The following is a 72089-nucleotide window of genomic DNA, read 5'->3' as shown; positions in this document are numbered from 1 at the left end:
CAAGGACTGAATCCAGATGAACCAACTTTGGTTAGGCACTGCCTTACTAACATACTTCACCTGGAATGGTACATTCTACAAACAAAATGAGGGTACCCCAATGGGTTCTCCTTTATCGCCAGTGGTAGCGATTGTTGTCATGGATAAATTTGAGACAGATGCCATCCAGACATCCATCCTACGTTCTTACTTGTGGAAGAGATACGTAGAGGACACGTTCGTCATCTGGCCACATGGCCTGCCAGCACTGAACACATTTTTCAACCACATCAATTCCATACACCCGTCTATCAAATTCACCATTAAAGTGGAAAAGGATGGCAAGCTACCATTCCTGGATGTTTTGATCGAGAAGAGACCTGATGGCTCGTTCAGACATTCGGTCTATAGGAAAGCCCGTTGCATCTCCGACCAGCACCACCTAGCCAGTGAGTTGGAGCCCGTACACCAAGCACTCAGGATGAATGGATACTCGGACCGTACAATCCACAAAGCTGTCTCCCCAGCCATGGGGAGACAACCTTCTGAGGATCCAACCAAAACCATCACTTTACCATACATAGCAGGGGTCACCAAAAATATTTCCAAATTTTAAACAAACACAAGATCCAGGTTCGTTTCAACATAGTACACAAAATCCGTGATTTAATTCCATCTGTAAAGGATGTGATTCCTGACATGCAATACCCTGGTGTCTACAAACTGAGTTGTGGTTGTGGCAGCAGTTACATTGGGGGAACGAAACAACATGTCTCGGACCGCGTTCGTGAACACAAGGCAGATCTTAAACACGGTAGGACCAATACCTCTGCCGTTATTGATCATTGTTTTAACGCTGTGGGCTCACACGAAATAGATTTTTCCAAGACGGAGGTACTTTGCAAACCTACCGGCTACCTTCAGAGATTGTTCATAAAGCCATCCAGATATATAAACACAGACACAACTTCAACCGAGAAGATGGGTACAAACTGAGCAATCATTGGAAGGACGTTATTCACCAGGAAAAGTCTTAACTGACTGTGATGTTTCCATCCTACCTGCCTATGTCAGCTGTTATTTCCGACTCTCTGTGTGTCTCTCTCTCTGCCTCTTTCTTAGATCTCTCATGCTCACATGTTTTTTGCATTGCACTCTCATGTCTTTGGATTGCACCACTCTTCGTTCTTACATTAACATGCTAATCTCTCACATTAACATCACTAGCCCCGCCCACTTCTTTATGACCCTTGGGCTACACCCATTTCAAACCTTTTAAAACAGTCTGCCTCAGCAGCAGATCATGCTTTCCCACCTGATGACGGACGCTTGTGTTGCGCCCGAAACGTCGTGATTTATTTTATTTTATATCTACGTGACTTTACTGAAAGAACCAAAGAGTATGGATTCCTGCAGTCACGAAAGCTTCAAATCAAGATTGATAAATTGCACTTATATAATTTAATTGTTATTTAAATTTAGAGACTTCCTTACCATTTTTTCTATTTTGCACTCCTGTCGTTTTTGTATTGTTTGCTGTTGTAACTTGCTGACCCGCCCATACTGGACATCTGTGAAAAAGAGCTTCATAGCTCATCGGATTCCTCCAGTCTAAATACAGCTTCTGATGTGACCCTCTATCCCAGCGTTTGTATTATGTACTTTGGCCACTATTTGGCGCTAGAGCGCTGTGTGAGGTATCCCAGCAGGCCAGCATCCAGCGATGACGTAACACTCTCCTGGTGTCCATAACGGGTTTGTTAGGTTAGATCGCGGAAATATAAATGTGTCGTTAATCCACCACCACCCGACACAACATTTTCAATTTACAATTTGAGTGGCGGAAGTTTACTCCCCAGCACACCGGTCTGCTGAAGTAGTCACTAATTAGCACGGTTTTGTTTACGTGACAAACCTTACTAATTGGCTGTCGGGTGGTGGCTGCTGAAGGACATATTTATATCTTGATTTGAAGCTTTCGTGACAGCAGAAATCCATACCCTTTGGTTCCTTCGGTAAAGTCACGTAGGTATAAAATAAAATCACCCAAAAGAAGGTTATTTTGAATAATATTGGTCGCGAAAGCCTACGTCTTAAACCGACCCCCTGGTGTCTGGACAAAGAGACATTGATCCACGGCTACTATCAACGCGCCTCCTTTCCCCATGTTTGTCCCTCCAGATAAAAAAGAAACTGCGTTTTTTCACATCCCATCAGTCACACAGCCTACTGGGAGAGCATAAAATAAGCAGCACCAATGTGTCTGAAATTAAACACTCCCAGAATTTCAGGAACACCTATTTCAGCAATATATACCCAAATATGAGTGTTGTACAATGTATTTGCAACAGTATTGGAGAGACAAAGGTGGCCGTGTGTTGTACACACCGCTCCCCTGTGCATATGGTCACTAAAGGAGACATTTCTGCCTCCGTGTGTGTACAATGCACAGTTTTGTTTAACACGTAGGCTTTCGCGACCAATATTATTCATAATAAACGTTTTTGGGTTAGATCGTAAATGTTGTGGTTTCATGCTTCAACACACCGGTGGGCTAAAGTAGTGAACTATTTTGTCTTTTGCCAACGTGACACCTTTTTTTTTGCTGATTGGCCGTGTCGGGCGGTGGAGGGTTACGACACATTTATAAATAACGCGATCTAACCCAAAAACGTTGATTATGAATGCACATCTTCTTGGTTCTTTCGGTAAAGTCACGTAGAAGGGAAGTAATAAAATAATAAAAATAAAACATAATAAAACAATTCTCACGACGTTTCGGCTACAACGCAAGCAGCCGTCTTCAGGGTTGCGTTGTAGCCGAAACGTCGTGAGAATTGTTTTATTATGTTTTATTTTTATTATTTTATTACTTCCCTTCTACGTGACTTTACCGAAAGAACCAAGAAGATGAATCCCTGCAGTCACGAAAGCTTTAAATATGAATGCACAGTTTGGTTGCCAGGTATTATTAATATCTGCAGAAAGGTTGCAGAAGGTTGTCATGGGATAACTGGAATTCGACAAACTAAGAGTATATTGTGTATTATTACTGTATTAAATTGGACGGAATATTTTACCTACGCTATCGTATAATAAACAAACCTCTCGTGATGCGTCGAATAAAATGCATGCTCACTCTCACGTAACATTATTTATATTATACGATTATTTACAATGTATGCAAACGATATACAAAGGTTACAGTTGGCGAACAAAGTTGCACGAAAGGAGACGGAAATACATTATAGATACAACGAAAGAGTTGGCAACAAAATAATAGTTTCTTGAATGTAAACATTACCCACAAATCGTGGCAACTAAAAAAAACCTGCTGGAGGGGGAGGGGTCGGAGGTCGCATGTTCAAATATCACGCACCTTATAAATAACCAGGACAATAAAACAACCCCCAAAACACAAGCTTCGTCGTATCGCAGGACCACGATATATTTGTCGATGGCTTGAGGAGGCCTTCATCCAGCAGTGTATTGGTCACGGACAGGCGTCTGCAACCAACGTAACAATAAGATAAATTGTTTTCGAATTCGGTAAAAAAGAACCCCCTCAACATTTCCAGAGCCGCAATGCACGTGAATACAAAACTGGGGTCCTTAATAAAATAACGCCACGAAGCAGTCCTTGAAGAGCTGCATGCAGCTTCGGGGCCTCAGGTTGCCAACCCTGGTTATGGCTAATGAATACGATGCCACTGCTGATGATGAAGAAACCCACCTCGTTGGAATAACATTTCTTCGCTACGTTTGGGGAATTTTGGGTGAGAAGAGTTAAGTGCTCACTTACTGGCCACGGTGTAACTATATTTTATTTTCATCATTAACCCTCGCAACGCATAACACACGACCCCACAGGCACCCGCAACCCCAAAGGTGTGCGTAATTGCTTGCTCTGCTTGTTATCTTGCATTTCCCTCACCTTGCTTTCCCACCCCCTGCTACCCCCCTCCACTTTCCGTTTCTCCCTATCGCCACCGTCGCTTGTCACAGCTCGCACGGGGACAGATGGCTTGCCTCATCCCAGGAGGGGCTCTATCGCCGAGAGAGAAATGGCACCGATCATGTGTACACACTGACGGGCCATCACTGTAAACATCTGCTCTGGGACCGCTTCGTCTCAACTTTATTGCCTTCTGCGCAATATGCCAAAAGTGATGAAATAACCGCCAAGCCGCTTGTGACGATGCCATTTTCACATAAAAAAACAAATTTTTGAGTATCTTATGGCAACCTCATGAAATTATTTAATTGGCATCCATCTATTTCTGAGAAGTGCTGATTAGTCATCTGTCGGGATAAACAAAAACATTGGCAGCATAGCGTTAAGCACATGCTGCTTGTTACACCATTGCTGTGCAGCATTGATCTTCTTAGGTTTTTTCGGTAAAGTCACGTAGGTAAAACATCAAAATGAATGAAAATAAAATAAAATAAAATAAAAAATCACGACGTTTCGGAGGCAACACAAGTCTCCGTCATCAGGTGGGACCGTCACAGCCAGATTAGCTGCATCAAGTGAGGCAATGATTCAAGATGTAATCCCTTAAAAGCGAGTTGAGGGGGGGAGGAGAGGGAGGGGGGAGCTCATCAGACTATGGTAGCCAATGAATGGAACGTATCGGGAGGGAGGGGGGGCGAGGCCAAAAGGGTGGGCGACGGCGTGCAAGCGATTGTGCGCAAGCGGCTAATTACTGCACACGCCAACACAATGGAGCGATTATGCGCAAGCGGCCAACTGCCGCACACGCCAACACAATGGGCAGAGAGGGGGAGGGAAGCTCTAATACACATGATAGACAAAAGAACGAAAATGCCCATGTTAATACCAATGCTGGCTGAACAATGAAGAGAGTACTGTTAAAAAATAACTGGGGATGTTAACACTCGGTAAAGTAAAGTAAAATAGTGCCTGTCAGATAAGATGGTCCAAAAATTGTAATTAAGTCTTTTTTGCGTGGTTGATAACATCTTTCCAATGATTACTAAGTTTGTACCCATCATCACGGTTGAAATTATGTCTGTGTTTGTATATTTGTATGGCTTCGTGTACAAACCTTTGATGTGGATGACACTTTCGTCATCTGGCCACATGGCCTCCCAGCATTGAACCACTTCTTGGACCACATCAATTCCAGACACCCATCCATCAGATTCACCATGGAAGTGGAGAAAGACGGTAAACTACCATTCTTGGATATTCTGTTTGAGAGGAGGCCTGACGGATCCTTGGGACATTCTGTCTACAGAAAAGCCACCCACACAGATTCCTACTTGAAACCGGATTCCCACCACCACCCATCTCAAAAGAATTCTCTCATCAAAACGCTATACCACAGAGCCCATGGCATTTCTGACAAACACCACCTGACTGGTGAATTAAGACATGTACATCGGGCCCTCAGGATGAACGGATACTCTGACCGTACTATCAGCCAAGCTGTCTCTCCCACCACACAGAAACAGCCACATGAAACTCCGACCAAAACCATCACGTTACCATACATAGCTGGCGTGACCAAAAAGATCTCCAAAATTCTAAACAAACATAAGATCCAAGTCCGATTCAGTACAGTGCATAAAATCCGTGATCTGATTCCATCTGTGAAGGATGTCGTTCCTGACTTACAGTATCCTGGAGTCTAAAAATTGAGTTGCATTTGTGGTGATTGCTACATTGGAGAAACGAAACGTCATGTTTCTGATCGTGTCCGCGAGCACAAGTCAGATCTGAAACACGGCAGAACTGATTCTTCTGCCGTTGCCGATCATTGCTACAACTCGGTGGGCTCTCATGAAATTGTCTTTTCCGAGACCAAGGTTCTCTGCAAACCTCCCGGCTACCATCAAAGGTTTGTACACGAAGCCATACAAATATACAAACACAGACATAATTTCAACCGTGATGATGGGTACAAACTTAGTAATCATTGGAAAGATGTTATCAACCACGCAAAAAAGACTTAATTACAATTTTTGGACCATCTTATCTGACAGGCACTATTTTACTTTACTTTACCGAGTGTTAACATCCCCAGTTATTTTTTAACAGTACTCTCTTCATTGTTCAGCCAGCATTGGTATTAACATGGGCATTTTCGTTCTTTTGTCTATCATGTGTATTAGAGCTTCCCTCCCCCTCTCTGCCCATTGTGTTGGCGTGTGCGGCAGTTGGCCGCTTGCGCATAATCGCTCCATTGTGTTGGCGTGTGCAGTAATTAGCCGCTTGCGCACAATCGCTTGCACGCCGTCGCCCACCCTTTTGGCCTCGCCCCCCCTCCCTCCCGATACGTTCCATTCATTGGCTACCATAGTCTGATGAGCTCCCCCCTCCCTCTCCTCCCCCCCTCAACTCGCTTTTAAGGGATTACATCTTGAATCATTGCCTCACTTGATGCAGCTAATCTGGCTGTGACGGTCCCACCTGATGACGGAGACTTGTGTTGCCTCCGAAACGTCGTGATTTTTTATTTTATTTTATTTTCATTCATTTTGATGTTTTACCTACGTGACTTTACCGAATAAACCTAAGAAGATGATTCCTTGCAGTCACGAAAGCTTCAAATCTAGAATTAGTGCAGCATTGAGTTTCACTTTCATTTTAGTCAACGTGCAATTTGGGAAAGTGTGACATTTAAAGGGGGGGGGGCATGTTTGTCGCGTAAATTATTCACGAGAAATGTTCATGTAAATCGTCAAGCTGCTCAAAGGACTTTGGGCAGCAGTTTTCATCTCTGAGCCCGGAATAGGAATGCCACATTCGCATGGCAGGGGCCAGCCTTATAATTGCATGGCCACTAGACTTCTCGAAAAGTAGTTTTTTTTCGAATTAAATATATACGCAAGGGACGATAAGCTGAGATGACCACCAAACATGATTCAATCGCACAACCTGATTGTGAGTCATCCTTACCACTAAATTAAAGATAACCATGACAATGATAGCTCATAGTCCTTTGCCAATCAATTGCGACGTAAAAACCTTCCCGTGCAACGTTGGTCACGTGTTATTTTACCATCCTTCACCACACTGGTCAATGTGGATTTGTGAAGAGGTGGAGGGTGGGGGGGGAAACTAACAGTTCAGACATGACGCCTGGTCGTCGGGTTCATATCACAGTGCGCTACCCACTGTGCAACCACTCTCTCCCCATTTAATTGAATAGCGTTTTCAAAAAAACACGCGTGCATGTGCACGCAGAGCGCAGCATGCGAAGATGCCAGATTGCCTCTTCGCTTGTTTACTGGCTCATTCAGATATCTCCCCCGTGGTTCCTAATTTGAGGCGAGTAGTGTTGGAACATCAAGACGTCAGTGCGTAGAATATGCGTTGAATTGAACGTCGCGCTGACGTTCAACCGGCGTGACACGCGGCGCTACTCATTGCAGATGGCAAGGCTCTCTGAATTATCATCAGGCAATGGACAAGCACAACACACGTGCATACACACAGATACAAAGACAAAATACATTCCCCTATAGCCATATATACTGTTGGGGAAACTGCTGTTTGCAAACACCTATTCCTGCATGGCTCACAAGAGGGTGGTGTGGACAACACGCATAGTCGCCGCCTTTGTATCTCCAGTGCTGCTTACACACCACACCAGGTGCTCATTTAAACCTGCGTCATCCGAGGGGAGGCCCAAAGCCAGTTCAGGTCATCGCCACTAATGTTACCCACAGGCACACGCACACACAGACGACAATCAGCATTCATCAGAATCACCACTGTGTCAGGCTAGGTGTACCTTTAAATGAATGTGGTGGGGCACGGGGACATGTAGATATACACGAGCACACAGACGAGATGCAGGACGGAGAGGCTTACCATGTCCATCCCGCATCTCAGTCTACTACGGCCCACATTGCAAAGGTGAGTAAAAGACAAGCAGCTTGGTGATACAACACACCCCGAACACACCACGTCAATTAACACATTATTCTGGCGAGCCTGAGTGCTGGGTTTGTGGGCGCATACGGAAGAGAAAGTGAGTGGGTTGTGCTTCAGGGGAAGCTGGAGCGACCATGCTGTGCTCCAGCAGCCAAGGCCTTCTGTCGAAGACCTCACCGAGTCAACCTTCGCTGAGCACGCGGTTCTCGCTCTTTCTCCTTTGCTGCCCCGATGGTCATCAACTCTATTCCCTCAACCGTCCGTGCTGCATACTTCCTGCTCTGTCCACTGCACTGCCCACGTTCTCTCACGCACAATCTCCCTATCAGTGCTAAACCCTCTGGAATTGATTTGCAATTACTGTTGTTAATAGTACACGTTTCGTAGAATTATTTGAGTTGTTTTCTATCCCCCATAGATTCTCAGGCATTCTCTCGCACTTCCCCCCCCCCCTGCCCCCCAGGGATCAGTGGTGTCGACTCCCTACTCCTATTCATATCCATGCTCAATATTTTTTTCCTCTTGTCTTCAGCCTATGACTGACTGTCTCTTTCTCATTATAAATACATGTATATGCATATATTCCCCGCGATGCCCATGCACTATTGTTTTTGTACAGCGTCTCGAGATGCGATGGCATTTGAATGCCATATAGATCCAAATTGTATTGTATTTCTTTGGAACTGTCTGTCCAATTTTTTGGCTTTCAGGCCCTGCTTGCTTGAACGCTCCCCTGACAGGCTAATCATGCCACGGTGCAGTGTTCCACATGCTCCATCTGCCTCGTCGCTTCGCAGAGACGCTCTCAGCTCGAAGCACCCCGGGCTGAAGTTTGTTGAATGGAGAGCAGATGCGTGCAATTAGAGCTGTCCCCGCCTTGAATACCTGTCTCGCCTGCAGTAATTTTAGTTTCATGCCTTTCAAGTGCAATATTTGCACGTCCGTTAATTTGAATCAGGTGAGGGTCCATTGAGATGTGTCTACTTAATTGCGAAAATGCGCCGCTGCACCATCATGATTACTAGCTTGCAAATGATTGTTTACCAAAGAAAGCATTGCCGAATCCTAGAATTCCATGTCATCCAAGGCCTGCTCGAGGCGAATTACCACATTAATCATTTACTATTTAATACCTAGATTTGACGTTTTCGTGACTGCAAGGATCCATCTTTGGTTTTTTCGGTAAAGTCACGTAGGTGAAAATAAAGATAAATTTAATTGAGTTTTCATTTTTATTTTATTTTTATTTTCACCTACGTGACTTTACCCAAAAAACCAAAGAGTATTTAATACCTGTGGAGAGAAACAGGAGTAAACGGAGACAGTCTATTGCACGTTGGGATATACTATTACTTAAGTAATCAATGACTCTACAGAGCCTCGGTCCGATGAAAAAAATACTCATTTAAAAGTACGAAAATAATTGGAGGAAAAGTATTACCTCTGTTCCCACGTGTGCCGCTGGACCGCAGGTGATGGTAACGTCATAGGCATCATGAGCTACGTCACGCAGGGGTGTGGGCTATCGGGGATTTCTGTCTTCACAAGGCAAGGGTGGCCGCCATTTTCAAAGGATCGATAAACATAAAATTAGTTGATTCCAATTTTCGTAGATTACTATGCTATTAACTCCAGCTCTATATCTCATGAACATAATAACATTGATCCCGGAGTGAACTCGTGACTTTTTCATTTTAAATTAGAATTATGCCACAAAGCACCACATGGTCAGGCAATGCTGTATAAAGTAATACAACATTTATTATTGAAATCTCAATCGCACCTTGATTTATCTTATAAACCCTCAAAAGAGTCGCAAGGCTTTTTCATGCTACATTTTGCCAAATTATTTTAGAAAAGTTTTGCATGTTGGAAGAAATGCCACATGGTATACACTCCAAACAGATATGTCAGGGACTTACTCGCTTTACCCCTTCATGTAAGTTTATCGTAGCCCTGAAGGTGACACGCACACACGACTGCACCATCTCTGAGTAATCCACCAACTTCCAGCACCAAGTCCCTGCACTACAAATCCGGCCGGCATCGGGAGAAATTGCGTTGTGTTCTCCTCTGCGTTGTTAGTCGTGTAGTCAATTAAAGGGTGCTTTGATCGCGGTGGTAGCGAAGCAGAATGTGCCCTCCGAGGCTTCTCTCTTGGACATAGCACTGTCATCGTGAAGTGCAGCCATATGTTGTTTGTCAGTGTCCCATTTCGCTCGAAATGTTTCAGTGTTTTCCTAATTTTACCCGCGCTCCAACCGCTCCTCAACCCCCTCCACCGCTGATTTCAACACTGTCACCCGTGACAGCTCTGTCTCGTTAGCGACACCCTCCCCTGATTTGTTTAATGAGTGCCTGTCCCCCCCCCCACCACCTATCCCTTGAGCCAATGAAAGTAATTAACGCCGCGACAGATTGCACCCGTCACGTGCACTTACACCTGTCTGCCAGGGCAGGGCCTCAGTTCGCATGGAGCTGTGGCGTCTACCTTGAGTGCGTAAGCCACTCATAACGACGGCATTGCCGGTGTACGGTGTGCCTCGGATGGCCTGATTAGCAAGTCCTAGTTAATTATGCTACGGAGGTAAAGCTGTGTCAGGTAATTTAGCATATTGATATGTATATGCTAATTGTTATACGTTTCGTTGTAACGTCGCCGGGGTTTGCATCACAACGTGGTTCGAGTGCACGGCTCACTATTGGAATCTCACGAGTCCAAATTCATTGCTAATAAGATTTACTGTTGGTTTAGAAAGAGTTGTAGGATAAATAATGGGATAAAAGCTGAAGAGTGTGCAAATATGCGTGGAGAGATGCATTTAGTCCGTGGCAAGGTAAGGTAAAAGGTAAAAACAAGCCAACCTTTACCCTACCTTATACCTTACCACAATACGATCACTCTATCCTTACCTTTTACCCTTTAGCAAGGTAAGGTAAAAGGTAAAAGTTCAAAAATAACGAGCCTACCTTTACCATACCTTTTACCCTTACCCCATACAAATTACCTGATTACAGGGTAATTACTGGGGTACTACACATGAAAAAGGTTTATAACAGGTAAATGCGAAGTAGAGCGCTTTATTCGTAAGAATACTCTTGAATTGGGCTTTGAGGCTGTCGATGACACCGTCCTCCATAACCTCCTCATCCCAGTCGGCTTGGTCAATGACGATCTCATCAACAACCTGATCAAGTTCGTCATTGCCGTCATCCTCGGACGAATAAGATTATGCGCCTTTCTGGTCCAGTTAGACGGGACCTTCAGGCAGCCGGCCGCGATGCACGAGAGCAAGCACATGGACTGGATGAAGAGCATCGATGACAGCGACTGGCGAACTCATGTGAACTCCGGCCCGGCTCCGCTATTTGCGCGTTCGCAGGGAGTTGACGTTACTGGCGCTCCCAAGTAGTCACAGGCCATCTTGTAGTGGGCAGGGAGCAGCTCTTTGCGGGGAAAACACCACTGCATTGCGTAAATGAAGGCGCTGGCGGTCATGACGCCCATGCTCAAAAAACAATCGACTTCATAGCCATCGTCGATGGAGCTGCTGACGTTGCTGAATAGGGTGCTGAACGGCAACCCCTCTTCCATATGGGCAGCGACTGCCATCAGCAGGATCTCGAGCATGTCCGAGTAGCGATGCTGCAGGACAAAGCGGATCGTGGCCTTCAGTGTCGCCAGCTCGTCTTGGTCTGTCGTTTTCGGCAGCTGTGGATTCAAGTGGAATGCCACAATGGCGGGTACCTGAAACAGGAAGTCGTGGTACCGCACCAGCTTGGCCTTCATCCCCATCGTGGTCAAGGACTCATCGATCACTCTAAGAGTGGTTTCACCGCGATCGCAATGACGGATCAGGTGCTCCATCGTCACCGGCACGAGATCCAATGTCGACTTGCAGTCCGCCGACAACGAGGTCATAACCTGGCGTGGCATTCGCAGGAATGCTGTCAGGCCCTCGATGTTTGCCCACTGCAGTTCAGAGACAGCACCGACGCTGATCACATCCTGGAAGCACGCCATCATAATGTCCAATGGGACACACTTCTTGATGGCGTCTTCGCCCATGTCAAATGTCGAATTCCACCTGGTCGGCGAGTCCTGGTGCGTCAGCTCCTTGCTGGCGAGTTTGGCGATTTCGGCCTCGCGGCGGTACGACTGCCGGACGACCCTGCTGCACCTGATATTGACGAGCGCCTCACGCAGTTTGGCGTTGGTCGACTTGATCAGTTTGAGAACTTGGACAACGCTGATCTGGACCGAATGATCCACGTAGCGAATATGGTGGCAAGCCCGCAACTGCTCATATCCGGCATCCGCGTTGACCAGGGCGAACAACGTTTTGACAGCACTAATCGCATTGGAGCCATTGTCGCTGGTGACAGCGAGCAGCTTAGTCGAGACATTGTGCCCGAGGTTTTGAAAGTGTTCAAACAGAGCGGTGCCAATGCGCTTGCCAACACCCCTTTTGGACTGTACATCAAGGATCGTCAGCAGCATGGATTTCGATGCACCAGATTTGGTGCCCCAACTGCGCACGTCACAACCGCCAGCCAGCCACCAAGCCTGTCTATAGCATGATGTGAACCTTATGGTGGGAACCCGGGGTTCCAGAAGCCCCCAGCTCTCACATAAACATTATATTACTAGCCTTTTGCCCGTCCAAGGACAGGTGTATTGCAGTAAATCTGAAACTTGCAAGCGAAAAGCAGACCGAGACGTCATATTCATCGCATCAATTAGTGTGCAATTTGTAAGGGCGCAGTGACACAGACCTATTTCATTTTAAGGTTATAATCCCTTGTTGATGATGACGTCCTTTTTACTTTGATGTCTCAATAGCGGTATGGAGATTGCATGACGTGAGGGTTCTGCCTTTGTAGTGAGGATTGTAAGTTGACGTCGAGGAGGGGGGAGGAGGCGCCTCGCCCGCCCATGTGGAGTGACGTCACCCGCTAATTATTCTTAATGTGGAGGGGGGGGGGGTCCATTTGGAGGACGTCACCTGGTCATGAGTATTAATGAGGGGGGCTGGCCGACGTAGAGTGATGTCACGTGCGGGACACAGATATTCTTGGCTCATTATAGTAGAAAATAATTTAAACAAAAACTTTGCTCTTGTTCACCAATGGATTTGAAGGATGGTGGCAAGTGTTGTCTTGTTAAACTATGCCTTTAAAACTGAAAACTACTTACCTGCAGTATCTCTATTTAAATACACTATCGAAACAATAATTTACACCCCTCTGTCAATCATCGTGTTTATCAGTATGGATTTGTGAACACACTTTGTAAACAGTACGTAAAATAGTACGCGTTTTCAATGCGCTGTTCATATTGTAACAAGCGTTTATACCAATGTTACTCTACAGAGTAGTGGGTCGCCGCTCCTCTTATCCACATTGATACGAGCGGTATGTGGGTACTATATCTTAACCGCCAAAAAAACTATCTGTACAGATGCATACGGACACGAGAAGTATTATCAAACAGGGGGAATTAACGGTGCAACGTACCTAATCTGTTAAATATCTGCAGGTAATAGGATTGTCATCGATTGATCCTGGCTGCAGACATTGGTCGGTCGCAAATAATAATGAAGATAAGAGAGCAGTTTCACTGTATTATGCATACCGTTATGACAAATAAAGGACTTAAGTCGTGTAGGCAGTTTGAGCAGCTTTGGATAAGACTTATGATCCTGCCCATACCCGAGCATGGAGGGCATTCGCTTGTTCAGCTCCTCTGCGCATTCGTCCTCGTTGCTGTGCTTGAACATGACATGACAACAGAATGATCCGCGCCAGGTTGGTCGCGGCGTTTATGTGCGCGGTGAGACGGGGTCGCCAAAAATAAATAAATTAATTACGATTTTGACTTGTTTATTTGGGACCCCGGGGTCCCGCCAACAGGTTCATATGTCCAAAATTATGTTTAGAGCACGTATTACTACATCGGTTTGGAACTGGGGTTGGTGGACCAAGCATAAATGGAGCGTTCCTGCAGAGGTGGATAAGGGGTCTCGTGCAGGGCATTGAACACCAACCCGCCACTGTAAGAAGATGCCTGTAGAAAGGCAGTAGAGCAAGTATGTTGCCGATGAGACTCAGAGAAGTCAGAACCTGGTCCGGGCTTTGAACTGCTTAAATCTTCCACCGAAAACATCCGTCCAGAAAGCTCATTGAGTGATGCTTCAAAACAGATGCTTCCCTCCTCGTGTAATTACTGCCATATGTACGCATTGTGCTACGTGCGTCTCATTGTAAACCCCATAAGAAGCGTTTCCATAGGAAGGTTTGCATCACATTTTCAAATTAACCCTTCGTTAATTAACTGCCCTGAAGGCCGTTAATGAACTTATGTGTGTGAGTCATGGGATTGTTTGATCATACTTCACCACGCTGGTCACTTGCAGGCTGTCCAGGGCTCGTTCAGATGCCACTCACCACTGATGATAGCCGTGGCCATACATTTTTTAAAGTGTGGTGCAATAACCACTACGTCACTATTTAATTACAGTATCTATATATTGTTTATTTATGCATGCATATACACTAGTATATCGTGATATTACTTTAAACATATTTGATGCCCCCAAGGTCTGGAATGCTATTGCCAATAAACTGCAACTTGAGATCTTCACTCAAAACTGCTCTAGAGGAGTTGTACACCCCTAGCTGCCACTGTAATTTAGTGGCCTAAAATACAATGTTTCGCTCCGGATGATCGCTGCAAAGTATGATCTGTGTTTTGATTTAGTGTGCTGATCTTAAAGGTGCATTGAAAAATGTTGATACTCCGACTGATGCTCCTACTGTTGTGGCGTGACTCATGCAGCCAGCTATGGCTGCAGAGTTTGGTAGTACATGTGTAGTGACATAAGAGGAGAGGGGCTGCTGGGGGCTCTGGGACCCTAGACAACCCAGACGCTTAAGCCCCTTGGCGCCAGGCGCTGGGTTCCCAGGCAACCCAGACGCTTAAGCCCCTTGGCGCCACTAACGGGGGGGGGGGGGGGGGCTGTGTGTGCTCTGTGGGATATCTGGGGGCGCACACAACCCCACCACTCGTTGGGGACAAGGCATAAAAGGGCAGCTCCCTGGACGATCGGGGCCAGTTGTAGCTCAAGACCCAAGACCCAAGACCAGCCATGTGAGGACCCTGGGACGCTGTGAGGGCCAGTGGTGGGACTCTGGAACTCCTGGCTTTACGTCCTTGTGAGGGCGAGTTCCAGAGCGTAGCCAGAGTAGTGTATCTAGGCTGTGTACCTAGGCTGTGTACCTAGGCTGTAACAGAGTATCAGGACTGTTGGAGTGCTGTTGGTTTGTAATAAAGAAGTTACCTCTACAAGTGTCTCCGGAACCCGTTACACATGTTGTTTACGTCGTTTATTGTGAAAATTCGGTCACAGTTCCTACGACCACTGTTTCATTGCTTTTATGGCTTTATTTTGGTGATTTTCGAAAAGTTTTTTGGTTTGGCCATGTTTGTTTGTTGTAGTACAGAGTTAGACTGATGGCCTTAATCTAAGTTGTTTTGTGGTTGTTGTTGTTTGACTTGCATCCCACTGGGATTTTTGCACACAGTATTGGTGTACGGTGCTTTTTCTGCAATATTTTGCTGTCTTTTTTTGGATTTTCTGTTTGCACTCAGTCACATATTCACTTTAAGATGTTTTTTGTTCATGTTTTTGTTTTTTGTTTGTTGCGGTTGCACCTGATTCAAGAGCCGAATGGCTCACAGGGCTATACCTAATAAATGAAATTGAACTTGATTTAATTTAACATTCTTTCGCAATACATGAACTGTAGGTGTGTTTCATGCAAAGTGATGCTCAATTAAATCATTAAAATTTCATTGAATTCTCGCTTAGATGCCTTGTTAATGAACACATCGTAAACATACTCTTTGGTTCTTTCGGTAAAGTCACGTAAGTGAAAATAATAATAAAATTAAAAAAGGGAAAACAACAAAATAAAAATAAAAAAGTGAAAACAACTAAATTAGTTGTTTTCACTTTTTAATTTTATTATTATTATTATTATTATTTTCACCTACATGACTTTACCGAAAGAACCAAAGAGTATGGATCCTTGCAGTCATGAAAACTTCAAATCTAGAAGACATTATAAACATATACGGATATAATGTATTCACACATACAGTGTAGTATATGATTAGCCGTTTAATTTATTCATGAATATATAAATGCAACATTTTAACTGCATTTATCAGACAACACAGTGCGATACTCGGTAGCACAGTGGTTAGGGCAGTGTGCTATGAACCCTGTAACCAGAGTTCGATTCTTGGACGTAGATATCCGAACCAGTCCACGAGTATATGGTGTGGTTTGAACCGATCCTCGGCTTCCCTTATTTACCAAACCGCATTGATCTGCTTGGTAAAGTTTGTTTAAACAACCCTCGGGACTTTTACAGTTCAGGGAATCTTTCATCAAACAGTGGATTGACAAAGGGCCGCAACTTAGTGGAATTACTCGTTGAGCTCATTTTCAAATATGTCCCTGACCAGACAGTGGAAATTCCACATTACCATGGTAGGGGCAAGTAAATCCCTTTGACAACCACAACTGGAAACTCCACCACCGCACAATGAGAACTCATGTCAATCGAAGAGGCATGATGGGCCGAGACACCCCCGACTGAATTCACAACCTTCCGATTGCAAATTGAGTGCATTACCGGGGCTGGCTTTCATTAATTAGAGAAAAGGGTATAGTCAGTAGTGTACAATATTAAACGAAACAAGGACAACGTCTCATCGACAATCAATGCAATAATTTATTGTATTGCTTATATTCGGCCATAGGTCATTTGACATAAACCAATTGAGGGCAATGGCATTGGCTGCCGAACAATACTCGTGAAAATAACTACTATATTATAATTAGGAGTTCTTTGCAGGCTGTAATTGCGAGTGCCCGTGGTATATTAAAGGGGGTCACTAGAGAACAGGGGTAATCCGGTGATATTGTCCTAGGCAGCTGCGGGAGGATATGTCTTTTTGCAGTGACCTTTACACACTCGCACAGTCATTGCTCCTATGTTTTAATGTATAATCCCCAGCAATAGGACACTGCTAATTTGATCTGTGCTCATTCGCATTTAAGCGACAAGAAATAAAAACAAATACAGCGTTTTATAACAATCACCATCATGTACTACCCAAATAGGTCATGACACATCGAACAATTTTAGATATTAGCTGATTCCTTTCGCTCAGCAGACTTGCAGAATTATATGTATCTTTCTCATCCTATTTGTGTGTCTCTTGCCCCACACTAATTTTATTGAAATTAACTGGTGATGACACATTCCCAGTCCGTGAACACAATTTAGAGATGTAAATCATCCTTACAGTCCCCCAATGTGGTAACACCGTTTAAATAGACACAGGCCTATAAGTATGACAATTTAATTTGAGATTGAGCGTCAAACTGCTATATGTGTATTTGATTACCATCACTGTATGTATGAACATGTGACGTCAGGCAAGTCATCAAGCAATGTGAGTATGAACACAGGTTCAGAGCGGGTCTGCTTTAAATGCATATTGGGGGAACATTGGACCAGAAAACCCACAGGCTCATGAACGTATATGGTATTATAATTTTTGGTTGTGAAAAAAAACCCCTTTGTTTATGAGTAAGTCATATAGGTGTCTTACTGATGTATCCACAATTCTTGAATGTTATCCCCTCATGCATAGATTCTCTCTCAGCAGTGTTCACACATAAAAGATAGAAGTTTATTTATCATTGTGCTTGAAATATAACTATAGTTGCAAGATTAACATATGTTAACATAACTCTTTTCTGAAACAAAAATATTCGTAACAATTTAGGTTATGTAATTTCTACGTAGTGTCCATAACGATTTAATTGTTGATTAATTTTAATTTGGGTTTTTATATTTTGTGTAAACTATGTTGTTTTATCCATATGATTGACAATAACGGCCATAGGTGGACAGGCCTTCATGTTTACCTGGAAATCACGCGTAGGGTCCGCTGAAATTAGGCCTCATAAAGCTGTATTCCATTAAGAAATACAGGGTAATCCATTTATAGTTAACCAACTTAAATGATAGCGAGAAATTACAGTATAGAAAACACGTTTATTTCAATGCCTCTACATGTTTCTCAGCAATATCAATACATTACTTTAAACTTGTTGCAGTAAAATTTCGATTTAAAGCTTTCGTGACTGCAGGGATTCATCTTCTTGGTTCTTTCGGTAAAGTCACGTAGAAGGGAAATAATAAAATAATAAAAATAAAACATAAATAAAATAATTCTCACGACGTTTAGGCCACAACGCAAGCAGCCGTCCTCACCTGCAAGCAATGTGAGTGTGAACACCTGAGGACGACTGCTTGCGTTGTGGCCGAAACGTCGTGAGAATTATTTTATTATGTTTTATTATTATTTTATTTTTTCCCTTCTACGTGACTTTACCGAAATAACCAAGAAGTTGTTGCAGTAATTTGTTAAATCTTCTATTATCTTCATGATATTTATATAGCGCCTTTACCAAGGCACTTTACAGCAATTATATAGATGCAGTAGGTTCAAGGAGACTTGGACGACGTAGTCGGAGGCACACTTATGTATTAACCACAGTGTATATTACAGGCCGAGATATACAACACTCGAAGGGGTATCGGCCCCTTCACCCGTCTAACAGGGAGATCCCACAATCTCTGTCCCGGCTAGCCTACTCCCAGGTCCTCCACTACAGGGCTAGGGGAGGCTAGCTGACCCAGCTCTGATTAAGCTGGGATTACGGCACCCTGAGTCCCCAGACCGGCTCTTACAAGAACATCGGCTCTGGGCTCTCGGGGCCACGCCACTGGCTTGCCCTGGTCGGTCCTGAGAAGGACAGCGATCCAGGGGAGTCCCAGGTCCTATCTAGCCGGTCTTCTTGCTTCGCTGGTTTAAGCTGAACACTGAACCCCGAGTCCTCCGGCTCACCGCCTTATATAGCAACTCCCCCACTGAGGGGTGGGGCCGTGGGGGATCCCAGCGCCGTGTTAGCTCCCCAGGCTAAACGGTGCGGACGTGGATGTAAGCATCTCTTCGCGTACAGGCATAACCACGCCCAGTGTGTTTGTTTGCCCTCCCGTAACACCTCTACATCACCCCCCCCTGTACAGCCCGCAGCCGTCCCGGCTGCAACAAAATCACAATAAAGATGCATCCCCCCAAACCCGTGTGTGCCTCGCGTAATTAACAACAACAGCAACAACAACAAGAGAATAAAAAATAACCCGACGCTCCCCCCCCCCCCGAATAAATACCCCATCCCGTAAAAAAAAAAACATATCTACAATTTCCCAGGACCCCCCCCCCCACCCCGCGACCCCCGCAAGGGCCGCACAAGCGGCCAATCTCACAAAAGTCTGCGCGTTTTGGCGCGCGTTCTTGCAGCGGGGCCGTCACAAGGGGCAGCCCCGGTTGGCCCAGTGGTGGGTGTCAACAGTCCGGGTGCGAGAGTGTCTGGCTTCGCCGATGAGCGACCCCCGACCCCCCCGGGAGGGGTAGGCGGTCGTGAGCACGTCAATCCTGGTGCACCTGGAGGTGGAACAGTCGGTGGCAAGTCAGGCGAAAGCAGCGAAGTCAGACTCCGGGAGTCGGTGGACCCCTCACATGTTTGGCCATGCGTGTGTGTGGTAGGAACATGGGGTGCAACGAACGATTTCAACCTGGAGGGGTGCACGAACCACCGATGCTTCCCCCATCGGACACGTACACATTGTGGCCGCAAGACCTGCACCACTTCCACGGGCCCCCGCCATGGCCGCACCAGCTTAGACGAGGTCGCCAGTGGTACTTGGGGACAGTGCAACCACGCCTTGTCACCCGGTTTCCACTGGAGCACATGTGCCCGACCCGGCCTGAGCCTCTCATTCGCCCTCTGGCGGAGTTCTGAATTCTGGATGGCCGCCTCCAGCGCCTCTGTCAATTTAGCGATGTTGAATTTGACATGGTCGGTCAATTTTGATTTACCATGCGGCATGGAGATCTGCAGCTGAGTCGGGACAGGTGGGTTAGCCTCGCGGCCGTACATTAGAAAGAAGGGTGAAAATCCGGTCGCCGCATGAGGAGCCATTCTGTAGGCCGCCAAAACCCCCAGAATATGAAGGTCCCAATCGGTCTGGGATTCAGAGACCTGTTGGGACAGCATGGGCGTGATAGTCCGATGCAGACGCTCCACCACCCCGTCAGTTTGCGGATGATATGGGGAGGTACAAAATTTTTTTGTACCCAGGAGCTCGCACACTTCGTGGAGAAGCTTACCTGAAAATGTTTTACCCTGGTCGGTCGGCAGCCGCTCCGGAGCACCTTTGTCGAGGATGTAGCCCTGGACAAAGGCCTCTGCGATGGCTGCTGCCGACTGGTTGGCGAGGGGCCAGGCCATAGGCCATCTCGTAAAATATTCTACCCCAGTCAATAGGTATTTATTTCCCCTAGGTGTAGCGGGGAATGGGCCCAGAATATCCAGTGCGACGAGCTCGTTAACCCGGGAAACTTTGATAGACTGCAACGGTGGGTTGGACCCCCTCGCTGGTGGCCTCCGTTGTGCGCACTGAGTACACGACCCCAAAAGATCATCCACGTCCCTTGCCATGCCCGGCCAAGAAAAATCCAGCTGGAGCATGGCAAAGGTTTTGTGAGGCCCCAGGTGAAGGAGTCGCTCGTGCGCAGCCCACACCACTCTACCCCTCAATGCGGAAGGCACCACCAGCCAGTGGCGGCGGGATCTCCCATCCCAATGCATCAAAAGACCCTGGAATAACCCCCACGAGTCGACATTTTCCGCTCCCCGACCAACTCCCCCGATGCGATGGCGCAAAGCGAGGAGGGAGGTGTCCTCCATTTGGAGGCGCCCCCACTCCGCAACAGACAATCCCAGCAAAGAATCCCTCCCTTCTTGCTCAATAGGACCCGCAATTGAAGGCGCATCAGCGGCGGCTGCAAGGACCAAATCAGAGATCACATTCGAAGGTCTGCAACGCCCCGAACCCAGGAGGCAAGCGCACTCGGAGGTCGGCGGCAACCGCGACAGAGGGTCTGCGTTGGTGTGGCGAACGCCCTTACAATATGTAGTCTCAAAATCGAAATCTTGGAGAATCTCCAACCATCGAGACAATTGTCCCGATGGCTGTTGAACCCGCAAGGCGTACTGCAGCGCCGCATGATCTGTGCGGACGTTGAAATGTCGACCGTACAGATATGGGGGATATTGCTGAATGAAGTAAACGATTGCCAATAGTTCCCGACGGGTAACACAGTACCTTTGTTCCGCCGGAGACAACACCCGACTGCCGTATGCTACCACATGCTCTACGCCCCCAACAACCTGCGAAAGCACCCCCCCAATGCCGTGTTGCTTGCGCCTGTATCGAGCAAGAAGGGTTTTGTAAAGTCAGGATAACTCAATGGCAGAGCCCCCACTAGGGCGTCCCGGAGGGAGCGAAAAGCAGCCTCCTCCTCCTGTCCCCAGTGAAACTTGACCCCCTTTGATGTCAAGGCATGTAAGGATTTCGCAATTGTTGCAAAATCAGCGACAAACCGTCGGTAATATGACGCGAATCCAATGAAACTCCTGACCTCCCGCACCGAGGTGGGAGTCGGCCAGGAGCTGACACATTGCGTTTTGGCAGGATCTGTGGCAATACCTGAGCGTCCGACAATGTGACCCAGATACTGCACCGATTCGCGGAGCAAATTACACTTCTGGGGTTTGAATTTCAAATTAGCAGCCCGCATTTTGAGGAACACAGCACGCAACCTCTGGAGGTGTTCATCGAATGTTTTACTAAAGACGATGACATCGTCTAAGTAAATCAAACATGAATCCCATTCAATCTTAATTTTAGAACTGTCGTGACTGCAGGAATTATTATTTGTTTCTTTCGGTTAAGTCACGTCTAAATATAAAATAATAAATTAAATTAAATAATAGAATACGACGTTTCGATTGCAACACAAGCAATCATCATCAGGTATAATGAAATAGCGACATCAAATCTAACCAGAAAACTATAGACAGACATATTAGCAGACAGATATCACCAAGATACATAGAGAGAGCAACACAGGTAACAGAGAGAGGTGGTCGTCTCTGTGGGGTGGCCTTAAATAGACAGAGGAGGGCGGACGCAGAGAGAGGGAGGGGGGTTAGAGAAAAAATTAGCATATCAATGAGTGGACAACAAAACGTGGTGCTGCAAGTGCGATGACACGGCAAGCAAGCCTGATAATCAGGAGAAGGACACACTAAAATTAAATAACCTAGTAAAATATCGAAATGTAATGTAATACAACACAGAGGGTCGGTCAACACACAATTAACGCATAGCCTGGTTGATTACGTATTTCAAAGATTGCTAAGTTAGAATTTAAGTGTGAACATTCCAAAGAGAGGACACAGGCAGAAAGAACAAGTAGTCAGAGAGAGAGAAAAAAGAAGATAAGTTTAAAACTTCCCCGTAGAAGTGGTTCAATCTTAATTTTAGAACTTTCGTGACTGCAGGAATTATTATTTGTTTCTTTCGGTTAAGTCACGTCTAAAGATAAAATAATAAATTAAATTAAATAATAGAATACGACGTTTCGATTGCAACACAAGCAATCATCATCAGGTATAATGAAATAGCGACATAAAATCTAACCAGAAAACTATAGACAGACATATTAGCAGACAGATATCACCAAGATACATAGAGAGAGCAACACAGGTAACAGAGAGAGGTGGTCGTCTCTGTGGGGTGGCCTTAAATAGACAGAGGAGGGCGGACGCAGAGAGAGGGAGGGGGGTTAGAGAAAAAATTAGCATATCAATGAGTGGACAACAAAACGTGGTGCTGCAAGTGCGATGACACGGCAAGCAAGCCTGATAATCAGGAGAAGGACACACTAAAATTAAATAACCTAGTAAAATATCGAAATGTAATGTAATACAACACAGAGGGTCGGTCAACACACAATTAACGCATAGCCTGGTTGATTACGTATTTCAAAGATTGCTAAGTTAGAATTTAAGTGTGAACATTCCAAAGAGAGGACACAGGCAGAAAGAACAAGTAGTCAGAGAGAGAGAAAAAAGAAGATAAGTTTAAAACTTCCCCGTAGAAGTGGTTCAATCTTAATTTTAGAACTTTCGTGACTGCAGGAATTATTATTTGTTTCTTTCGGTTAAGTCACGTCTAAAGATAAAATAATAAATTAAATTAAATAATAGAATACGACGTTTCGATTGCAACACAAGCAATCATCATCAGGTATAATGAAATAGCGACATAAAATCTAACCAGAAAACTATAGACAGACATATTAGCAGACAGATATCACCAAGATACATAGAGAGAGCAACACAGGTAACAGAGAGAGGTGGTCGTCTCTGTGGGGTGGCCTTAAATAGACAGAGGAGGGCGGACGCAGAGAGAGGGAGGGGGGTTAGAGAAAAAATTAGCATATCAATGAGTGGACAACAAAACGTGGTGCTGCAAGTGCGATGACAAAGGCAAGCAAGCCTGAAAATCAGGAGAAGGACACACTAAAATTAAATAACCTAGTAAAATATCGAAATGTAATGTAATACAACACAGAGGGTCGGTCAACACACAATTAACGCATAGCCTGGTTGATTACGTATTTCAAAGATTGCTAAGTTAGAATTTAAGTGTGAACATTCCAAAGAGAGGACACAGGCAGAAAGAACAAGTAGTCAGAGAGAGAGAAAAAAGAAGATAAGTTTAAAACTTCCCCGTAGAAGTGGTTCAATCTTAATTTTAGAACTTTCGTGACTGCAGGAATTATTATTTGTTTCTTTCGGTTAAGTCACGTCTAAAGATAAAATAATAAATTAAATTAAATAATAGAATACGACGTTTCGATTGCAACACAAGCAATCATCATCAGGTATAATGAAATAGCGACATAAAATCTAACCAGAAAACTATAGACAGACATATTAGCAGACAGATATCACCAAGATACATAGAGAGAGCAACACAGGTAACAGAGAGAGGTGGTCGTCTCTGTGGGGTGGCCTTAAATAGACAGAGGAGGGCGGACGCAGAGAGAGGGAGGGGGGTTAGAGAAAAAATTAGCATATCAATGAGTGGACAACAAAACGTGGTGCTGCAAGTGCGATGACACGGCAAGCAAGCCTGAAAATCAGGAGAAGGACACACTAAAATTAAATAACCTAGTAAAATATCGAAATGTAATGTAATACAACACAGAGGGTCGGTCAACACACAATTAACGCATAGCCTGGTTGATTACGTATTTCAAAGGCCACCCCACAGAGACGACCACCTCTCTCTGTTACCTGTGTTGCTCTCTATGTATCTTGGTGATATCTGTCTGCTAATATGTCTGTCTATAGTTTTCTGGTTAGATTTTATGTCGCTATTTCATTATACCTGATGATGATTGCTTGTGTTGCAATCGAAACGTCGTATTCTATTATTTAATTTAATTTATTATTTTATCTTTAGACGTGACTTAACCGAAAGAAACAAATAATAATGAATCCCATTGTAACCCAGCCCGGACCAATTCCATTAATCGCTGAAAAGTTGCCGGCACTGAATGGAGCCCCATCGGCAAGCGGTTAAATTGGAAAAGGCCGTGCGGCGTACGGAAAGCAGTTTTAGGTTTAGATTCATCATCCAGAGGGAGCTGCCAGAACCCTTACAGTAAATCCAATGTGGAGAAGAACCGCGCCCCCGCCAGGGAATCAAGCGATTGATCCATCTGAGGGAGCGGGTATGCGTCGGCTACGGAAATCTTGTTCAGCCGACAAAAATCGACACAAAACCACAATGAGCCGTCGTGTTTTTTAACTAAGACGATCGGCGCACCCCAAGGGCTGGTAGAAGGGGATATAATATCCACAGCTAGCATGTCGTCTACGGCCGATTTGACATGATCCTTTTTGGTGGGACTCAATCGAAAAGGATTTTGGCAGATTGGCGCGCTGTCACCCGTGTCAATATGGTGTCGCAGCAGTTTAGTACAACCAATATCGTATTTGTGTTGACTAAAAACGTCAGAAAACTCGCGCAGGATGATTCGAAGCCTCTCACACTGTGAGTCGGACAGGTCCGATGATCCCGCACAAAGCGCATCCAGCCACCCCTCATCACGGTCCGAATGCGGTTGCGACGGAGGAGCGGTGCTCACCTGACCAATGACCGGTTCCTCACAGGGTACCGGCGTCGCATGCGCAAGCACGGTCCCTTGAGGAACCACAGCCGTTCGCGACCCCACATTGAGGACCGCGATGAAGGGGTCCCCGTCCCCTTTCACAATGGTCTGGGCCGCTATCAAATCAGGTCCGTTGACCCCGGCCCTAGATGGTCCCAACAGAACCCCCCGATCCCCAATCACCTTAGCAAATGGTCGACGCAGCCTAAAAGGCACGAGCATCTGAGCTCCCGGCGGTACGCGTACCGTCCTCGCAACCAGCGCCTGTACCGTCGCAAATGCCATACGGACAGTAGCGGGGGAGGACAAGAACATCATACGTCGGCCCGACGGGAGTTCGATGCAACCCTGGTCGATCAAGATACGAATTGGCATGTTGGCCAAGAAATCCGTCCCCAACAGGCACGGAACCGCCAGCGAGGAGGAGACCAATATCGGGCCAGATAATTTGATGTCCCCAATACAAATTTGCGCGCGGATCTGTCCGATAATGCCCAGCGAGCCCCCGTTAGCAGCATAACATGGAACATCAACGGGGAGCAAAGGACGGCTTTGAACGGGGAGAATGTTATAAATTAAATCGGACACAATAGTTGCCGATGCTCCTGTATCAACTAAGACCCGCACCGCAACCCCACTTCTGACACCAGTTGTAGTAGGTTCAAGGAGACTTGGACGACGTAGTCGGAGGCACACTTATTTATTAACCACAGTGTATATTACAGGCCGAGATATACAACACTCGAAGGGGTATCGGCCCCTTCACCCGTCTAACAGGGAGATCCCACAATCTCTGCCCCGGCTAGCCTACTCCCAGGTCCTCCACTACAGGGCTAGGGGAGGCTAGCTGACCCAGCTCTGGTTAAGCTGGGATTGCGGCACCCTGAGTCCCCAGACCGGCTCTTACAAGAACATCGGCTCTGGGCTCTCGGGGCCACGCCACTGGCTTGCCCTGGTCGGTCCTGAGAAGGACGGCGATCCAGGGGAGTCCCAGGGCCTATCTAGCCGGTCTTCTTGCTTCGCTGGTTTAAGCTGAACACTGAACCCCGAGCCCTCCGGCTCACCGCCTTATATAGCAACTCCCCCACTGAGGGGTGGGGCCGTGGGGGATCCCAGCGCCGTGTTAGCCCCCCAGGCTAAACGGTGCGGACGTGGATGTAAGCATCTCTTCGCGTACGGGCATAACCACGCCCAATGTGTTTGTTTGCCCTCCCGTAACACCTCTACATAGACACAGACCCAATTTCAACCGAGAGGATGGGTACAAACTGAGCAATCATTGGAAGGACGTTATGATATCCCCATCCTACCACCTTCCGATGTTAGTTGTGCTTTACGCCCATTTCAAACTTGCGCTTTCACAGTCACTTCACGCGCCGACCCCTGGGCTGCGGCTCTGCGATCTCCCATTAACATGCTAATCTCTCTTTAACATGCAAATTTTCACCTGGCAGCCCTTTGATTGGTGGAAAACCAACCACCGTCGGCTTGGCTGCCCACCACTTACATTATCATTGGCTGCTGATATTTGGGCTACACCCATTTCAAACCCTTAGAAACAGTTCGCCTTGGAAGCTAACCCCCCTTTTCCTGAATACGACCGCTCGTGTTGCGATCGAAACGTCGTAGTTTTTGCTATTTCGATTTCTTCAGACGCTGTCTTTCCGACAGACCTGTTGTTCACCTGAGGACGGCTGCTTGCGTTGTGGCCGAAACGTCGTGAGAATTGTATTTTATTCTGTTTTATTTTTATTATGTTATTACTTCCCTTCTACGTGACTTTACCGAAAGAACCAAGAAGATATTTAGTTATTTTTTGTTATTTTCTTTGAACCTATCTATGTGACTTTACCGAAAAACCAAAGAATATAAAATTGTGCATAGCATGGCAATAATTTGACAGAAAGAATTGGGTTATTGTACGTGGTGTAGTTTTGATGTAGCAAATCAATATGGATTGATAAAGAGGGTTTGGGATAGGCCTGGTCGTATTTGGGGGCGACAGAAAGCTGGCGGGCTGAACGGTAATCAGCGAACATTGCATTGGGAAGACAAAGGAAGGCGGCGAGGGGCTGGAGCCGGAAGGGAGAAGGGGCCACCGCTATCGAGTCCCTCACTCCGCCGACGATATCCGCAATGTCCGTGCAGTGCAGCAGCGGAGTCCCGGCCGGGACTGTGACGAGGAAGAATGCGCAGCCTCGGCCCGGCTCACTTGCCATGGATGCAAAGCTTCCCTCCGTGCCCAGCATGCTGATACGGTGAAGCAAAATATGATTTGCTTTGTCAAACATAGCCTAACACTCGATGATGATTCAGCTAATGTCACTGATGTCTCCTGCTTTTGTGGTGAAATCAAGAGTCTGGATGTAACCCCACAAAATCTCTTCCAGCGGGATTGTTGGCTGAAAATGAGGGCCACGCAAATCGTTCGGCAAATCCAACACACACAAATGCCGCTTATAGCCAATCATGTACTACATGAAGCCTGCCCACATTGTCATTCTTCAGAGTCCTGCGATTGCTTTATATCCACGGTGGTCATATTTTCGGGCTTGTCCCCTCTGGATTCATATCTTCCTCCAACATTGTCCATATACCATGATCTAATTTGCGATTTCCCACCAAAGCCCACTTAATGTCCTTTACAATTATTTTTTAACGAATCATGTGTTCCAAAATTATCTGTTGTGCAGAAAAGTTGAGAGAGTTCTAAGAGTCAACCACATAAATACACTTTTGCAACATGCCTCAACCCGAACATCTCATTTAAACTAGACAGGCGTTTAGGTAAGTAATTTTAGTCTATTCAAAACTACTTTTTCATGCTACGAAAAAAAGCATTGAGGTGAAAAAATATTCGTCCCTAATTGTTAAAGTGAACAACTGCGTCACATCACGTGAGGGAAAAGCCCCCAGAATATAACCTCAGGAGGCTTCTCACACCAATCAATGGTTGAGACTCCTTACTGCCCCACAAAGTTGTATTTGCCACATCAAAACTGTAACGCCACAATACAGATTTTTTTGGATTAGATCGCGGAAATATATACATGTGTCGTTAAACCCGCCACCACCCGACAGCCAATTAGTAAGGTTTGTCACGTAAACAGACCATGCCAATTCGTTAGTAGTACAGCACACCCGTGTGTTGGAGAGCACAAGCCACAACATTTACATTCTGAATACGATGTTTTGCCAGTAATTACAACTAGTTTTATCAGGCGACAGCCAGATTTGTGGAGAAATTCTCCTGTTTCGTTCCTTGTGAGCAACGTATTGGGTAAAGTGGGGGGATTAATGAATGCATATAAATGACTATGGGTATCCATTGATGATTGGGTTAGTTGAATGGTAATCAATTATGCAAGCCCATTGTTCTTGTACCTCCTGTCGATTGTGTGCACAAAAGTGTATTTTTATAATGTTTGCATGGTGTACAGTCTGGAAAGTACCCACATGGCAAATTTCCAGTTTTTTGCATATCGGGAACATTTAGAACAGACACACATAATCACAACTTTGCCTTTTCTATATATGGAGATATTGGTCGCGAAAGCCTCGGTGTTAAACTTGTTATATCATCATAGCCAACTCTTGCGAACCACTTCACTTAATGCACACCTTGATGACTCCACGCAGAAGTAATCCACGTTAAAGTAAATTTTAGTGGCTAAGTATATCATACATTTGGGTAAATTTATATAACAGTAAAAAAATACAATTACGTAACCCATAGTTCACATGGCCCCATTTTCCTGTGCAAATGAAGTGAACGACCGAGCAAAGACGACTTCTGGAAGACGTCTTCGTCTACAGGAAGACGTCTGCGTCTTCTGGAAGCCCTCTTCCACTTTGGGAAGAAAGGTTTTCCTTCATCCTGGAAGATGTTTCCTCTTCCAGAAGTATCGGAAGATGTCTTACCATTCCGAAAGATGCCTTCCAATTCCGGAAGATATCTTCCGATTCCGGAAGATGCTCGACGTCCACGCCCGGTAGCGGAAGTGAAAAAGTCGTAAACAAAAAAACACACCGTGGTGGTGACGTCACGCGCGTGCGGCGCGCTGATTGGACGGCGCTGGCTCACGCGAGGCCGCGCGCCACGGGGACAGCGACTCGCACACAGAGGGCCTCACAGAGAGACTCACACAGGCAATCTTGATTGACTCACACACAGCGGGACATAACAAACTCATAAAGACTCGGCTCATGCAGAGATACAGAAACTCAAACACAGTGTAATGCACGGAGATACAAAGTAATATAGTCTTAACACAGACTGATGCATAGACAGTTTAATGCACAGACGGACTTAATACATAGCCATCGTGAGTTTCATACATTGAGTGTTCGGGTTAGCCACAAAGACGCTTAGACACCCAGGCGTGGGACAAGAAGACATTAAAGACATCACCAGGAGGCTGTGGTAAGGATGGCTTGGCTCTGGTGGTGCTATTTAGTTGGTGCTTAGGGTATCATCATTGTTGTGTTGATAATGGTGTAGGTGCTGTGAGGGTGATGATGTGGATGTCGATAATCGTTATGATGGTTGTGGTATTGCTGTTGGTGGTTTTTGATGGTTGTTGAGGTGCAGGGGGCAGAGGAGCGACGCTCACAACAACGAGCGGACCGCCGGGTGGGTATAATACAGCAACAAAGAATATAAAAATACAGCAAGTTGGCACAGCAGGGGGTACAAGCTTGGTGCATGTACCAGTCATCTCATTCAGCCAACCCATGGCACTTGCTGGGTCTGTCCTGAGACCTGTCGGCGAGCATTCGACACTTCACGTGGCCTCAAAGTTCACTCGCCTGGCACGAGCGCCGTGTTGACGTTACCGTCACTTAGTGGCGAATGGCGGGTATTGTTGTTGAATTGGTTGTTGATGGTATCGTGTTGGTGGGTGGTAATATTATTCTGTTGTATTATTATTAGTGTGCTGCTTCGATGATATGTATTGGTTTCTTAGCGTTAGTGGCGTATCTGCTGTTAGTGTTTGTGTCGCTATTAGGTTGTTGGCAATATTCACGATGGTCTTGGTACATTTTACACAGTATATATTCATGTTATTGATGGTCGTGGTGGTGGCTTTGTTGTGGTATTGGTGTTTGGTGTCAGTAATTATTTTGTCACAGTGTTTTTTGAAGTGTTATTGATGGTGGTGCTGTATTGTATTAGCATTGGTGTTGCTAATGTTTTTTGTGTCGTAGCATTTGCGGTGGTTGTGTTGTTTCATTAGTAGTGGTGGTCTTTTTAATGTGTTTTAGTTGCAGTGTTGTTTGAAGTAGTGTTGTTGTTAAAGGTGTTTGTGATGTTTTTGTTCGTGGTGGTGACTGGAGGCGTGTGGGTGGGCAAGGCCTGGCTGGAGCGTTCCTATTGGTCGTCTGGTCGCCTTGTTATTGTTGACTCTTGTGTTTTGCATTTGGCACATGCTCGAACGATAAGTGGGTGAAATGCTTCCATTAAATATAGTAAAATGCCCATCTGAATTTCATTGCATGATATATGCCCCGTGGATGCAATAGTCACAACATCTCATGCAATCATAATCACATATTGTGTGGATGCAGTATTCACCTGGTCCACGAGTTCTTTGGTCATGAGTACATTACATTGTTTTTTACTGGGTGAAATATTGGATCTTCATTGGCTGAAACGTGCATTGGGTGATCACAACATAAACAACGCAGTCAAATTAATTAGATCACACTCAACTCAGTTGGCTTCTTAGATCCAGTTTGGATAGTTCATGGTGGAAACCAGTCTCTCCATAGGATGCCCACTGTTCACTTCCCACAGTTGGTACTTATTTTAGCAACCCCCAGAAAGATGATAAGCTGAGTTGACCCCCAAGTAGGATTCACATTCGGATGCTGTAACCTCAGGCCACATTCGGTCTTTATTGAATTAAATGTCCGTCATATAAAAATTTAATAACTTTTGCATTGGGTTAAAAGTTGAATCCACGTTACTTGTGTCGTCATGGGATGAAGAGTACATTAGATGAAAACATCATATGAACCTTACGGTGGGACCCCGGGTTCCCATAAGCCCCTGGCTCTCGCATAAACTGCGTTGCGACGTCATTTTATGTCTGTTGAAGGCAAACCATACGGCAATCTATTCCTCTCAACGAGTTCTACACGATGCGCTAATCCGAGTTTCAAAGTTTTGTTTCTTCTGCGCATTCGTCCTCGCTGCGTTTGGACGACATGAACACAGAATGATCTGCGCCAGGTGGGACGGAGTCGCCAAAACTAAATGTATTAATTACGATTTTGACTTCCGTTTATTCGGGCCCCGGGGTCCCGCCATAAGGTCCATATGATGTATTATTCACTGGCAGACAGATCAGCAGTTAAACATGTAGGCAGACATTGCACAATGAACCTTACACTGTGGTAATGGGAAAGCTGAGCGTTGCAGTCATTGTGTCCCTAACTTGCCTTGTACAGTCCAAATTTCAGTTTCCTCTGCCACGTAATTTATTTGGTAAATGACACGCACCAGCTGTGATAAATTTTCAAGACCGTGACATCACGTTTGATGGCAGACTAGCTTTATCTGCAAAACTGTGTTTTTTTATGTCTTTTCTAAACAGCGTGATCTCTTCGGGTTTCCTATTGATTAAATTCAATCAATGAGTGGCGTTAATTGGAAATCATCTAGTGCGATGATTGAACACTTAGTTTTCTTGTATATGACATGAGCAAGTACTGTATAGTTGATACGCTTTATCATGTTTTAGATGCATTATACAAGCTTTCCTGCATTTTTAGTATTTCCAACCGCGCAGATATAATCGGTACCATTACTAGGTCAAGTACATCGAACCTATAGCTGTGATTCGTGTAACTGCTTTTGTTTGCTGGATATATTTTCACGAATTGACACGCCATCATCAGCCATGCCCAAACTACTGCTGCATGAAGGAATCCCCAAGCCATTTCTATCTGTCACGGTCCCATGATGTAACAATCCACCGAGTACCTTCACGTGAGCTCATTTAATCGTTCCGTCTCCATGGTGGGTGCTATTTCCATGCAGAAAACAAGGAAACAGCTTCCATAACTCAAACCCCATTCATAAACTTTGCCACTACAGTAATAACGCCGAATGTGTGTTTTTTATCAGCACTGTCCAGTCCAGCTACCTGTGTTTGAGCTTGTCTTCACATGTGCAAAAATGAAAACTCCTGACTTGATACTTGACTATTATAAATCTTGACTTAAAGCTTTAGTGACTGCAGGAATTCATATTCTTTGGGTCTTTCGGTAAAGTCACGTAGATAGGTTCAAAGAAACGTCGTAGTTTTTTGTTATTTTGTTATTTTCTTTGAACCTATCTACAGGACTTTACCGAAACACCCAAATAATTTGACTGTTATAGTTACTTTAATGAAGAGCCTGTAGCTGTCTCAGACGGGCCCCAGTGTACCGGTCGGCTTATCACAAACAAATAATTAACAAAGATACTCAATTGACCAAGCAAGAATTTTTCTCCCGCGAAACAATATATAAATGCACCCCTTGTGACTTTCAAATATGCTGTAGTGCAGTTTATGCATAGATGTGAAATAGTATTGTAGTAAAAGGCACATTTTTGATGTATTAAAGTGAGATAAAGAGGTTGTGAAGGTGTTTATCACAATATACCATTTTAGAAATAAATGAAAGAAGGGGAAAAAGCGAAATAACCTGTGTTAGAAGGTGGGGAATACATATCTGGTAAAGCCTCATTGATTCCACTGTGTAACAATTGTTTTTTGTTCCTGGGTAGTAAGTGTTATTTCCTAATTGCTTATGCATCAAAAGTAGAAAATGGCTATTATTCCCCACAAACTTTGCTTTTGTGACCAGGACAGTGATATTTTGAAATTTACCTATTTTCAATGAGAAAACGGGTCGAATTTGTGTCTTTTCGTTCACATAATGTCAGAAAAAAACAACATGAATCAAAATTAACATGTATTTATACTAAAGTTAAACAAAAATGACTACAAAAGATTTAGACACCAAGGCGCACTACCACAGGCGGGACTGGCCACAGCGGACCGAGTTCTCTGTGAGGAGGAACAACGTCAAGTGGGAGCCACTGGTGGACCCCCGGAAGGTGCAACCACTGCACATCAAATTGGGCCTCATGAAGCAATTTGTCAGAGCTGTAGATAAGAAGTCGGCAGCCCTCAAGTACCTTCTAGACTTCTTCTCTAAGCTGTCTTGAGGCAAAGGTCAAAGCCGGTGTCTTCGCCGGACCACAGATAAATAAGATCCTGGAGTGCAATGAATTCCCCAAGAAGCTCACTAGTAAGGAGAAAGCGGCTTGGAACAGCTTTGTCGCAGTGGTTCGTGGCTTCCTCGGCCATCACGAGGTTGAAAACTATGTGGAGCTGGTTGAGACTCTGGTGAAGAACTAAGGCATAATGGGCTGTAAGATGTCCCTCAAAGTCCATATCCTTGATGCTCATCTTGATAAATTCAAGAAGTTCATGGGAACGTACTCGGAGGAGCAAGGCGAGCGCTTCCACCAGGGTATACTGGACTTTGAACGCCGCTACCAAGGACAGCATAACGAGAACATGATGGGAGACTACATTTGGGGGCTAATTCGTGTAAGTGATTTACAGTATAATCGTAAATCTCGAAAAACTACTCACTTCCAAATCTTTTGTAGTCATTTTTGTATTACTTTAGTATAAATACACATTAATTTTGATTAATGATGTTTTTTCTGACTTTATGTGAACGAAAAGACACACATTCGCCCGTTTTCTCACTGAAAATAGGTAAATTTTAAAATATCACTATTCTGGTCACAAAAGCAAAGTTTGTGGGGAATAATAGCCATTTCTAGACTTTTTAGGCATAAGCAATTACGAAATAACACTTACTACCCAGGAACAAAAATTGTGTTACATATTCTCAATACAGCCCTCTTTTTTTCAGTGGAGCCCTGTGATAAATGTTTGTACAATGCACTGCTGAGTAAATTCAATCAGAATATCAGAGTAGCCCGAGGAAACCCATCATGTTGGAAGAGTCTACTTACATGATGATGTTTGTGCAATCCACCAACTCCTCAACCCGATTACAACACGCATGCATCATCACCACACCTCGTAAACTTGGTGACGATTGAAGTGAGCTTCATTACGAGGCATTTACACATTTGCACATGCATCAATTGTCGCATAATGTCGCATCAGCAATGTGAACTCGGCCCTGTGTAACTATGTGTAATTTTATCGAAGCTAGTGATAATTACTTAATGGGGAAAACATGCATTGTGGGTCCACGTACTGTTTAGAGATTGCAGAGTGGATTGTGTAAAAGTTTGGGACATGGCCCCTGACACTGCCATACACGTGCTGTGTTTGCACGGGGGCATCAAAATCTCATCAGGCTCAATGTCAACCGAGCAAACTTAATTAAAACTGGATCTTGTTCACAAGACATTCACGAAAATCCCTCGCACGAATGTTTCTTCATCTCCTCTTGATATAAACAGCTTTTGGCTGTTTAAACTTCTTTCACCTGTACTCTTAACAAGTGTCTATTCATTAAAATAAAGGGTCCTAGTGTAAGTGCAGCTCTTGTGAAATGCTAACATTTTGTTACAGGGTTTAAATATCCAATTGGTGTTTCCAATCATAACGTATAATGTGGTTACAAGAGTAAAGCATAAAACTTTGTACAATGTGCAGCATTTGCAAAGCATCTGATTGTCACATCATACCCTTCAGCTATAGGTCTATATGTTTCACAATTCAATTTACAACTTAACGTTTTAAATTCTGCAGACATATAAAGTTATTTCTGTCTGGGTGTGTTGCGGTTAATAGCACTTTACCCACAATTGGCAGGACATGAGTACAAACCGAGACAGTTTTCGATTCAACCCATAATTATTTTGGGGACAGTAAAATATGTACAAATGTTGGTGTGTGGAATTGGCAGAGGGCAGCCAACGCTATCAATGGAAGTGCCTCATCCCATTTTCCATTTGAGCAGGGAGACACTTTGACTTGATGTTCATGATTTTTTAATTCATCTTGGGAAGTCGCACTTAATTTGAACCAATACTTATTTAAACTCTGAATAGTTGTATGTATGTTGAACTTCTTTTACACTGTACATAGCCAACCGTACTTATCGAAGGTGCGTAGAAAGGATTGATGGTGATGAATTAATGAAGATGTCTGATGATGGAATGCTGAAAATAGAGTTGAATTATGATGTTTGACGGCGATGCTGATAGAACAATGATGGAATAATGATGATAGTTAATGGTTATTAAGTAACCGTTAATGTAAAATGTCTGTTATTTTTTAAAATACTAATCCTTACTGAGTATTTGAGCATGAGAAGATACTTTGGTAATTTCAATGACCAGATGGCCGCTTCTCAACATCTGGTCACCATATAAAAAATACACCCAAGCTAGCATGTCTCTTAGATAAGAAAATAAAACACGGACGAGAGAAATCCATGAGGACCTCTTTTTAAAAGGATAATAAAATACGTTATCTTGTCTGACACATTTGGCTCCTGTTCAGAAGGCAGTTGTGCCTGTAGAGTACTGGTACTTGCAGGCAACATTGGATCCTCCGTGTGACTGCTCACCAAACCCCTCAATAACTGCAGGGTTTGGCTCTTAATTACTTATTGGCTTCTATCGAGTATGAACCATAATATACCCTACAGTTAATGTATGGCAACAAACACGCCTGCAAATTGGTAATAAGTGTTTGTTAATAGTCATTTGAGGGCCCATTGTAATTATGTATCTTGTTTTGCAAGAGAACTGCTCTGTTGTGAGTCAGCAGTTAATGTGTTGTTGCAGTCATGACTGTCGGTAAATGTTTAACGTCACAGTCTTGTTGACAGTTGCATTTAGTGAACTTATTTTTATAGATAAATGGCCTCGTGGCCAATACGTTTATGATTAGGTATGCAACAATCAGTTAAAATCAATTCTTACCATTCAGCATAGCAGCGTGTGTAAATATATTAATAATTTATGCTAATTACACAACTACTAACAGCATGATATCGGAATTAATAGAATGAGAAGTATTGCTCAAATAATTACGGTTTAAATGTCATCAGTATGATTTGGCTGTGATTGTATGTGCTACATTATGAACCTCCCGGCATGTCTAGAGCTGTTCCTCTCCGATTGCAATACATATTGAGCGCCATTCAAAATTGTAAGCCCCCATAAAATATTTGCCATGGTGTGTGGATCGGTAAACGTGTGCAAAGTGTGATTTTTTTCTTATTATATCTGGAGAGGTGTGAGTGCGTGATAGGCGACATTATGCCGAAACTATATAGGATGAAATTAACAACAACAAATGTGTGCCTCGCCATACTACTGATTTATCCATTTAATATTCTTTTCAGAATCTGAATATTTATCCTGGAGAAATGTGATGAGCTATGAAGCTATTATTCACGGATGTCCAGTAGGGGGCGGGTCAGGAAGTTACAGAAACAAACAATACAAGCAACGATCGGAGTGCAAGGTACAGGCATACCCCGTTTAGCGTGGGGGATGTGTGCCTGGAAACGAGAGCGAGAAGTGAATCAGCGCTAGACGGGTTAATTATAGCATAGGCTCTATGGAGATGTGTTCCTGACATTGTAATTTATCACGTACGACCAACATATTAGGGGTTCATTAAAAACAATACAGATAAACATGATTAATAAATACTGTTAGTGGCACATGAAATGTTTAAATACGATTCACAGTGAGAATAGGGTTTCCCCTTTTTTCTGGCAACAAAATAGGTGTTAAGATGTTAAAACACCAAACTGAAACCTTTTACAAGGAATCATGTCTGCATTAACCACAATACTTGTCAGAATGCAAAGAAAAAACAAACTCTGATAATATATGCATTGTCTTTGAAACTGATTGGTCCACACCAGAGACAGCTTTCTTTGGAGTGTCGTCTCAAAAGGTGTTAGACCAGAGGATGCCAAAAGGCGAACAGCACAAAGACAATGCCACTATCAGAGTAATGAGAGCTCGGGGTGAGCAGCTACATCATGGGACCTCCTTTGCCAGTACCAAAATATGAGAATAGGTTTTCCCATTTTTTCTGGCAACAAAACAGCAAAAGTACATCAATTTCCAAACTTGGGCAAGGCAGCAAAACAATAGCAAAAACTGTCCCAGACCACACCAAGACAACTATTAATAAACCTCGGCGATCCGTTTGTCCGTCAACTAAATTATAAGAGCCTCTCAGAAGGCCTGAATCAAAAAGTTATAGAAAGTAGACCCCCCCCCAGATGTGGGGGTAAAATGTTGATCCAACAGGTTTATAAAAATTGTCAACCCCCCAAAAAACATTTTCACCCCCCCCCCCCCCCCAAAAAGGAAATTTGGAGGCAAATATGGCAGTAGTATCACACACATTGGGGAGGGGTGGTGGAGGGGAAAATTCTAGTACCATAAAATTGAAATACAGAGGTTTTGATAACAAGTACAGTCCAAAATGTCATAATTTATATGGCGACAGAGAGAATGTCTTAATTTACCATAATTCATAATTACCTATGCAAAACACTTTTCTTTGTGCATTCTTTTACAGGTACTCTTGATGTCCTGGAAAACCATAAACCCACTCTGATCAAGTTGAGAGCTTGAACAACAAACCATGTAGACTTGAGCTAAAGTGTATCAATACAGACAACAAAGCAAACTGAGAAAGTACAAACTAAGAGAAGGGGACCCTTCGACACGTTTGTTTTTGATTGCATCTTCCGCTTGGAAATCATCAATCTCTCAACGCTTCAGATGAATCCTGCAATGTCTCATACGAGTTCAGAGCAGACCTCCTCGACAATGGGCCGACTGGACTGGAGTGCCTTGGCCGCGTTTGCCAGCCCGTGGCTGCAGGGCCCGCTGTGCACCCACTCGTGGGTGAGCTTAGTGGCGCGGGGCGCCGTGCTGTTTGCCGTGGGCGTCTTCCTCGCGCTGGTGCTCAACCTGCTGCAGATCCAGCGCAACGTCACGCTCTTCCCACCCGACGTCATCGCCAGCCTCTTCTCCTCCGCGTGGTGGGTGCCGCTCTGCTGCGGCACTGCAGCAGGTATGCCGGATTCCCTTTTGTATTATTATTATACAGGGTGATCCATATATGTGTAATACAAGAGTACACTGACGGTCGCCGATCGGTGGGATAGGCTCTGCCGCTTCAGCCATTAGCCGATTAGGTGGATGGGGTCAATTGGGCCAAAGTTCAAGGGCGGAGCTCAAGGGTGCTCGTGGGTAACCATCTAGAGGGTTCGTGAGGGGGCGTGGCTATAGGCGGGGCTTGGTGACGTGTGAGAGGGGTTATAAGGGGAAGCAGGAAGAGGCTTGTGGTCAGTGTGTGAAGTCTGGAAGCGGGACCACGTCTCGCGCCTCCGGAACGCCAGCGGCCACGTGGCGGTCCGGTGGCTGTCTCCTCGCGCGCCGTCTGCCAGCGGTGCGCGGGAGCGGGGAGCGTGAGCGAGCCGTGCACAGGACAACAACAACTTACACCGCGGAACGAGGAGCGAGCGGTATTACGTGGAAAGAACGCGGAGCTATCCAGCTGTCGAGATATAAATAATAAAGAAGACACGAATCCAAGATCGTCGTCGAAGTGCTTTATTACATATGGATGCCTGACTGATTTCCAGCGACCCTCTATATACGGCAATACCCTTTATTTGCATCTCCTCCTGTTACGTCATTTCGCAAATACGTCGTCACTTTATTAACACCACTACCTGATTTGCATCGTCTCAACAACCCACACTTCTCGTATCCATCGCCTTGGTCTTCGCCTTCACCCTCCCTATAAATTGCTTTGATTTATGTAGTTTCGACATTCGTCGCACCTTTAGGAACGTATCCCCGACGTAAACTGGGATTTTATTGTATATATAAATGCATTCCTAATGGTTTTTGTTCCCTTTTCAGTGACATGAATGGCAGTTGTCCATTGTGCAACACTACTTAAACTTCTGTTCAAAGCCTGCATTGTTTACATAGCAATGTTTTCTTATTTTTAAATGCTCCTGTTTGAGCTCTTAGCATATCATCAATAAAAATCCATTCTTATACTTGATTCACAATCAATGGATTAACTATACAGATGTAAGGACAGTACGGGGCCAAGTTGTTATAAATAATGATTGCAGCGAACGAGGACAGGAAGGGTCAAGTGAGGTAACTGGTTGAGGCGTCAACGCGGGGGTAGAGATGGAACCCCCGGGGGTGTTATAGTGAGGCAAAGGAGAGAGTTCGGGGAAAAGGGGCATGGCAGAGCCGAGGGGAAATAAAAGGCAGCGTGGAGCGGGGCTCAGGGCTGCTGTGGGGATTCGGGGTCCGGACCGTCGTCGCTGTCATCACGGTGGACCGCCCTCATCGTCTTCGAAGGCTAGGAAAGAATTTGTATATCTTCGCCGTGGCTACTACATCGACGGCTCCTATATAGTCAGTCAGCTATATAGTGAACATCGCGTAGCAACTACATAGAGTCACTCAGTTGTATATAGTCAACCTGCGTCCACCTGATAACATGGCATAGAGTCGGGTGGGCTGTAATATATAATCAATATATTTAACTTAAGCAAGACAGCGTCTCTGAATGCTACATTTCACATATAAGAAGCATTTATTTTTTATTAATATGCTTATGAAGCTTTTTTTTTTATTGCACTAGATTGTATGTTCACCACAGAGACAAACAAAATAATTGATTTGTTGAATCTTGTAGTGACTTAAATTCTTGACAATTCATCAAATCAAAGGGGTGAATGTCTAACTCCATACTCGTGTTGTTTTCCATGTGAGCAGTTCAATGTTGAAACGTTTAATCGATACACAATTGTTTGTCTGTGGCTTTGAGCAACACATTTTCTTGTCGTGCCCGAGAACCAATGGCATTTGAGGTTGTCTCCGCACCCGCAATGCTATGACATTGCCCTTGGTTTCTAATGACATCCCACCAAAAGAGCTGCATCAGCACCGAGTACCAGGGTTGTGCGCTTGTACTTGACCCAACTGATCCTCCCCCGCTCCTTCAGCTGTCACGGTTTCCTATTACAGGGCTCTCGCACAGCAGGCTGGCATGGAAAGCGTTGCCCGACACGATTCACCCTCTGCTCGCGTGACATTGCATTAATGCTGGTTGCTTGCCAATGCATTTTTATTTTTTGCCCTAAATGATTTCGCTGTGTCCGCTGAATACAGTGTTCCATTGCTTAAGGCTGATGTGTGTAAGTTGCAACATTCGGTCAAACTCTTTTTGACCTCGTCCCTTGCATTCTCTGTTTTTAAAAAGGGACATTGCAATATTTATGCCACAGCTGGGCATTATGAATATTTAAGTAATCGATTACATATTATCAACCAGTATCATTGATACTGGCAAAAAGGTAACATAGCTATAACTGCTCAACCCGAGTTATAAATGCTCCGATACTTGCGTTGTCTTTGTACTGTTTCCCTATTGGCGTTCTCTGGTCTGACAGTGGTGAGACAAGGCCATAAAGAAGGCTGTCTCCTGTGTAGGCCAATCAGTTTAATAGACAATGCATATATTATCAGAGCATGTTTGTTTGCAAATTTTTGCCACGAGTATGTGTGGTTAATGCAGACTTGATGCCTTGAAAAAGGCATCTGGTGTTTAAACATCTTAACACATGTTTTATTGCCTGAAAGGGTAAAGCCTATTATATTTTTAATCATAATTACTCCTTTTTGGTGAAAATGATCAATTCGGGGATCATGATTTGTAACATGCCTAATGAATGCATCTTATGCAGTTGTGTTTACCATGTACGTAAGGGACATTAATATTATTGTGACTATAGTTATCGTAACGTGTTTCTGTCCCTTCCCCTTCCTACCTGTTGCCTCACGCCTGGCAGTTGTCATTGGGCTGCTGTACCCCTGCATCGATAGACGCCTGGGGGAGCCTCACAAATTCAAGCGCGAGTGGTCGAGCGTAATGAGGTGTGTCGCCGTCTTCGTTGGAATCAACCACGCCAGTGCCGTATCCTTTGGTTGCACCCATTGCCTGGTGTGCAGTGGGTATTTCTGACCCAAATAGAACTTGCACAACAGTGGAGTGTGCAGTGGAGTGTGCAGTCGGTGCAATTGCACCGGGGCTGCGCTTGCTGGAGGGGTGCAGGTGGTGGACTACAAAGAGAGGGGGGGGAAGGTGGAAAAGAGGACCTTGTGTTTTTTTTCTTTCGCCAGGGTCCATGCTAGCCATGCTACTACACTGCAGTTGCAGGACATTCAGTGTGAGCAATAATAAAAAGTATGTGGATAATTTTTCGTTTTATAAAAAGGCTCTAGTGTTCGTGACCGGGCCATGTGATGCTACAATTAAGGCTAGTATGTATGTATGTATATTTAACTTTTTTCCTACAGTTCTAAAGAAATGAGCTTTCAATCTAGATTTAAAAGTGCATCGCTCAAGTGGCTTCCTAATATCGGAAGGAAGAGCGTTCCAGACGGCCGCAGACATGGTATGCGGCCGTGTCTGTGACCGAGCCATGTGTTGCTACAATTAAGCAATGTTAAGTGAGGCCACCTGTGATCTGCACACTGGTCTGACCTTGAGTACATCACTCTAACAAGAATGTATTGATCAGTTTAAATACAAACTTTGTTGAGTAGCTGCTCCTGCTGTATTGTCAAGTTGGGTCAGCCAAGGTAAAGGGGAGATGGGTTTGAACAACGCCTGATTTAAGTGCCCGTCAGTTTTATATACATAGAAATGCCATACGATACATTTTTCGTAAGGCAGTCTAATTTAAAATAAATAGTTTATTCTGTTGACAAATAGTATTTAACTACAACTGTTCAAAAAAAATACTTTGCCAATGATTACCAATTGCTGAGCGTGGTGGTGCAAACTTGTTTGTAATATCATGTATGAAACTCTTACGAGTCATGCAAAATATATGCAAATATCACATGCTAATTACTAAAAAACTATCGAACTAACAATACTAATGAGACGAACAACACTGAAAATTTACAATTTGGAATATCGATTACAAAATGAGAATTAATCATGTAGTTTGTAGGTTTTTCTTAACGACTGTGACCCCTTCCAGAAAGTGGACTTTGCCAACAACATCCAGTTGTCGCTGACGCTGGCCGCCCTGTCCATCGGCTTGTGGTGGACATTTGACAGATCGCGGAGTGGCTTTGGCCTTGGCATCGGCATCGCCTTCCTTGCGACGCTGGTCACGCAGTTGCTGGTCTACAACGGAGTGTACCAGTGAGTTGTGCTCACACGCTGTGCTGCTGAACTCCCACCTTACTAGTGTATTAACACTTCGAATTATGTTCACTTCCACCTGTTATAATTGAAATATCGGTTTGTCATGCGACGAACATCACTCTCATATGCAAAACTCATATCGAGTTTTGAAACCAGGTGCTAATGTCATCTTGGGAACCAGGCCAGATGCCTCTGAATGTTCACTTTAAATACCTGCAACACATGCCCGCTATTGGCTTCTACAGTCTCACGCATAGCAACACAAGGCTACATGTGTGCAAATAAGTGATTGAGTGAACTTAAATATGCGTACACACCACCATTGTAGTACAAACAGTGTGTGGCATATTCAGGGCACTAGAACATGCATTTATAATTCTCGTGTGTTCAGGAACACACCTGGATTGCCCATGAATGTAGAGATTGTTGACCTCGTCATTGTGCATTTTGGGGGAGAGGGGCGGGGGGCGTGGGGGAGAGGGGCGGGGGGAGAGGGGCGGGGGGCGTGGGGGAGAGGGGCGGGGGACGTGGGGGAGAGGGGCGGGGGGCGTGGGGGAGAGGGGCGGGGGGCGTGGGGGAGAGGGGCGGGGGGCGTGGGGGATTTAAAAGTGCGTAGCTCCAGTGGCTTCCTAATATCGGAAGTAACAGCGTTCCGGACGGCCGCAGTGACCGTCTTTGTTCGATGGGAGTGTGGTGAGTGTGTAAGTGAATGGTGAAAGGAAGATGGAGGGGAGGGTGGCTGCTGTCACCCCGTGTGACCCCCACCCTGGTGATGGCTTGGGAAGGCCTTCATCCAGCAGTGGCCAATGATGATTATGATTTAATGTACTACAATACCTAACCGTCCTTGATGAAGCAATGTATTTTTATTCTTTATTGACATACTCCGACTGCAAAATAAACACAGGTAGTCCAACTGAAGGTCACGTACACATCCGTGAAAATAAAATAATGCTCCTTTGACCCTTTTATCTGATGTAAAATCCGGAGCAAAAGTCAGCAATGCTGATGCGTTTATCTTAGAATATTTGTACATATTGGTCAGAGTTGAAATAGTGGTCAACAGGAGACGTGGAAGTGATACAATTCAAGAGGACCGCAGTTTTATCAGACTTTTTAAAAGAGTTAACTATTTCTAGGGCCCGTGACCTCAAGAGACCCTAGAGCTGAATGGCTGTAGCACGCGTTGCTGCCTCTGACATGCTCGGTGTACACGTGGCAGAAACTTTTGACCCGCATTATGTTTTTACCCTGGGAGGTGTTTTTGACAGAATTGCTCATTTCATGTACAGCTTTTTGTGTTTATATTGCAAATTCCTCATCTTGCCCCTAATTTTGTGGCAACCCTGGCACATATATGAGGCAGAAAAAAATGATAAAGACGGTCCTGATGAGATACATAGTACATTCCGAACAAGACTGACCAAAGAGACAGACATGGCAAACAAATCTAAAGAAATAATAGATTATTGAGTACAATCGCGATCCCATGTCATGGTCATTCACCACATTGTGGCAGGGAGCTGGAAAATAGTTTTGTATCTAGAGTCTTAATGTTTTGTGCTTGGAAACTATATTATAACGCGTTGTATATTTTGCATATGGAGAGTGGTGTAAAGTCAGTCAGCAAATAATAGGCTGTTGACATCCAAAGTAATTCAATCTGTTCCAGTGGTCGATCAAAACCTGGGGAAGGTCTAACCAAGCATGTTTATATTGAGTTTGGAATTACACCAATCCATATTTTTGCTTCATAAACAAACAAGAGGGTCCAAAGGTTGAATCTTGGTGTTATATTGCTCTTTGTCCTTATGCTGCAAGCACTCACAAATAAACTGTTGACCCACCTCATTGTGGCTTTGTTTTTTTGTGGCAGGTAAAAAAAATCCCAATTGTATCATGACTGCTATTGCCACCATTTCATGAGACAAGGAAAACATTCGGAACTTCTGCAGAAGAGTCCAACCCTTTGCGTTTGAAAATGGCCCACAGAAGTAGATTTCACAGAGCTACCTCTGAGATCCCTTTAATTCACCTCTGTTCAACACAGTAGGGAGCAGCACTTTCCCATCTACTCTGCATATACGGTGATGTTTGAAGCATGATAGTATCATTTTAATTTCAAATGTCAGAGCTGGAATTTAACCAAATTAAGTGCACAACCAAATTTAATGAGATTGCTTTTTTGTGCTTTCATTGAAATGACTGAGACCATCATCTCACTCCACTTGAAAGCCCAGTTTAATGTCAGTGCCTGGATTCGAACCCAGGATCTAAGTTATGCCAGCTGAGCATGCTGACCTCTGAGCTACCCAGCCACCTCCTTTAATTGTATTGTTATTGTGGGCCAGTTTTTTACTCGTCCAGAATGGCGTTTTTATGTTCGAAAAACAGTGTAAATTTTGGGCTTATTTCGTTTTTTGGGAGTGGGAGGCTATTGAAGAGCCTAGAGGGGATAATGCTCAAATGTTTGCATCGACAGGTTCACAAATCCCACTTCCTACACTGCCATCTCTTGCTAAATGCACAGCCCACCAGGTTGGGTAGTTTCTCAAGTCTACTTCATCCACAAATCGTTGCCTTCAAAGTACTGAATTTGCCACCAGCTAAACATTATTACCGAACATCTGAGTTCAGTAATTTATATATTTATGCAATCTAATTCCAAAAATATGTATTATGAACAACTGAGTTGTTGGTGGAATTCAACATATCGAGTAATTCACTTTAACGATTAAAAACAGGCCGGGGCTGTGCTGTGAAGTCTGCAGGTGGTCTCTTCTTTCTTAAAGGAGACCATTTGGAACTTCCAATCTGGTTTCTACGTTAGTATGCTGCTGCTCATAGGTATAATACTAGCCAGACATGAGTTAGACTGCTTGCTACAGCAAATCCAGTTCAGGCCTTAATATACAAAGCGTTTCCTTTCTAATAACCCCACTTTTATGTCCTAGGTAGAATGTAATAAGAAGAGGGGAGAACTGAGCCTATTTAGCAGAAAGGCTGTGTCTAAAGATCGTACATTTTTTTTGGGAAGTTCTAAATGTTTGATGGATCGAACGTCATGGAAACCTAATTTAGTTGGTGTGTTTTTATTTGACTAAAAGTATGGACATAATAATTGAGAATTTTTATTCAGCTCATCATCATCCTTCTGTGGTTGATAAAGTGAGTATAACGTTAAATTAATCAGTGGAAGGGTCCTGTGGCGAAGGTACCTCCTGCAAAAGAAATGTGGAATTTCTACAGTTAACTCATGGCCATTATTCAGAATGGGGACCTTCCATTTCCCGGTTGAGAATCACTGTCTCAGAAAATACCCACGTTATCTGTGATAATATCCCATAACCAAACCAAAGTACTTGTTTTCATCCTCTCAAACCAGATAAGAGTGGAGTGTTTTCCATGCCTCTTGTCAATTATTAACAAAAACATAACGTTTGCACATTAAATGATAATTTCCTGTGAATATGCGATAGAATGAGAAAATTTAGATTTTAGACATTTGTAGATATAACAGATATAATTTAATTTCAAATTAAAAGGTACATGTTAGTGCTTGCGAGTATAATAATTTCCAATCTTAGTGACAGGATGTTTGCTCCTCGATTGTACACTGTTATCCATCTCGTGAAGGTTAGGAGCTTCCAGGGCAATAACCTCTGACTTCCCGATCCATGAACTACTGCAGTCTGCTAACTTGTTGATTGTACACGTGGCCAAAAAATGAATTTAGTTTTTTTTTGTTATGGAGCTGTACACATTTCTAGTATCCTACTTAGTGCTTTTTTTGTAGTTCTGTCCTGCACCATTTATAGTTGGAGAGTTAATATTACCAGCTGGCAATTGTGCTTGAATGGGCTGGTTTGTAAGGCCGACCTGGTAGATGTCACTAAAAGTTCAAAATTAAAGTTCATTGCAACATAAATTAACTGCATTGACGGATATATTGGAATATTGCTGGAGGTATTGTGGAAAGTCTAATTTAACTTTTTTGGAAAATGTTATGCTTACTGTTTATACACAAGTCGACTCAAAGCATCTCCCTGCTCGGATGATCGTTTGAGCTGTGTTTGACGGTGGTCTTCATGACGGTCCCTTTCATCCAGCGGTGGAATTATCCACATTCCAATAGTGGGGACAATGCTAGCATGAGCCCACCACAGTTCACGTCTCACAAATGAGTGCTTAATTTATGATGGGTTCACTTTACCACCACCACCGTGGTATAAACTCGCAGGCTTTCCGTTTTGAGTCAAATGCTACGATGGTAATGACAGCTGGCTAGACTTGTATGTGCAGTGCACTAGTGGTTGCGCACGTTATGTATATTCAGAAGTACACACACCATGGGCGTCGTAATGTGTGCACCCTACTACATGATCAACCTACAGCATTATATCCTTAGCCATGCACATCATCGGTAATTTGTATCTACCTGACTTGGCCTTCTAAGTCGACTCGGCCTAAAATCTTTGCCCTGTGTAGCTTGGTCAACATCACTTTGGAGACGGTGGCAGCTGGAGGTGGTGTTGGACACAGCTCTTTTGTGGTTTTCTGGTGTTAATCGGTGGTTGCTAACATGACTCACCTTAATAACCTTTGTGTGTATGCATATTTACACCTGCATGCATATGTGCGAAGCAATGTTAGGTTGGTTAACCTATGGTCTCCCACGCTTGGGAACAATTCGTGGCCTTATTGGTTTGGCATTTGCGTCATCTGACCCTTGCATTACATCGCGCCTGTAGTAGTCTACTACAAGAGGCGATCTTGTTTACTACAACTTCTATTGCCGAGCCATTGGCATCAGCCAGATCAGGTCTGAAAGGCTATATGCCCTCTGAATTTCACAGCCACCATGCATAAAACAGGCTGCTATAGGCTCTGGGGCTATGTGGTGGGCAGCAGAGGGCTTTGCAGCAAGGTGCATTGTAATGTACTTCTTGGCTTCCACGTCGATGCACCCTTGCTTTCATCACCTCCCTACTGACGAGTGTGGTGATGTATGGTCAAATAACCCTCACGACCCACACGAAATTAGGAGGACTGTACGTTAAATTAAATAACAAGAATCGAAAAGTCTTATAACAGGGTCGCTTGCAAATACCATTTGATGTCACGTAAAAAGTTATCCATGTTGCAGGATGTCATTTGCTCCATATTCTGAAGAGTAAATGATGAAAACATCTGTCCCATTGTGTGCGTTAGTGTTACACAATTGCATTTTCTACCTACCACAACGTTTTTGGGATTCACGAGGCGTTTAAGTGAAACCACTTTCTCAAGTCACGTGTGCATCACGGGGTGCTCGAGAAACTCAGGTGTGTGTGTGTTAGGAGGCTGTGCAAATTAAGGTACCTCATAGATAACAGTGTGTCAGCAAAGGAAATAGGGAAGCTGTTGAGACTGGACTTGAATGAGGGGCCAGAGTACGATGCAGATAGGTTTCTCTCGTACGAAAGCTTGCATGCTTCAGACTTTGACAGTGCTGGCCCTTGCACATTGTATTATATCGCGATACACTTTACTAGAAACGTGCATGCAATACAAGGCAGCAATTTCACTTATCTCGTTTTAGCCTACCACTGGAGAGGAGTTGTATCTGGTTTTATTGCACGGTCATGAAAGGGCCTCTTTACAGGTTTCACTGGAGTTTACTTGAGGTCGAGGAGCAGTCCCTATTGCACATGCGCAATAGACCACGTGCTTTTACACAGCATTTTATTACACAATCCATTGTACTGTAATGTCTTATTGCACTTTTGACTCTTACATGTTCGTTTTATTATATTATGCTTGTTTACACAGGAAGACTCACTTAGTCTCAAGACTCGCTTTCTGGGGGGGGGGGGGGGGGGGGTCCTGCCAAGTTTTTTGCAGTAGGGGGCGATGTTGCTTCGTGCAACCGCAGTTGAGTGATATGGAAATCGGAGAAACCGGAGAAAACTCGTGCAGAACAGGGGGAGAACCATACAAACTCCAGACAGAAAGGCAACCGAGTCAGGGGACGCAAAGGGTGGCCAGATGTTAACTACCTCGCCTGGCATGAAGGAGGTGCGTGGGTTTGATCCCGATCCTGACGCCTGTATATTTGGAGTTTGCATGTTCTCCCTGTGATCGAATGGACTTTTCTCTGAGCCCTCTGGTTTTTCCCACCACATTTAGAAGCAACATGAGCCTAGGCTGCTAGAAATTTCCCCGTGATAAGCCACTTCATTGAGCTCTCATATGTGGCCAGGTTGCGTCTGAAAATGAGCTATATAGCTCAGTCGGTCTTACCTTAGTTGAGTTCTAGTTTTAAACGACCAGAGTTCAATCCCCAGCCATAGCTAACACCAGTGGCAAGTGATATCTGAACCGGTCCTCGGTTCATCTCCCCTCGCTCACCAACCTGCACTGGTCACACAACCCCCTTGACCAACATGGCACGGGGACGACTTCATCCATTCGTGGATTGAAACTGATAAAAGGCAAAGCTCTGCAATCGCTTACTCACGCCATTGCTGGCTGGAGGGCCTACCACTAGAGGGAGTGCAAGTTGGTATTTGAAAGGACTCTTCCATGTTGGCCAGATATCTTGAAAGAGGTGGCAGTACCCACTCTTTACCCCAACCACTCGTCATTTGCTGATTGACTGTGGTATATCCATTTTCACTGCTGGGTGGAGAGAGGTGGTGAATCTTCTGTACACTTACCCATTGTTTTAACTGCTATGCTCGGAGATCAAAGCACACCTCCGACCTCTGAATTGCAAGTCCAGTGTGCTCCCTGTTTATCCCATGGCAGCGTAGAAATTTAGAACGGGCCCTGTCAGTTTAAATTACGCAATATAACTATTGACTGTACTGTGGCTGTTAGTGACGGGAGCCGGTCTCTCTCTCTCTGTGGACAGGTACACGTCTCCAGACTTCCTCTACGTGCGCTCCTGGCTGCCATGTATATTTTTTGCAGGAGGAGTCACAATGGGGAACATCGGCCGGCAGCTCGCAATGGTAAAACCAAACTCCACAACAAAGCACGTGCGTGACACTTCACACCCTCCCCATTAAACATTTTTGTGGAAATGTTAAAACTTCCCTCGCACCGTACGTAGCCAACCGTACAAATCGGAGGTGTGGGGGAAGGACAACAAACTAAACACAAAAATAAATGTACGCCTTTTGGCGTCCTCTGGTCTAACACCGTTTTGAGACTAGGCTCAAAAGAAATCTGTCTCTGGTGTGGACCAGTTTCAAAGACAATGCATATATTATCAGAGTACGTTTTTTGTTTGCATTCTGACCACAAGTATTGTGGTTAATGCAGACATGATTCCTTGTAAAAGGTTTCCGTTTGGTGTTTTAACATCTTAACACAGCTGTTTTGTTGCCAGAAAAAAGGGGAAAACCTCTTCTCAAAAATAAATTAGTTTTCAATCTAGATTTAAGAGTGCATAGCGCCAGTGGCTTCTTAATATCAGAATATCAGTGGCTTCCACAACATGGAACGCTGGACCAACATTTCGCCAACCACCTACCAACTTTGGTGCAAAGTTGCACATTTACTGGGTCCTTTATTCTCTTCAAGTGGCTTGGTTGCTGCATTGGTTTTGGCTTTGTCTCCGAACTGTTTAGTACGCGTTAACATTTATAACCATGTTGTCAGTCCTCAGCTGGATGAGATTTTCCCCATACCATGTCGATCATAGCTGTTATTTTGCTATACTTTACTTCACCAAGCTGGTGAGTGCGGATTGTTGCAGGTGGGGAGCGTAGATATATGGGAGTTATAAAAGTAGAGTACAACAATGTATTTTGCGACACGGCTCCTCTGCTGTCCACCACGTCGTCCTACAGCCATGCACGATGGCCGCCACATCCAAGCCCTGATCCAGGCTTTGGAGGTCTGTCGAGATTAAGTGCATTCTGGGTGATGTAATCAAAGTAATTTTTTTACATATTATTTCAACATAAGTGGAAGTGAGTTTTCTATATATTCCAGACTTGTTTTTACAATGTTTACATTGGTGTCGTGTGCATAAAACTAGTATGTTATGAGATCACAGCCTATAACCAAAAAATCTTGCGTCCGTTCGATCTCTTCGGGGCTCATCAGAAACCAAGCAGGTCGCATTTCATCGTAATAAGTTTGCAAAAAACAAAAACGATTGCGATCTTTGCTATGTCATCATAATTTCCATGAGTCACAATTCACTGCTGGATGAAGGCCATCCCAAGGTGCAACCATCTCCCATACAACAATTCATCTTGCACTTGCACATAAGCTAATCTCATCACTCCCATCTCCTCGGTGGATGTCCTTTCGACTTCTTAACATTGGCTGCCACTCCATCATTAGTTTCGACCGCCAGCCATAACACTTTCGGGTGAATGTTCTGCCCAAGCCCACTAGCATGTTTCAACAATAAGTACGTCAGCTCATGAGTTATGTTTCAGTTTGGGCTGCGGCGTATTATAACGAAATGTTAAAGGCTTTAAATGTTTTTGTTGTCTGCCTTCTCGTGTCGACAGTACGAACGTCAGCTGACTCACGAGAAGCTGCACCAGGAGTGAAAGGACGGTTGGTGTCAGCCACGAAGCTTCGTGCACAACGGAGGCGAGGGGAAAGCGTGGAGAGAGACAGAGAAGAGAGACGGGAGTGATCCCATTGGGAGTCGGTCCCAGAAGAGCGTGAATCTCCAATACGGCTGCACAGTGGGTTTCGAGTTGGATACTGAGTTAACCACGTGGGGAAGAGCTGTGTGTGTATAGGGCGGTGTATGCTAGCGTGACGCACGCCGCCACGTTGCAGTGAGCAATGCAAACCCAATATGAAAAGCGACACATTTGCCGACAGCTTGTTGATGCGTAGACAGTAATTAAGTGGTATACACAGGTCACTCCAGAGTACATTTTAAGAATATGTGGCCATCTTTTTACATGAACAGTGTTGTTTTGTTGATATCCGATCATGCGAGGTACGATGCCAATGATGAAACCATAGATCTTGCTCAAAGCATCCAGTGTTTTTGACACCTTTCAGAGTTCATCAGTAGGTGTTAGAGTTGGTTAGAGAACTCTGATCAATTTTCTTTATACGGAAGTATTCGTGTCAGTTGAGTTTCATAACAAATCAACTGTAAAGGTATTTCATTTTTTACTTTTCAATTCAGCATGTGCGATTACCGGAGGAAATGTGTAAATTGCAGTTAAAATGTAATGCACCATTTTGAAATGAACAACATAAAAGTAAATGTATTGATGCTTCAATGGTTGATCAAGAAACTCAATTCAAATTGTGGTTGTTTTAAGCATTTGCTATTCAACTGCAAGCAACCACAACTTATCAGAACGTGAGACGATTAGAAATCGCGTGCCCGTGTGCATATCCCAGCATGAAGCTATACATTTGGAAAAGTAATAGCTAAATTGACATAGGTTTTTATCCAACAGTTACAAAATAATTGGCAAAAGTGGGACATGTTGAAAGGAATTCGACAATTTCCATTCACCCTTTATGTTTTTGTAAATACAGAGGTTGTGCCTTTTGTGAATTCTCAGGGCATATCCAAAATACTCTTTGGTTTTTTTCAAATCTAGAACATATCCAAAATATTTCGTAATAGCTCCTGTTAACTTATCGTTTGGAATGCATACACATCGACCGTTCCCTATCCTCATGATCGGAGAGGGACCTTGTCCAGTCTGGAACGTGCGAAAGAAACACAGGTTCGTTAACGAATGACACAGCCCAAGAAACAACTGGGTTCTGTTTAGTTTCTATGTCAGAGCAGGGTGTCGGTCCACAGAGATGCTGCAGTGGAAATCCACTTTGTGTGAGAATAATAACGTGCCAGTGCACCCCCAAAAGCCCATTTACTGGTTCGAGATGGATTTGTGACCGTTATGAGCTCCATTCACTAAACATTAATTTTCTCTTCCCCCCCCCCCCGCTTAGTGATGCTTATCATGATATTGCCGTGAGTTAGAGGGGCAACACTTTGTGAACGGAGGTGATGGCCTTCAGCGTAGCTGTGAGTCAGCATTGAGGCCGCACAGGTGGCTTATCGTGCATGTGTGCATGGTGCGGTGAATGAATCGGGACTCCCTGAAGTCCGATTAGAAGTCAATTGATATGCTTTGGTGGCAATAATACCAGACAGAGGAGAGTAATCCCCACGTGGCAGTTGTATGCACAAGCATGCAGCTACAAAATAGCAGCTATCTTGCTTACGGGTTGTCTTCCTTTAAACGAAACCTCATTCGTGTTAATCATTACGGCTGGCTCCAGGCAACCGATCTAACACTCTTATTCTTATTTAAAATCCGCTACGGTGTATGTTGTCACTCCAAAATGAACAATGTTCTGAGTATTTTGCCATTTGCAGCCTACTGGTTTGTTGATTCTATACCTTCTTGACACTCGGTATTTGTGGATTACCGCTGTAAGTAGACTGCAACAGATGTCCCTTGCCTCTTGCTGCTATGCTACTGCAATACATGTTAAGGTGCACAGCACACACGTGCATCCCTTCCGTTAAGAATACTTGAACGTGACCTGATTATTCAGAGATTTAAGTAATTGTGCAAATGTTTAGCTTTGACTATTGAGATCCTCCTCAGAGAATCTGTATCTTAAACGTTTTAAGTGCAATACTAGCAGACGATATGCATCCACGCCTGCGTCAAACTATAACACAATCTTCATCTATAACTATATAGGTCTTTTTTGACTACCTAGAGGAAAAAAGAAGTGGCTGATTGGCTTTTGTAAATAAAAAATAAATATCACTTGTGTATTGATAACCTTACGTGTGTCAAATATATTAATTTGTTAAAATATTCATGTGAGCTATTGGTTGTTTGAATGTTGATGTGATATTTCTTACATGCTTGCTGGAATTTGCTTTCTCTGTGCATTGATGTAGGGTGTGAAAATTGTGTTACCCCCGTCTCGAGGAAATATCTCTTACATATAAAAAGAAATATCATAAGACACGGAAACTCTTGAAATGTCTTATCTAACACACATAAAACATTACTACAAGTGACGGAAACTCCCAAGGTTAACAGGAGGTGTCCTGTGGAGAAAATGGCTTCCTTAGGAATGTGGAATTTACACCGCTAGCTCGAGTCTCCCCATTGGAGATGTGTGCTGCCCCATTATTTGGGCAGGCAGACTCGTCAAGTTTAATTCTGCAATCGCTTGTCCGATGTTATTTTAGAGTCTGTGCCAAAAACGACCTGTTAAGGCTAATTCAAGCTGATTATTTTATTGTCTGGGTATAAATGTTGCACCTCTTGAAATCATACTCAAGCAATGTGACCTTGAGTGTGCACGATGAAGTTCAAGAGTGGAGGCCCTGGACAAGTGTTATAAAAATAATAACAACCCAACATGGGTAGATGAGATAATCTGGCCATGGCACTCAACCAGTGTTTACACTGGAGAGTTAATTCTGAATAAATGCTCAGATTAGAACAAAATCAAGAGTTTAATAACACTCCCTTGTGTGAACACCGCTGATGCGCTTCTTGGCCTTGCTTAAAGGGAAAGACTCTACAAAGCAAACGTGTACAATCTTCTTAAAATGACATCACAAACATCCGAGGGGCCAGTTGAATGCAGCACGTAATATTAATTTGTATTACATTTTTAACTATTCTCAATGTATTCCAAACTGTTCGGCCACATTTAGCAAATGTATAAGTGAGTTCATTAAATAAATATTGCGTTTCCTTGAACTGGCAAAAGGGTATCTCTGAATGTGTTTGCTGGGTATGACCTTTGAACATTAAACTCTGGTAACTTCCACGCTGTCGACACTGACCTGTTGTGCCAGGTCAGTGTCGGCAGCGTGCGGCGTGCACCGACTGGTTCACGGTGGTCATGTAAAGGGATTTGACAGCACAGGTGCCGAATGAGCATGCGGGGAACCCTCCATTACCATGTCATAGGTTTGAGACGCGAGCAGGGTGTTGCATGATCCACGTATCCAGTGTTGGGACCATTTAAGTAAATTAATTAGTCTGATTACCGGAGAGAAGTAACCTAATTTCACAGTAGCATGGTCTGATTGCTTAGTTTTATTACGACTCAATTTCATACCGGGTTTGTTTGGCCATGGAAATATAAAGTCAAGTCCTGTAGTATGGCTGTGAACTTCGTAGCATAATCTGCATTGGCTAATGTCCTCACATTAAACCAAGCTGCTTATATAATGTTTCCATTTTTTTCTTAAAATAGGGTAAGTAAACAACTGATACAAGCTAACTAACGCGACTACACACTGAAAACAGAATATGTCATTACCAATACCCTACCTTTGGTAATATAACTACAATATTGCTTACAATGCATTAGTCCCCACTCTTGAGACTCTGCTCTGTGACCTTGCTTTGTGAACCCAGATACATCTCGGTCGAGCAGAGGGCTCCCAATTGTGAGCCCAGGGGTTCACATCCCAGCCAGGGTTGACTCGGTCCATCATCACCAACATCGTCATCCCTATAGGATCAATGCAATGGGAACCACATTTGATCAGGTGGCACTGTGGGCATTGTCCTTATATCCCCCTTGCAAGGCACCAACCACCGTCGTAAAAAATTTAGGATTATGTACGTATCATAAATGCAGTGTAATAGCATATTTCTGTATACTTGTGTTCAAACTCTAATGTATATGCATTTACAATTGCCTAATGCCACACTGTACAAAAAAGTGAATAATTGATAAAGGGGGTCACTGATATGATATGACATGGTTAGCATTGCCTGGCAGGTAAAACAAGAGGACTTATTCACCTCCGGTTTATTTGACTGAAAAGTGTTGCTATCTCATTAAAAAAAATTCCCCCGCCTGCAAAAGCACTCCCATTTTCATTTGATCTGCATTAAAATTAATTATAAGTGGACAGCGCTTCGAGCTGCGTGGTTTAAATATTGACAATTGATGGCGCTAACGCCATGGTGGACACGTGTAGCTTTCGACGGATGGAACTTGAACGTCTAAAGCGTGTACCGATACTTGCCGTTTGCGTCGCGACCTATGTAAGACATGATCTGACTAGGATTTGCGCTGTATAACATCTGGACGGTCGCAGGAAGCCCACGAAATAGAGCCTAACAACTTATTTGGGCCTTGATGAAATAAGAACCTAAAACTTGTGCGATAAAATATTAATCCTACCAAGTTTGTGCATCTATATAGTTGTATAGACCAACATCAAACTGTCTAATTATATATATGTGTATATTAAATTTATGGTACCTTTAAGGACACCCTGTACGGTTTTTTTTCCACAAAAAATGGACTTGCCTGTCGTTATACATTTACGTGATGCAAATTTGGCGAGCTTATTTCCTCTTTGTAGGCAATACGCACCTCGCTCGAATGTGCATACAAAAGTTAATTAAGTCTTCATTGTTTGTCGGGAAAATCTCTTTTTTATGCGACGTTAACCGATAAGAACGCTCTTTAATTTTCTTCAATAAAAAATACACCACCACGCGCGACAACTTCGGTGTCATAATGTATGTGGGGTTTTCAAATCACGTGCTGAACCTAAATATAAGGTATATCGCTCAGATGCTTTTCTTCTCGAAACTATTAATTTAATTTTGCACACAAAAACAATGCAAACTGCATGATAGCAGTGTTAGTAAATGTATAGAATTTTCCTATATGAGAATCTGGAACGTGATTAATGTATTTATTGCAAAATATAGTTGGGGTGACACTGGTTAATGCTTGATTCACAATCAAAAGGTTATAGTGCCAATTACCATTGGGGGCGGGGGTGATTAAGCCCATTATTTCTCTGGGGAGGTATATAAAATTAGTCCCATTTTGTGAAAAGTAAAGTGGTTGAGCTGTGGATATATTGACCCCTGTCATAGTTATGTGGAGTTTCCATTGCTGACTTAGCACTGCCAGTAGAGGTGAATGTCATTCCAATGCTCTTGAGGAGGGAGATGCATCGACTTAAAGTTCTAAGTAGTTGCTTCTGACTTTAAGGACAATATCGTTTGCAAACATAATTGGTCAAATGTCAAATGTGAGAATGCAGTCATCAGGGTCGAGACACACTTGCTACGAGTTTACTGCTCTTTCAGAATGTAAATTGCCAAACCTTGACGCAGCCAATGCCTCTATGAAGCTACTTAGCCAAGCTGTGTAACTGAACAAGTGTGCCTTTGTGGGTATGTATAGGACTACAGTACAATAATTCCCGTCTGGACCTGCTGGTTCTCACCATAACAATTAGAATCGCGGTGGGGTTGAATCATTACGCGCCGAATCGGAAGGTCCGGAGATTACGCCTCACTGCAGTCACCGATTGGTTCCAGTCACTTGCCCGCCGGCAGTCGGTTGCTTCCGTATCACTCTTCTATCGCTACTGTTCCCCATGACCACTCCGTGATCTCTGCACACATGGCTAGTACTCGGTCTACCAGGCACCTATTCCGTCCCACGCATGGTGTTCAACCACCACGCGACCGGTTACAAACATTGCTGCTCTCTCTGTTTCCCTTGTACTGCCCTTTTTTGGGATTGCCCAGGCCAAACAAAAATATTTCAAAACTACTCTTAAAAATCTAACAGCAGTGCGTACTGACTGTGGTGGTACCTGCTATGATTACAGCAGTGCATACCGACTGTGGTAGTATCTGCTATCACTACAGTAGTACATGCTGACTCTATAGCAGTATTTATCGACTCTATAGCACAAAGTACTCACCTGACAGAGTGGCGTGGTGAGGCCTAGTCCCGTGCAGAGCCTCCGGCCTCGCCTAGATTGTCCAGCCGGCCGAGGTGGCACCTTGGCAGGCTGCTACCACGATCTTCCCAGCCACTCTCCCCAGCCACGATCTTCCCAGCCACTCTGCAGTAATATCTACGGCCTATAGTGGTAGCATCTAGCGACTATATATTAGTAACTGCACGCATCGGGGTGGGGGGAGGGCATCACACAGTGAAGATTTAAGCTCAGCGTTTATTGTATTTCTAAAGCATTTTTAACGCAAAGGAAAATGTACCCCTCACTCCCACCGAAGGCGTGCGACTTGGCATGGGCCATCCCCCCCATAAAAGGCGCGTCAGTTGGTATGGTCGTGCACGCGTCATAAATAAATAAAGAGATAGCGCAAAAATTCGCACTAAATCGCTAATTAAACTTATTAAAAGTTGACGGATGTGAAAAAGGAATAGCGCTTGCTCACGGCGGGGCTTACGGCATGGTACTTGACTATTTGGAGAGCCAAATCCTTCGCAAGCGCGCGAATGCACACAAAGCCACAAACAGACAATTTTTTACTTTTTTACATATATAGATAACCGACCAATGCCACTTCGATTAAAACAGTTCGTTGGCTCATATGATTGCAAATGCTATTCGGGTGGCAGGGGGCTGGGGTCAACTCAACAGTTTATTATCCCTTTGGGGATGGGGGGGGGGTCGATGAAGCGACCACTACTTTGCGAGCAGTCAACATTGGTTAATCTATATATGAACTTGTCTCCGTCATGGGAATGTGGCATTTCCATCAATTGACTCAGGGTTGCCAACTGAGACGAGAGCACGCCATCCCAGACAGTGCCGGATTAAGCTCGTGCGGGGCCTGTAGCATGTTAAAAAGTGGCCCTAAATAAAATAAAAACATAAATATTAAAACACAAACTTGTAACGTGCATAGTAAAAGTAATTGTATTTTTTATTTGCTATACAGCCAGATAATGCGACAAATCGCTAACCTTAAATACCCAGTCGTTCATAAAAGTTGTAAGGCAGTATAGTACTATAGTAATAGAGAAAATGCATAATCACTGAACTGGAATTGATAGCTTGAAAGCATTTAGCGCGGGGCCCTTGAAAGTGCGGGGCCCGTTGCATATGCTACTTTTGTTACTACGATATCCGGCATTGATCCCACAATGCTGGTACACGGGCACTGACCGACTCCTCCTGCCGTGATTGCTGTGAAGCGAAGCCCTGTGTGGGGTGTGCAGTGACACAGCCTCGCCAGTGCATAGCGCCAGAGAGTTGCAGTGGTGTGCGCTGGAGGTTGTGCAAAACATCGCAACCTTACGTTCCTGCTACCTTGACTCTTTATTATTTTACCAGGTAAGGCCCACTGAACTCTACAGATCTTTTTTTCAACGAGTAATGACAGAGCAGATGCGATTTTACGACGGTCACAGCATAGCGCGCTTCTTCAAGAAGCGCTTCTGCGGCCGTCTGGAATGCTCTCACTTCCGACATTCGGAAGCCATTGGAGCTATGCACTTTTTACATCAGTGGTTCTTAACCTGGGGTGCACGCATCCCATGGGGGTGCGAGATGCCCTTTCTGGGGGTACGAGACATGGCCAGATCCTTTTAGAAGGTAAATCATAGAAACACAAATTAAGCACGAGGACGTGAATACAACTATTTTGTTTAATCAAATCGATGTATTTATTAACGTTATACATGTGTGTAACTATTGAAAACCAAAGGGGTCCAAGGCTGCAATAAAGGTTAAGAACCACTGGTTTACATCTAGATTGAAAACTCCTTTCTAGATTGAAATTTCAGCAGCTGGAGCTATGCTCTTAAATCCAGATTGAAAGCTCATTTCTTTAGAACAGTTTTTTTGTGTTTCGTTTGTTGTCCTTCACCCGCACCTCTGATTATCTCGGTTGGCTTCGTACGGTGCGAAAGAAGTTCAACATATATACGTAGTTGGACAGGAGGCCTTAAACTGTACGGGGCTACAGTGAATGAAGTTGGGTTATGAGTAGCGCCTTTAAAATCAGCTAGATATTTCCCACGGACCAATGCACTCGTGCCCAAACACATACATTCATTTGCATGCACACACACCCCCGCCTAAAGACGCACACATATAATGTACTTACATATCTTCTATATAAATACCTTAATTTGTATGTATATATGTCTCAAAAACCTCTAGGGTACTTGCCGACAAGGTCCAAAGCTGAAATTTGGTAATAGGTAGCTTTTAGGACACAAACGACGGGAAAATCCGAAAATCCGAGATTTTTCATTTTAAGGCCGTCAAATCTCGATTTTAAGTGTCCCATAAACATGTTTGTACGTGTTATCCATAAACCGTTAAACATATAAAAGTGCGTTTTTTTCGTTTGATAGAGCGTTAAACTGTAAATAAAATTAAAACGAGAACCAATGTTCTATCTTTTATTGTTTTTTAGATATTTCGTATTCAAGCGGGTTTTAACGAAAATATACGTATTTTATGATATTCAAATCTGAATAATTCGAAAACGGTAAAAGATAGGAGCTTCCCCTGTAGTTGACGCGACGCGTGGCCCCTGCTGTAGTTGACGCGATGTGTGGTGACCTCTGCAGTTGACGTGACACGTGGCGAACTCTGTAGTTGACGCGACACGTGGCGTCCTCTGTAGTTGTCGCGATGTGTGGCGTCCTCTGCAGTTGACGCGACGCGTGGTGACCTCTGCAGTTGACGCGCGTGTAGCACGGCTTTGTTTGCCTGGGGAAGCGCTGCTTAAAAAGTCTACGGACTAAACATTGATATTTATTTTTGCCATGATAGAAAAATATTCCTCGGTTTGTTATGGAATTTCCGTGGATTAAGCAGTTTGGCACCGTGGTCTTCCTGGCTGTGAATGTGCAGTGGCTCGTTTACAACCGCCTCATGTCCATTGTCTCAGTGTCTCATGGTCATTGCCTAATTGTCTCATTGTTATAGCATCATAAGCATTGTTTTAGTGTCTCGGCCATTGTCTTTTTGGCTCATAGCCATTGCATTTCCTGGACATCTAAAAAAGAGCTTCATAGCTCATCGGATTCATAAATACATTTTCCAGTATAAATAAATATTCTCATTCTGATTCTGTAATATTGTCCCGAAGCCATTGTCGCTTAACCATTGCCTCATAGTCTCCCGAGCCGACTTTTCTTGTGAACGTTGCTGCCAATTAAATCCGGGGAGGATGAACGTGCGTCCAGGCTAAACACAAGGCTCCTTACGGAGACAAATGCCGAGGCGAGTTGTCATGTGCACTGTGACCACATAACCGTCCACCGTGTGAGATCATAATAATAATCACTTCGTAGTCAACTGCACCACTTGCTTCGTCTCCGACAGCAAAAGTTCGACTTTGTGGACGCTGTGTTGCATCGCTACTCTGCGCTATGATTGCGCTACGCAGCTCTTGAGATCCAATTTCGATTTAAAGCTTTCGTGACTGCAGGGATTCATCTTCTTGGTTCTTTCGGTAAAGTCACGTAGAAGGGAAATAATAAAATAATAAAAATTAAACATAATAAAATAATTCTCACGACGTTTCGGCCACAACGCAAGCAGCCGTCCTCAGGTGAAGAACAGGTCTGTCGGGAAGGCGCTCTTCTCCCTCCAACCCAGCTTAAATATATGCTCCAAGCGTGGTGGTGTTTCATTCAGACGCTGTCTTCCCGACAGACCTGTTCTTGAGATCCAGTTCGTCTCTTTTATTTAGGCATTGCCAATCCACTAGAACAATCATAACTGCTCATGTGCGTCGTTAGAGCATTGAACCACGGACCAACAGCGACCCAAGTTCGATTTCCCGCTCAGTGCCAACACCGGTGACGAATATTTGAACCGGTCTAGGACATCAGCACTGGGAATACAACGGCGGCCGCGCGTGGTGCTATCCACCCACCGCCTAGTGTGATGTGGCAGCTTCAGTAATATGGTGCTCGCTAGCAGTATTTCCTCCAAGAGCCTGGTGAGGTCTTTGCCTTTTTATGTTTCTATGCCTACCTCTGCGTGTATGTGTGTTTCAATATCCGTGTGTGTGCGTGCGCGTGTTGGTTTTGCCTGCACGTGTGTGTGTGTGTCTCTCAGCATGCCCGTGCACGTTCGCGTTATGAATAAACGTTGGTTTGGGGGGGGGGGTCGCGTTGGGGTCGTCGGACTCCGCTCTTTGATGCGCGCCGCTGCCCTTTCACGGCCGCCTTTGTGACGCGAGGCAGCCGGTGCGTGACTTATTGCATTCCCGTCTCTTCCGGGCGCCGCGTGTAAACAGCCTCTCTTGGTGTGCAAGGTGCGTGCGCCCACCGGCGTCACTCGCTTCGCTCTGCTCTGTTGCATCAGATGCACAATAGCTCTCGTCTCGGCCTCATCCAGACCACCAGCGCAAGAGAACTGCATTCGTGGTCGCCCGTTTTGTGCATTGCGCCGTCTGCTCCGTCTAGATGTGACTCTGAGTGGGTCATGTGTATGGGTGTTGAACTTATTTCGCACCGTGCGTAGCCGGCCGCGCTAACCTGCCCGTACCGTCCAGAGCACCGACATTACGTTTCGGTTCGCGCCCGCTTGTGCAAGGGCAAATGAAAATCAAAAGAACGACTGCCTTCATGAATGAGAACAAGTTACTTGCCGCTGCTGCTGCGGTGGCAGTAGGTGCGTAAGCAGAATGAATAAAAACACAAAATACAAACCAAACACATTCGTCAATAACAATGTGGTCCTTAAAATGAAAGATAAACAATAGGCGATGTTTTTCGGGCAATGGCCCTTCATAGCATGCACATTATTGCATGCACATTATTATTTTTAAAACCCTACCTTGTATTACATTTACATGCATTACCGTACCATAGCTGGGTTATTTAAATCGATATTAATGTAGCATATCAATCAATTGCGTGGAGCAGTAACGACAACCCCTGAATGTTATTCCCGACGGTGGCCAGCATCAGTGGCGAGCGATATCCGAACCGGGCCCTGGCCGTCCCCGTCACCCCATAGGAGGCACGGCGTGAGGAGACCTCCATCCAGCAGTGCATTGACATTCTCCAGAGAGCAGCCGTGGTCTAGCAGTCAGCACGCTGGATCTGTAATCCAGTTCGATTCCACATGCCGGCTCGGCAGTTGTAACCGTGGTTCGTATTTCGTACACCACCCACCACCGCCCCCCCCACCCGCTTCTGTCCACCCAGTAGTTATATGCCAGTTATAAACTAGTACACCAGTTAGTCGATCGCCTGGTAGCGCGTGGTTCGGTCAAGTGTGGGCACTCCCACCTCTTCCAAGGTTATATAGAGGGAGGGCCCTGTCCAATCAGCAATGGCGTGAGCAAGCGACATTGACGCTCAATGGCCATCGGTATTGCTATGAAACCATCTGTACGCTATACTCTTAGGTTTTTTCGGTAAAGTCACGTAGGTATAAATAAATAAAAAACATTTAATAATATAAATAATAATATAAATACAATAATAAATCACGACGTTTCGGAGGCAACACAAGCTTCCTTCATCAGGTGTTATTTTGCTGTGTGTTTTTTTACACCTGATGAAGGAAGCTTGTGTTGCCTCCGAAACGTCGTGATTTATTATTTTATTTCTATTATAATTTCTATTATTTTTATTTTTTATATTTTATGATTTTTTTATTTATAATTTTTTTACCTACGTGACTTTACCGAAAAAACCTAAGAGTATGAATCCTTGCAGCCACTAAAGCTTCAATATCTAGCATCAAACCGCTCTCTGTAGGCCCTGCGCCACGGGCGATAAGCGGGGCACGTTCGCAGATCGCGTCTCTCCGCGCGCTTCGCAGACCGAGGGGGCGTGGGCTCTTCCCTCACCCGCCCCTCTCACCTGTCCCTCACCTGTCGCACCGCGCCCTGCAGTCACGCGCCTCAATGCGCCCTGCTGCGCCGGGGAGCCCCCCCCCCACCCCGCTCGCTCCGTGTAATTATCAGCGGCGCCGTGGGTTCCTTTATTGCGATTTCACCCGGGCAGAGGTCACGGGGTCACCTCTGTCGTAGAGGACGCCGAGGCGGTGATTGGAGACCCAGTGTCTGGTGCGTGGTGTTCAAGCAGGGTCGCCGAGCGCGGTCCAAAGGGATGCTCCTAACGCCAAGCCGACAGCAACAAACAGCACGATTGAAGGTGTAATAGTTAGAGAGAGAGCGATTCCAAAGTAGAGTACCGTAGAGCAATGCGAGGAAAGATAAATGTTCGTGACCTGCAGGTCGGTGATGGTGGTGGTGGTTGAACAGTGTAGATGAGACGACACACTCCGTCTGGTATAGATAGAGTCCTCAACGTTGGCTTGGTTTATTTTGGCACAGGTAAAACCCATCGGGCAACGATCCCCGTTACCGGTGGAGACCTGGTTACGCAATATCAACCCGCTTACATCCAGGAGTGAGCCTCACGGGGCTAGTGGCGATAGAAGAGTGATAATGAGACCACTGACCTCCGGTGAGTGAGTGACCGGGGTGTCCTGAGCGATTGTTGGATCATCAACCATCCCTGACTGTGGTCTCTGGCTGCCGTTGTCAAGAGGTCGCGGTCGGCAGCGCTCGGAGTGCTCACATCAGGCGGGGGTCGACTCTGCCACCGTCCCTCTAGAGTCGCACAACACGAGTACTCTGTCGTGGGAGGACATCAGTCGTAGTCATATGGAGGGGCTGGTGCTCGCCATAGCAACGTGGAATGTCTACCACTGGCTCCCTCTGACTTGCCTTTGGCATCTCCATCGGTGGCCTTGAGTCAGTGGTGGAAGCTCCACATTCCCATGGCAAGGGCCAGTATATCTTTCGTGAATATACGATTAATCTCCCACGACAGAACGGTTGTCGTATTGCCGACAGCTTCGGGATGAAGATATTGATTATAGTGGTAAGATAAGTATGATGGTAAGTACGATGATGATGGTCGGTGGTGATGAATATACTGACGATGATCGAATTGAGGTCACTTTGGTTGGGATGTGACCTCCGTTACTTGCGACGTAGCGTCCTACTGTCTGAGCTCAACTACAATTGTCCTGTGCGTCACTGGGTTGTGTAAAAACGGTTTACATTTGATGTGGAGAGACAGATTTTTAAAGGAAACATGTTGTCTGTGTATCTATTCCGTTGTACAACCGTGTATTTTTGCTCTAACGAGCATAGAGAGCGGAGCTTATTTGAGTCGGCGGTCATGACGTCGTTGGTGGATATCTCACACTGCTATGGCCGGAGCAGTCTCTCTGTAGTACAAACAGATGTTGTTAGGGGCCGTCCATAAATGACGTCACGTGATTTGGGCCGATTTTTGACCCCCCCCTCCCCCCCCCCTTCGTCACACGGCGTCACAAAAAGTCAGACCCCCCTCAAATATGACGTCAGAAAGCTCTGCCCCCCCCCCAAAACCATATTTCAATTTAGAAAATAAAACATGCTTCAAATAACTTTAAACTATTGTCATTGTAGTGCATATTTAATGTGGCGCTGCACTCTGATGTTGTAGGAGAAAACATGTATTAAAAGGAGGCGTTGGGAAGCTTAAATTTATCATAAAATTCACTTGAAAATATTCAACGTCTTACTAAAACTGTAGATGTTCAGAATATTATATTGAAATTCTCGTATAATTATAAAATATTACAAGTAATTATAACTATTAAAAATACTTGAAACTTTGCAGTAGAACGAAGAAAAATGGAGAGTACAATTATAACAATCACATATTCATTTCACAGAATGAAAAGCCCTGGTAGAATCATTAGAATCAAAATTTTAATAACAATCATTATTTTTTTTTACAAAATGTATGCTTCTCCATTCTCTCATGGAGAAGCAAAATGCTCCTTCGTGGAATATATAAAAGATGACCTTAGTAAATTTAAATAATGAAATAGTTAATATTTGAAATTGATCAAAATGAGTGTTGTTATAACAATTATATTTAATTAACATGTATTTAAAGTTGTGCATTTTGACGTGATGTCACATTTCTCAAACCCCCCCTCCCCTCCTCCCCCCCTCGTCACACATCGTCACAAATGTCTGACCCCCCTAGGTGCGTGGCGTCATTTATGGACGGCCCCCTACCCATAGTGGCACGTATTCACTACATATTTGCGGGAGCAAAAATGTTTATAATACAAGTTACGTTAGATGTTATTTGGTGTAAGAATACAGCCATCGCTCGATTAAACACAATTCACTGTTGTGTTGTGCACACACAATTCAGGGACACGATGCCAACTATTGCCAAAGGCAGTTCGGTCCGAACAAAGTCCTCTCATTGTAGTGTACGTAACCGTCTACGTGTCTCACCTAAACTTGCAAATGTGATTACTGGTTAATGCAAATGTTGTCAGTACCACAATGTGCCAAATCGTAAAGTTGGTCGACTCACGAATAGACGTGCTCAGAGCTGCTAACAGCGACGCTCGGCGCGCCATTCATCACGGGGCAGATTGACGCCGCTGTGATTGTAAGGGGTGTTGCGCGCCAGTAAAGTATGGGTCTGCGCTAGAGCCCAGAGGTGCCCGTCGTGCCGGCGTGAAGTCATTAAGGCCGTGGTATGAGCTGCCGCCAACAGCCAAGGGCCTCCTTCGTCTGGGGCCTCTGGACATTCTCGGTGTGGCCCGTAATGACATGGCGCCCTGGCGACCCTCACAAACGACTGTCGGCGCATTCCCTAGCCCTGGGGAGACATTGACGCACGCCTCCTCCTCCCTTCCCACGTCATTCCACAGGCCACCCCGCCACCCCCAAACCTCGCATCCCATCTTCCTCCCACCAGAACCATCCCCACTCCACCACCCCTCACCTCACCCCACCGGGGCTCCGATCCCCCCGCCGCCCTCCTCGTTTCCGCGCAAACTTTTACTGCTTCTGCACACTCTTCCTCGTGACCCCAGGCGCCCGGATCCGGTGGGAGACTTTTTTGGTGTGCGCGCGATGCACGTGGTTTTCTGGACACCTCTTCTGCGGATCCGTCTGTGTTTGTTTCATCTTTACGTCGACTGTGACGTAGTCGCGATGCATGCGTGTGGAGCGATGGACGATTATTGATTAGGGATCGCCTTAATTGAAACCGCGTATCGCACGTTCAAGCGCCCGTTGGTTACGGGGGCTCACCGATATACGGGCGCGATTACGCCTATGCTCGGCGTTAAAGACGGACAGCGTAGCATGTAGGTTGTACGAGTGTGTTCCACTGTAGGCCACCGTCGGAAATATAGGCAGCGTCGTAAGTAGGTTGTACGCGTGTCTTCCAGAGTCACGGGTTCAGTTGGCTGATTGTAACGTCTCACGGGATCGTGTTGCGTGAGAGTTTGGGCCCTGGCCATGTCGCTCCCTGCTTCTTGCGCTGCCCTCTGGGGGAGACGATTTGGAGAAGTGACTGAATGCTGCGGCGATGGTGGTGGTGATGATGATGAATGCTGGCGAGGCGCGTGCGAGGGTGCGTGACGCAGTCGTTTGTGGGCAGAGGTCAACGTATCCACGGTGGAGTTTTGCTACTGCTTTGCCGAGCCGGAAGATCGGGAGCCTAGGTAAGGATCATCATACACGTTCTGCGATTTAACTGTCCTGGACTGTTGTCATCAAGCGACTTGAGTGACGGTATTGTACATGCGGGATTAATATGCGGTTTTCTCTTTCGGTAAATTATAGTAATTCTAGGGGTGTTTTTTTATTTCAAGTTAAGCTGGTGTTTATCCTATAGTGAGTTTACTCAAGTATGCGTGGTTAACAACAATAGACCCTTTGTAGTTTTTATTTCATTTAATGACGGTACACAGTACTGTATTATTATTTAGAAGGTTGCGAATTCAAATTCTGGTTGCGGGAGGAGGGGGGTGGGGTTGAATCAGCCCAACGTCATTTACTTGATATAGCTGTCGTGGCTGTGACGGTACCACCTGAAGACGGAAGCTTGTGTTGCCTCCGAAACGTCGTGATTTTTATTTTTATTTTTTATTTTATTTTACTTTTTAATGTTTTTACCTACGTGACTTTACCGAAAAAACCTAAGAATATGGATAAAACGATTACCACTTTGTGGGCAAATTCAATCGTCTCGCTCACGCCATAGAAATGTGGAATTCCCACCACTGGCTCTGCAGGCCTGTAAACAGGCGATGAGCACAAACGCCTCCTTGTTCATCTGCGCAGCAACGACTCACTTTGTTAAATTTCATATAGTCTACATGACCAACTTTGCAAAGTGTGTAATGGGAATGAATGAGAACTGGATAAATCGCGTATTTTATGAGAACCGTAGACGACGATGATGATAATAAACATTGTTGTTCTCACTAACATTTATAATTATAATGCTACTTAGCAGAGGTGTGGACTCGAGTCATGCGACTTGGACTCGAGTCAGACTCGAGTCATGATTTTGATGACTTCAGACTCGACTTGGACTTGCCTCATCTTTGACTCGACTTGACTCGGGACTCGAGAGCAAAGACTTGAGACTTACTTGTGACTTGCACAACAATGACTTTGTCCCACCTCAGAGGTGTGGACTCGAGTCATGCGACTTGGACTCGAGTCAGACTCGAGTCATGATTTTGATGACTTCAGACTCGACTTGGACTTGCCTCATCTTTGACTCGACTTGACTCGGGACTCGAGAGCAAAGACTTGAGACTTACTTGTGACTTGCATAACAATGACTTTGTCCCACCTCTGCTACTTAGCGTTGGAGTCTGTGTAATGCATTTTCAGATGATCAATAGCATGAACGTGTTATTAAAACGTGAGGACAGCAGACAACGCGTGGTATTTTGTGCTGAAAAAAATGCAAATTACAGATTAACGCCTCGCTCTGACGACCCTTGCAGTCACGTTCACGGGTTAGTAACACGTGGTGGTTGTCACGCTCCTTGAATGTGCGTTCTTTTCCGAGCACTTCACATGTCAAACGTAACATTAATATTCTTCACAGTTTATCAACGCATGTCTTTGAAGACGCGTACTTTTAAAAATGTGGATACATTTAAATGGGGCACTTTACTTGCAAGATTACTTGCAGGCATTAGCGATGAGTAATTATCTCGTTATATATTTTTGTAATGTATACGAATAGACAAAGTCACGTTTTAAATTAGATATTTACATCTTCATAGATCTGTCCCTCCACGTAACAAATACGTTTCTTTTTGCACTTCTCGTAAACCGCAGGGCCTTCTGAGAGTACGTAGTTTCAGCAGCACTGGTTCAATACAAGCAAGAGATGTAATGTCTGTTTACGTATTGTATTTGAACGTACATTCTCCAAAACGACACTTAATTATATCTTGATTTGAAGCTTTCGTGACTGCAGGAATCCATGCTCTTTGGTTATTTCGGTAAAGTCACGTAGGTATAAAATACAATAAATCACGACGTTTCGGAAGTGGCTATGTTAATGTAAGATCGAAGAGTGGTGCAATCCAAAGGCATGAAAGTGCAATCCTAAGGACATGTTTACAGCGAGCAAACAATACAGCCCTTTCTCCCTCTAAACGGATACTTAGTGATGCTCTGTGGGTAAATATCAGAATAAGTTCTTACATGATATTATCTGACGTGGACGTGCAATTACTCAATCTTACGGTGTTACACAGGCAAGACGGACTGATGCAGAATGGTAATCACACAAGATATATACATCAATAATATATTGTACTTTTAATTTAAACTAAACTATTTTCATACATTTACAGGAATGGTTTTACGTGCAGAGACAGATATGTAATGGGGGCATATTGTCTGCTTAGCCATTGTCATTTTCATAAAATATGTTGATTACACAAGCTTCCGTCTTCAGGTGGAACCGTCACAGCAAAATTACTGTATCAAGTGAAGAGAGCTCTAAGAGACACGAGATTCGTGTCACCTGAAAACGGAAGCTTTTGTTGCCTCCCAAACGTCGTGATTTAATTCAGTTGTTTTTTCATTTATTTTATTTTTAACTATGTGACTTTACCGAAAAAACCAAAGAGTATGAATCCTTGCAGTCACGAAAACTTCAAATCTAGAATGTTGATTACGTTTGACAGTATATATTTAATACATCAGTCCATATTATTTTACAAACAAACTGCATACACCATGGAATCGGTTCAAGTGCAGGCGCTGGGTGGCTATTTGCAACACGAGATCTTGAGAGGTGGCGGCGGTTTAGGGAGGCCTTCATCTAGCAGTGGATAGTCAACGAGTTACGCATTATTGCTGCAGTATTTTATACCGACATGAGTTCGCTGATAAGTGTATTAAAAGTTCATTCAACATACGCAGGTATGTATGCCTATAGCGCACAATACACGCCTCTAACGTTGAGTAGAGGCCGACACGTGGCGTTCATCTGACGCTTCATTTCACAACTGTGCTCAATTATACACGTGCGGTCACTTGCAATGAACCCAATTGAGAAGCGACTCGTCAAAACAGGTTCAGCTCAATGACATAATCACAGTGCATGGGTTCAGCCCCGGTCTTTAATTGGGAATGCCACGTGGTCGTGGTGGTAATGCGTGGTTTATTCGTGACCTATATTGAATCCTCACGCTACCGTTTCGCAACCCTTCGCTCCTCTCAGATCCTGGCAGTCATTCCCGGCATCCCGAGGACGCATATGCGAGCTCAGAGTGCGCGTGCCTCTTGCTTCGTGACTCCCGCCTATAGAAAGCACATCATCACCGCGTCCGTCACTCGGCCCCTGTTCACATTACCAAGGCATGCCTCGAAACTCATCTTGATTCTGTTGCTCACGGTTCTCCCAACCTCATAACCCCCCCCCACCCATGTTTATTACTGCTCTTACTTACATCACAGCTCTTTCATATTCATTGCAGACCCGCGCCTCCGATTATCACGATTGACTACGTACGGTGCGAAAGAAGTTCCATATTTGTACGCATTCCGTACTGCTTGGACGACCTTCACTTACGGCCACAATACTGCTGCGTGATCTGTTCAGCGCTTCGTGAATATGCTTTTTGAAAGGCGCTTTATGAAACTCACGTATTATGATTATTACCACTAATGTGTTGTTGTTGTTGTCGCCTAATGTGTCAGCGCCAGCTCGGTCAGAGCGCGGCGCGTGTCCGCATTGCGCCGCGCGTGTGCGCGAGTCGAGAGCTCTGTGAGTGCCCGCGCTACGCGTCAATTCCGCAGCTTAGTGGCGGTCATCTCGACCGATGCAATGTGCGCGCGTGTGTCGGTGTCTGAGAGCGACTGGTCGTGTAGCGGTGAGCGCGCTGCGCTACGAACCCGGCGACTCTAGCAGTTCGATTCCCGCTCACGGCCAACACCCAGTGACGATTTACCTGAACCGGGTCCTGGCCCTCGCCTTGGTCGATTCAGTCTCAAATGAGCGCCTGGTGTGGTGCGTAAACATCGCCACTGGGGAGACAAAGGCGGCCGGGCGTGGTTGTTGGCCACCCACCCCATCGTGTGCCGTGCCGGCCTTCATAGGTGCTCGCTAACAACACTTGCCCGAAAAGTCTGTTTACGGCTATACGGGGTACCTTTGTCTTTTTGTGAGTAGCTAAAGCCTTCATATCATAGGGGCTCGCTCGCAGCACTTTCCCAAAAAAGTCTAAGGCTATAACGGGGAAGTGTGCGTGTGTTGCGTTGTGTGTACGTCGGTTCGTGTTTTTTCGTTCTGTGTCTGTATCGGTGCGCATGTGCGTAGTGGTGTGTTTTGTTTGTGTGTGGGGTCGGTTTGTGCCTGCGATAGTGTGTGTGGGTGTTGGGATGTATGCGTGTAGCGTATCGTTACGTAGGGCGTTATTATTACGTCCTGTAGTCGGGAGCGGTAGTGCCGTTGTTAGCGTACAGCGCTCGGAAACCGGCGACCCGAGTTCCATTTCCGCTTACGACCAAAAACGGTCGCGAATATCTGAACCGGTCCTCGGCCTCCCCTAGGTCGACTCAGCCTGAAAACGAATACCTGATACAATGTCAATATCATTACTAGGGACACAAAGGCATCCGGGCGCGGTGTTGGTCACCCCAGCTCCTCGTGTTGCGTGCTGGCCTTCATCGGCGCTTGCTGACATCACTTGCCCCAACAGTCTGTTAAAGCTATACGGGGGAACTTTGTCTGTCTCCCTCGTTAGACGAGTGTGTGAGGCGGTGCTCATCTCTGATTACGTTCCTGAGTCAGTGGTGGGAATTCCACATTTATATGGCTGTGACAATGCCTTGCAAAATGCAATGTATTATTGCCCAGTAATTCGGTCACATTTATTTTACGAGTGAGAGCTTCATAAGAGACAAATCTGAATGCATTGGAGATATCTGAAAAGAATGCAAACGAACGACCCATGGAGCAGCGCCATTCGATTCCCGTTCAAACTTCTAACCATATATCCACGAGCATAACATAATGCATCGGGAATATGATATCATTTAATTGGAAGTTGCGGCCCTCTGTTATTTGAACTCACGACGCTGGTCAGTGCGGGTTGGTGGAGGTTGACAAGGTCAGGCTGGATCAGGTATTCCTCGCCACTGATAGCCATGGCCGGGATCCCAACTTGACTTTTCGTAGTGCAAGGCGTGAGCCACTGCGTTACCGCTCCAGCGAATATACGAATTGAGGGTACACTTAATATATACACATGACAATGCTATTTTTGGCATATGGTCATATTGTTCAGAAGCTAAATACGTTTTACAATACATATTGACAATGTGTGATGTATAATATATAATATTATATTAGCCTTGCTTATATAATTTATTCTATAAGTATATACCAGGTAATATATTGGGAAGGAAGTTATTTAAAAACGTTTATTTGGAATATAATATGGTATGTGTAAAGGCGATCGTACAGTGCAAACCCAGTGGAGCTTATGACTTTTAATTGTGTTCATATACACCGTGTGGAGATGTCAATATTTATTTGCACATTTGGAGCGTCGCAATTACAACAG

General features: G+C 44.7%; 1 protein-coding gene across 2 annotated transcripts; it reads left to right on the top strand.

The window, feature by feature from the left end:
- The first annotated feature begins 29191 nt into the window (after positions 1–29191).
- Positions 29192–55886, top strand: INSIG1 (insulin induced gene 1). Of its 2 annotated transcripts, XM_078854974.1 has the most exons (6): positions 29192–29550; positions 37730–38230; positions 41043–41167; positions 42243–42409; positions 49308–49407; positions 50926–55886. In XM_078854974.1, exons 2-6 carry the CDS (start codon positions 37936–37938, stop codon positions 50965–50967), a joined length of 729 nt encoding a protein of 242 aa, XP_078711100.1. In that variant the 5' UTR covers positions 29192–29550; positions 37730–37935; the 3' UTR covers positions 50968–55886. The 2 variants fall into 2 exon arrangements, with proteins under 2 accessions (XP_078711100.1, XP_078711108.1); XM_078854982.1 differs by lacking the exon at positions 37730–38230 and having other exon boundaries at positions 29193–29550.
- Positions 55887–72089: the final 16203 nt, after the last annotated feature.

The sequence above is a fragment of the Lampetra fluviatilis genome, chromosome 1, assembly GCF_964198595.1.
Source record: "Lampetra fluviatilis chromosome 1, kcLamFluv1.1, whole genome shotgun sequence".
Taxonomy (NCBI): Eukaryota; Metazoa; Chordata; class Hyperoartia; order Petromyzontiformes; family Petromyzontidae; genus Lampetra; species Lampetra fluviatilis.
The sequence above is the reverse complement of the archived record's forward strand: the minus strand, read 5'-3'. Positions and strand labels throughout refer to the sequence as shown.

Bases quoted from the DNA above. Each gene is read 5' to 3' on its own strand.
- INSIG1 (XM_078854974.1), top strand. From the start codon at position 37,936: ATGAATCCTGCAATGTCTCATACGAGTTCAGAGCAGACCTCCTCGACA. The intron at 41,168-42,242 runs GTATCCTTTGGT...GACCCCTTCCAG, and splicing joins GAATCAACCACGCCAGTGCC to AAAGTGGACTTTGCCAACAA. The intron at 49,408-50,925 runs GTAAAACCAAAC...TCGTGTCGACAG, and splicing joins TCGGCCGGCAGCTCGCAATG to TACGAACGTCAGCTGACTCA.